We start from the raw sequence: 72,089 nt of genomic DNA, 5'->3' as shown, positions 1-72,089 counted from the left end.
TGTTCTTGATGCCCTATCCCTGACCCTCTGGGCCTGCTAGGCCAATCCTTGACTCCCTGGCTCCTGCTGCTGTGTCCCTGCACCCTAGGTCCTAACCAGTAGAAGGCAGAGTGGACACAGCAAGTGCACTGTGGCTTCTGTGCTCTCACAGGCACACGAGGGCATGGCAGCCAGGTGGCATTCTCTTGTTGGAACTCAGGGCCGGGGTGGAGTTAACTGATAATGTTCAAAGCAGAGGCCCCTAGGAGGTAACTTAGATGACTATGGGAACATCAGCAAACCAATTGTTGCCAGGGAAGGAGTGGGTCCAACTGAGCATTACTGCAAAAAAGGAATTTCTATACAATAATATTTGAGGGAGAGTAGGGGAAATCATTTTAAATTAGTATGTTGTTTTGGTTATCTGGATTATTTTATGGCATAGCATTTGTGTTTTATTTTATGGATAGATTTGTATGTTAATTTCCATATTAGCTGATGGAATAGTTTGTGTGTGGATATATTAATGATATTCAATATTTCCTACCCTATTACAGTATACTCACTGCAGAAGGTGCATTGAAATGCAATAATGAGCCTGATTGTATGTTCAAAACCTCTGTGGGGAAATTGAGGCGAGAAGCAGAATAAAATCTGAAAGCAGAAAATATGACTAAAGCTTCAAATTTGAAGAGTAGATCCAAGTAAGGCCTATAGGAAAGAACATTCTTCAGAATGAAATCTGAGAGGATGGAAATATATAATATTATTGCATACATTAATACCCAACAAATATAAAACTAAAAAGTCCCTAAGGTCTCATATTGAAACATGTCAAGGAGATATATGTTGTATATTTTTGCTAGAACAAAATATATCAAAATTCATTGCTTCTGGGTCTGTTTTGCTGGTGGAAGCTATTTGAGACTCCCATGTTACCTGTTGTTTGTGACTTCCAGTCTGCTTGGGACAATGTTGGTTTAACCCACCACTCTATGACAAAACCAAACAAAACCCCTAGGGACACCTGAAAAGATGAAGAGCACCAGGCTGCCTCCTGGGTGTGGTTGGTCATCCCCCTTGGGTGTGGTCACCCCCTGGGCTACCATCACCCCTCTTCTTCCTTTCCTGCTATCTTGGGCTGCACCTGAGCCACTGTGGGATGGGGTGAAGCTCTGCCCTTTTGAGCGAAGCCTCACACATGTCAGCTTCTCCTCTTGCCCTTGGATGCCAATGGTCAGGTCCCACAGAAGCCATGGCAAGACTACTGAAGGCAGGTTGAGTGGGAGGGTTCATGCCACATGTTTGAGTGAGGTCTTCTAGAACCTTCCAGTACTGCCAAAGGCCAGCCACACAAACTGAGAGGGAATGACACAAGAAAATTACATTCATTCACTGCACCCTTTTGCACTTTTCTTTCTTCTTGTTTTTCTCTTTCTCCTCTATAGTCTCCTAGAACTCCCTATGAGATAAGAATCTTAGAATAGTTCACCGAGCTCTCCCCAACTTGTTCCTCTGTGAACCCTGCATCCCTTCTGTAATTATTAACCACATACATTTTCTAAATGTTCAGAAATGCCTCTGAGCAAGGGATTCCCATTTCCCTGACACACAAGTGAGAGGAGCCCAAATAGTTCAATTGAATTCTGAAGGGGCTTTGGAGAGCCACAAGGAAGGCAAACAGCCAAAGCTACAGTTAATGCAGAACTGAAAATGACTGAATGTCCATTTCTTCCAAAATAATGGAATTAAAATTACAATGTGTTTTGTTACTTTTTTGTGTGTGATTTTGTACATGCTGGTCCCAGGGCTTGGGCATTGTCCCTGAACTTTATTTTCCTCAAGACTAGCCCTTAAACCATACCACAACTTGTAGCTCTTTGGATATAAGAGTCTCATGGACTTTCCTGGCTGGGATGGTTTCAAATCATAATCCTCAGATCTCATTCTCCTGAGTAGCTAGGATCCCAGGCATGATTCACTGATGCCCAGCTGTTTTTCTCATAATGAGGCCTTTGAGGCAGGTGCTGCTGGCTCACACCTGTAATCCTAACTGCCCTAGAGGCTGAGAACCTTGGTTCAGAACCATCCTGGTATTTGCCTGAAAGAATTCAAATGATCTAATTCTTTAGGAGAACTAACCGTTCAACAAAATGTCTACTAGGAAACTGGTTGTTGAGGTGTGGGGAGAGGGTAGATCAAGAGAGATAGGATAAAAGAATGAAGTCATAGTATTCTATGTATTTTCTTTGAAATTAATAAAATGGGAAAAAATGGCTTCAGGAGGGATGGGGAAGAATGATGAAAGAGGTGACATCAATTAAGATGCATTTTGCTTGTAAATTGTTGGGTTGAACTGTAACTCCTTCATACAAGTATTTTAAGTTCTTTTTTTTTTTTTTTTTTTTTTTTTTTTTTTTGGCCAGTCCTGGGCTTGGACTCAGGGCCTGAGCACTGTCCCTGGCTTCTTTTGCTCAAGGCTAGCACTCTGCCACTTGAGCAACAGCGCCACTTCTGGCCGTTTTCTCTATATGTGGTGCTGGGGAATTGAACCCAGGGCCTCAAGTATACTAGGCAAGCACTGTTGCCACTAGGCCATATTCCCAGCCCCCCGTACAAGTATTTTAAAATAATAGAAATAGTTTTTTAAAGAGGCAGAGAATTGGGTATGAGTAAGACATGGTCTCTGATGTTAAAAGGTTTGGGTTGGTTTCCTGGGAGAGGAATAAAATTGGTAATGGAGATGAGGAATTATGAGGGCTTGGCAGGGAAACATCCGATGTGGTTTTGCTAGTGTTGAGTAGGAGGTAAGCGCTGAGCTGGGAAATCAAAGAGGAAAAGGGCAGGGTGGGGGGCTCTGCTTAGAAACAGCTGTGGGTCCTGGGTGCAGGATCAGAGCTGATGTTGCAGGTAGTATAACATCACAGATATAGATGGGAGCAAGGGACTATAGGTATTTCACAAGATCTGCATACTGGGAATCGTCCATATTTAGGAAACATCCAGAAAGAAGATAGTAAAGGAGACACACCTAGGCCAGCCAGAGTTCTCCAGGTTTGTAACTCTCCTTTGATTCTCCACAGAGTTGGGCAATCCCAAATCCTCCTTGGAGCAGTTTCCTGTGGTTCAAGCCTGTTACCCAAGCTACTCATAAAGCTGAGATCTGAGGCCCATGCTTCAGAGCCAGCCTGATCAGTGTGTGAGATTCTAAACTCCAACTAAAGAGGAAATGACCAGGAGTGAAGGTATGACTCAAGTGGCAGAGCAGCAGGCTTGAGTGAGAAAGATATAGCACCCAAGCCCTGAGTTCGAGTCCCTGTACAAGAATCCCCTTAAAAAGCCATCCTTTGTTGAGATGTTTTCCCAACCTATCTGTATGTTCTTAAAAAATTCATACTATGATTTCTTTTGAGATAGTAGCCATCACCAGTATCTTTAATTTCTCCTCATTGTCATCCTCCTCCTATCCTTCCTCCTATCCCTCTTGCTCTCCCTCCTCCTCTTTGTCCTCCTTCTTTCTCCTGCAGTGGTATAGCTGTACAGATTGGGATCTGGCTGGTATCTACTGCTGATGGCACCTCTCAGCGAGGACCAGAAGAGAAACCTGCAGGTGCACACAGTGGCAGAGCACCTGAAGACAGCAGCAGAGCAGCCGGTCTTCTCCACACTGCAGTGAGCAGATCAGGACGCCAGAGCCAGCCTTACTCAGTGATCTCACTGGAGCCAAAACATGGCTTGTAAAACTGTAACAGAAATGGAGGGACAAAGGGTGAACAAATGCAGCAGTGGTGCTCACTGGACACTAGGTTGAAAATGAACTTCACAACTTGTGGGTGGGGATGGGAGAGAAAAACTGGAAGAAAGTGAGGGAAGGGGTGACATTGTCCAAAAACAAATATTACCTGAATATGTAACTGTAATCCCTCTGCATATCATCTTTATAATAACAATAATAAAGCAAAACATTTTTAAAAGGAAAGTGAAAAAAACCTGTGAGAGACCAACTGGGTGCCAATGGTCTGGGCCTATAATCCTAGCAATGTATGAGGCTGAGATCTGAGAATCAGGGTTCCATGCAAACCCAAGTGTGAAAGTCTACGGAACTCTCCAACTAGCCAGCAGAAAGCCACAAGAGGAGCTGGTGCTCAAACAACAGAGCATTAACACAGAGAAAAGAAGCCAAGTGGATCACAAGGCACTGAGTTCAAACTCCAGTAGTGACATAAAAAAATGTTAGATACCAATTATCCATGATAATGAAGCTAATGAGGAAATGTCATTATTTTGTGGTGGGTATTTTTGTTATTGTTCTTTTTCATACCAGGTTTTCCAATAAGGATGGATCTCTGTACATAGCTAAGCTGGCCTCAACCTCTCAGTCTTCCTGCCTCCACATCCTGAGAGATGAGATGATCAGTTGCACCACTAGTCCTGGTCTTTATGTTGGACCATTGGTTTGATTTTGTGTGCTTGTTTCATTTTCACTATTCAAGATTGGGCTCAATGGCTGGGAATATGGCCTAGTGGCAAGAGTGCTTGCCTCATATACATGAAGCCCTGGGTTCAATTCCCCAGCACTACATATATAGAAAACCACCAGAAGTGGCATTGTGGCTCAAGTGGCAGAGTGCTCGACTTGAGCAAAAAGAAGCCAGGGACAGTGCTCAGGCCCTGAGTCCAAGGCCCATGACTGGTGCAAAAAACAGACAAAAAGATTGGGCTCAAGGACTTTGCGTGCTATCATGGAATGAACTTTACTACTGAGTTTCCCCTTGGACCTTTTTGGTTTTTGAATTTTAAAACAGAGACAGGATGTTGCTGTGTTCCTGACCTTGAATTTGGTAGCTTCTGCCTTTGGGTCAGCTTGAAGTACTGATGTACATGCCCATGCCTGCTTGGTTGCTCTTTAAAATCACTCATAACACCATAGCTCTACCTTCCATGAACATGTGTTGATGGTGTTTCTTTTCACTCACATCCTCATTCTCTTTGGAGTAAATGTACAAAGTAGCAACTGGTCTGGGCATGATGTCTCACAATTGTAATGCTAGCTACTCCAATACTCAGGGGGCTGAGGTCTGAGGATTTCTGTTTGCAGAAAACGTGTGAGACTCTATCTCCAATTAACACCAATAAGCTAGATGTGGAGCTGTGGTTTAAGTGGTAGTATGCAAATCTTGAATGAAAAAGTTGAGGAGTTACAAGTCTCTGAGTTCAAGCTCTAGTACCAACACACACACACACACACACACACACACACACACACACACACACCCACCCCAAAATAGTATACAGCAGGAGTACCTGTCTCAGGGACACAGTAAAACAAAGTCAAACATCCAAGAAGAAGTAGCAGTTAGGACAAGTGTTTCTGAGGGAGACTTAGCACCTGATCATGGCAGTTGCAGATTGACCAGAGCCCCTGATGAGTACATACAAGAAACTTGTAGTCCTAGAAGGGAAGTGTGATGTAATTCAGCTTCCTGTCACTATGACACGGTATCTGAGACAATGAGCTTCAACAAAGGGAAATTGATTGGTGCTCATGGCTTCAGTCCATGGTCACTGGCCTTGTTGCGTTTGGTTTTTGGCAGTGAGGAAAACTGTTCACATCAAGACAATAATCAAGACAATAGTGAAAGAAGTCAGGGGTGATGAAGGAAGGAGGTGGGAACAAGGGAGGGAAGGAAGAAAGGAGGGAAGGAGGGAGAATAGTAAAGGAGTAGGGGCAGAGAGTGGGAAGGAAGAAAGAAGGTGAAGGAGGAAGGAAAGTGAGAAGGAGGAAGGAATGGAAATAGGGAAGGAGAGAATAAGGAAGAAAAGAAGGGGGCTGGGAATATGGCCTAGTGGTAGAGTACTTACCTCGAATACATGAAGCCCTGGGTTTGATTCCTCAGCACCACATGAATAGAAAATGCCACAAGTGGTGTTGTGGCTCAAGTAATAGAGTGCTAGCCTTGAGCAAAAAGAAGCCAGTGACAGTGCTTAGGTCCTGAGTTCAAGCCCCAGGACTGGCAAAAAAAAAAAAAGAAGGGAGGGAGGAAGCAATCAAGCAAGGAAAGAAAGAAGGAGGGAAGGAGGGAAGGAAGGAAGGAAGGAAGGAAGGAAGGAAGGAAGGAAGGAAGGAAGGAAGGAAGGAAGGAAGGCAATAAGGAAGAAAAAGACCAAGGTTCAAATATCATCAGATTCTTATCCCCACTAGGCACCAGTGGCTCCTGGCTGCTGTAATCCTAGCTACTCAGGAGGCTAAGATCTGAGGATTATAGTTCAAAGCCAGCTTGGGCAAGAAATTCCATGAGACTCTTGCCTCCAACTAACCACAGAAAACTGGAAGTGGCACTGTGGCTCAAAGCACTAGAGTGCTAGCCTTGAGCAAAAGAGCTCAAGGATGGCACCCAGGTCTCAAGTTCAAGCCTCATGACCAACAGCAGCAACAACAAAGATACCCATTCCCAATGACATAGTTTTTCATCTAGTCCCTTCGTGAACTCTGAAGAGTACCACTACCACCGAGTAGTGCCACAGGCTGACCACCAGTCCTAAAGCATATGGGCCTTAAGGGATACTCACTTAACATCCACACCGTACAGAAGTTCTTCATTTCTGTTTGTTGGGCTTTGTGTGATGTTGACTCTTGTCATATTGAAATTATTTTGACGACTTGTAGATTATCAGTGAGAAAATTTTGTGATTACCAAACTGTTTCAGTAGGAAGCACCATGGGCTAGGCCTTTAGAATTGAGAACTCTGGCTCCTCTGCAGACAGTGCCTGGCTGTGTACAAATTCTCCTCCTCTGAGACATCTGGGTGCCCCTGCAGCAGTAGAAACTGTGAAATGAAGCCAGTTACTGTAAAGTGTTTTTTTTTTTTTTTTTTAATGAACGCAAACATACTTTCACATTGATAGAAGTCTTTAAAGGCTGACATTCAAGATGGGTGCTGGTGACTTACATTTATAATCCCAGCTAATCTGAAGAATAAGGTCTGAATTATTAAAATTCAAACTCAGCCAAGGCAGGAAAATCTAAGAGACCATATTTCCAATTAAACAGCAAAAGCTGGGCTTGAGGCTTATATCAACTGGTAGAGTACCAATCATGAGCAAATGGGCTGAGGTTCAGAGTGTGGCCCTAAATTGAAGCCCTAGTACCAGTAAAAACTAAAATCTGATGCTTAATTTAGCAGAGAAACTAATGGTTTGAGACCTAGTTTTAATATATAAAGAATTTGCCTCTATTGACATTATTTTCAACTTTGTCACCTTAAGGGTTCTTCAATTTCTTCCCTCTCCTGTCTTTTGCCAGAATCAAAGAAGAAGATTAAGCTCTTGTGAAGCTTCCTGTGAAAAATGTAACTTCACTTTTGTAACTGTAATCCCTCTGTACATCGCTTTTTTTTTTTAGTGGATGGAATGCCAATTTAATGGATTTTTATTTCAACGGCACGTAAAATGATGCCTCTTATAACCATGTCTTAGACTTAATGTAGTACAAGAACTATTTAAAAATGCTTAAGAAAAACAGAAACCCACATGATATGTAAGTTCTTATGAAGCTAGGATCTTGCATTATATGGCAATACTAGAATACTTTAATAAACTATTATTCAGCAGCAATCATCCCATCAACACAACCCACTCATAATTTTCACCAGCTTCCCCCCCTGGAGTAAACATTTCTGACTTCTAGTTACCATTTCCTTACATAGCTATTTGATTCCAGTGCACATTCCTAAATTATCTATTTATTTGTGCTGGTAATGGGGCTTGAACTCAGAGCCTGTCCCTTAGCTTTTTCGCTTAAGGCTGGAACTCTACCATTTGAGCCATAGCTCCACTTCCAGCCTTTTTGGTAGTCAGTGTACATCGCCTTTACAATAATAAAAAAAAAAACCTGTAACTTTGGGACTGTGTCCAGCAAAGCCTGAAAGCAGGACAAAAGCTGGCCCCACGTGGCCTGTGTTTTATCTTGCCTGGGTCGGTAAGGGATGAGTGGAGGGGACAAGGCGGCTGTTTTGCTGTCTCCCTCACCAGCTGCCATTAGCACTTCATCTGTGATCTCCTTCCCCTTGGACTTTGACACCTGCATGCCTTCCTCAACAGGCAGAAGACAGAACAGAATCACAAAGTGTCCAGGCATGGAAGCCGAAGGCAGTCTCTGGAGGACTGGCGGGGCCCGTGTGTCAGGTTCTTTCGCCCTGCAGACCCTGGGCCTTTGCTGGGACCTGGGTTATCGGAAAAAAATCACCTGGGCTGCACGGTAATTTTCTAAAACATTTCTAGACGTGCATGTGAGCCTTGGTTCTAAATGGATGTATTCTGCATTTTCCTCTGCAAATTGACTGTCAGGCAGCTGTGCTCCAGCCACTCTTGTTGCCTGCTTTGACCACCCATCCACATGGCGCTCCCTTTAAGGTTGCAACATCTGCCCTGACTCTATTTTTTTTTTTCTTGTGACTTTTTCTTAAGAGTACCTTGCCAGGTACCTATAATCCTATCTACTCAGGAAGTATAACTTCCTTGCAGCCTGGCAAGAAAATTGGTGAGCGTTTTATCTGCAATTAACCAGCACAAAGTCAGATCCCTCTGGATATGGCCTCAAGTCACAGAGAGTTAGCCTTGAAGGAAGAGCTAAGGGATAGCACCTGGACCCTAGGTTCAAGGCCCAGTACTGGGACAGATAAAGGAATAAATAAATAGATAAATAAAATCTCTTTTTCTCTCTTTTGTCTTAAGCTTCTGATCAGAAAACATGTGGGAATTTTTCCAGGATCAAGAACCATGTCATTTGTGCTCATAACCTGGTTAGGTGAACGCTCAACAGTTTCTTGGCTTGGGATTGCTTTGGAAAAGCAGGAAACTGGGGCTAAGCCCCCTCCCCTACCCCAGAGGTAGCACAGGTCTGACTGTGTAGTGAATCATGAACTCAGTTACAATGTGTGGAAACAGTTTTAAAACACTTTGAACTTCTAGGAGGAAGGTGCTGTGCGTGCATACTGTGTATCTAGATGGTGCTTGCATCTTCAATAACTCAGCCATCTGTTGGGCCAAAGATCACAGCATTTTATAATGTGTAGTCCAGACTGGTCTCAAACTCACCATCCTCCTGCCTCAGCCCCCAAAGGGCTGGAATTATAGGCATGTTATATTTTCATTTTGCAAAGTGACTCTGCAAAGGTAGAAGTCCAACCTTGAGCAGAAAAGCTGAGGGACAGCACCAGGCCCTCAGTTTCAGCCCCACAACTGATACATTGTAGGAGGAAACAAAGACTTGAAACTATAATAAATCTGTGAAAGAAACATCTTGACCATGGCTTAAGAACTATCCTTGTGTGTGCATCTGCATTTTTCTATGTATCAATCAGTCTATCTATCTATCTATCTATCTATCTATCTATCTATCTATCTAACATCTATCCATTTAATGAGTATGGATTCTGGTATGGGTTTGAACTCAGGGCCACACACTCTTACTTGAATTTTCAGTCAAGGCTAAAACTCTACCACTTGAGTCATAGCTCTATCTCTAGAACTTTCCTAATTAATTGGAGATAAGAGACTTTGTTGCCTGGATTGTCTTGGAATGTGATCCTCATATCTCAGCCTCCGGAGTAGCTAGTATTACAGACATGAGCCTTATATGGATATATGAATATATAGAAAGGAGGGGAATAAAAATGAGATTATTCTGGCATGAGGATACACGCATGGAATCACATCTTCTGGAGGGTTGATGTAGAAAGACTGCAAATTTAAGACCAGACTGGACTACATAGTGAGACACTATCTTAATTTTAAAAAGAAAGAAAGAAAGAAAGAAAAAAGGAAGGAAGGAAGGAAGAAGGAAAGAGTGGAGAGAGGGAAATAATAAAGGAAGAAAGAAAAGAGGAAAATGAAGGAAGGAAAAATGAAGAAAGGAATGCTGTAACAAGAAAGAAAGAAGAAAATACATTAAAACATTCCTAATGGCTCCCTCAGAATGAATCTACTGTCAGACACAAGGATGGAGGTCAATTTAGCTGCCTTAAATTTCCCTTACATGCTCTACATGTTGGCTAGGAAGTAAGGGATTAAGTATATCTTCTTGTAGTCAACACAATTGCATGGAAACAACAGAGCAGAGAAAGGAGAGTCCATGCAGGGCGCCCTGGGTGAGAGAGCTTCTGATCATCTCAGACACTTTCCAGGATACAGACATTTGCCTCAGGTTAACTAGGAAACACTGGGGGCAAAGGTGAGAAGGTAGACATGACTAAAACAGTCCCAAACTTTAGATAGGTTCAGAAGAGACCACAGATGAGTCCTAGTGTTGCTCAGATTGGACCTTGTTATAATGAGAGTCACTGGCACCTGACAGGTATTCCAGTTGTTCCTGGCTTCAAAGATGGCTACAAAGTGACTGCAGATGAGAATGGCTCAGGGCAGAGGATATCGATAGGAAATAGAGGAGACAGGTCTGTAATCCTAGCTACTCAAGAGGCTGAGACCTGAGGATCATAGTTTGAAGCCAGCCCAGGCATGAATATGCAAGTTATTTCCAATTAACCAAATAAAAGCTGGAAGTAGAGTTGTAATTCAACTGGTAGAGTACCAGCCTTAAATGGAAAATCAAAGAGACAGGAGCCAGGCCCTCAGTTCAAGCTTTAGTACACACACACACACACATACACACACACACACCAAGAAGAGAGGGATGCCTAATTTTTATCATGATCCTAGTTAACTTAAGGGTCCATGACAAGCAACTATGTTTCTTGGAAGAAACTATTTTGTAAGTACCTCTTGTCCTAACAGCTAAGACAAACTGAGTTGGTAGTATCTCAGTTCGTGGGTCAAATTGATATCCATGAAAGCAATCTGTGACCGTTTACACTTACACACAGACAAGAAGGAAGGAAGGAAGGGAGGGAGGGAGGGAAAGAAAGAAAGAAAGAAAGAAGGAAAGAAAGAAAGAAAGAAAGAAAGGAAGGAAGGAAGGAAGGAAGGAAGGAAGGAAGAAAGAAAGAGTGGGGAAGAAGGAAGGAAGGAGATATAGGAAGAGAGGGAGGAAGGCAAGCAAGGGAGGGAGGAGGAAGAAAGGAAGGAAGGGAGGGGGAAGGGAGGGGAGAAAGAAAGAGGAGAGTAAACGAATGAAAGAAGAGGGGAAGGAAGTAAAGGAGAGGGAAAGACGGAAGGAGAGAGGGAGGGAGAGAAAGAGAGAATGAAAAGGGGAAGGGGAGCAAGGAAGAAGGAGAAAAAGAAAGAAAAAGAGTAAACAAAGTGAAAAATAAAAGAGTAGGTGAAAAAGAAAAGAATCATTTCTCAGTAGAGGATGAGACAGAAAGTGTCTAGATTTTCCCTTTCCCAGACGTGTCTTCCTCTTCAGCACTCTGTAGCTTGGATCTGAGTCACTGGTTCTAAAGCAAACACTGGTCCACTGTCACTCTGCAGGACACAGCCTTACAAGCACAGATTTCCAACTAGGCCCTTGGGTTCATGCCACTGCACTGGGACTCAGAGAGAAGCATCTCTACCCAAGGTGGTACCTGGCCGCTGGGCTGATTCATTACACAAGAGCTAGCAGGAAGATCCCTTTACCATCCCATGGGAAATGTCATCAGGGCAAAAGCTGGTGCTCCCCACTTGAACCAGGTGTTTGGGTCTGGATGATGGCCAAATCTATTATATTTTCTTGTCTCTAGAGACACATGGGTAGATCAGTGACCACCTGGAAAGTTACAGGAAAATTCTAGGCTCCACAAGTCAGGCAGGTGGACTAGAGAGTTCTCCTACAGTCTAGGGGATGGGGAGGTATGATGTGATATAAATGCAGGGGCCTTCAAACTACTCAAAGTAATGTGAGCTGTGGAGCTTATTAAACAGCAGATACTGCTCCACATTTACTGGGATTCTGCTCCTTAGGCTAAGAATACATCTGCATTTAGATGAGCATTCCAAACTGATTCTAATGCAACAAAGTCACATGTCAAACTATTATTAAAAAAACATGTATCACCTAGGGCTGGAGTGTAGATTAGTGCACAGAATGTATGAGGTCTTGGGTTCAATTCTTGGCCCCAAACGAACACTGATTTATGGGGCTATGAACAATGGAAGTGATTACACCAATCTGTCTTGACAAGCATGTAGCCCAAGAGCATTTCTTAAGGTCTTCATTATTGGGTACTGGTTTTAAACTCAGTGAATGGGACATGCCAGGGAGGTGATTACTACATGAACCAGTATTTGTTATGGTTGCAGTAGTGATTTTTTTCCTGGCGGAGTTGCATACATGGACCATATTCCTCCCAGTGTTTACTCCTCATCTTAGTTAGGATGACAGATGCAGGCTACCACACAAGGCTTCTTCCATTGGGTGAGGTCTTGCCAACTTTTCAGCCTGGATTGGCCTAGAACTGCAGTCCTCCTCATCTCAACCTTCCAGGTAGCTGTAACAAGAGCATACCAGCAATTCCACTGGTTGAGTGAGAAAGCTTCTCTACTGGATGCCCTGAGTGTACTCAAAGCAGGATTCTCTTCTTTTTCACCTCCCTAGTAGCTGGGTATGGAGGCCTGAGCCACCACATCTGGCATCCTACTGAATTTCAGACAGGTGATAACAGTATCTTCTTTGTACTGTTGAGCACTTCCACTACACCTTATTATATCCCCTCAGCTTCCACGTTTCCAAAGACCTTCCATCATATGCACTGCCCTTAAATCAGGTGGGAGGTGGGGGTCTCCTGCAGGTCAAACACAGAAAGGAAGGCAAAGGAGTTGAGGAAGGAATCCTTTCTTCTTGCTCAGCTGAGAGTAGGAAACAGTATTTGAGTAAGAGTCAGCATCTTTCTGGCCTCACCTTCTAGGGGGAAGTGTCCACTACCTGCCTGATATCCAAGTGGTCATATTGAGAACCAAGAGGCATCTTTCCTACATTCAAGTGACCTCCTGGCATGACTGACTATATGAGAAAAGGTGAACTAGCTCAATGTGGTTTTGTTTGGCAGAAGTTGTATTTAGAAACAAAGAGAACTCAAGTTTCTCATCATGAGGCTGTGGTTTCTTCTGCAATGAGAGACCCAGGGGGGTCCTGGGAACTATGAGCGATGGGGCTCCTCATGGCAAGAAGGATGCTGGCAGCCCATGGCAGAGACAGCTAGAGGCCTGGGGCAGAGATTGCCGCAGCTCTTCTCTGTGGGGCCTGTTGGCACTCTTGTCCCTCCGAGATCATTAAGTATTGTGCCCCAAACCCTAACAGACATAGGAAGTCACAAATAATAGGGTACTAGGGAATCTCTAACTGTCAAATAGCTTTTCCCAGTAAACTACACAGAAGCAGAAGCAATGAGTTTTAATACACTTCATTCAGTCAAAAGTATACAACATATATCTTCTTGACATGTTTCAATAAAAGACCCTAGAGAAATTTTACACACTATAGATATGCTGACTATAAGTCCATATACTATTATTTTCGTATACCATGGAGTTCTAACTTTGATGTGTATTTTCCAGTTTCAGCACACTCCATTTGGACTATCCAAAATTTCCCACATATTCAATTAATATAATGTTTTTGTAACATTAAATTTTATTGTGATCTCTCCCTAATAGGATTATAATGTTATTTGAGCATAAAAACATATAAAATTCACTAGGTATACAGGTGGAAACCTTTTGGAAAATGTGTATTTATCAATAAATAACAGAGCAAAAATAATGTGTAAAACAAATAATGCAAAACTATGCCATGAAGTAATAAAAACATAAAACAAAAATATTCCAATCCTCCCAATTTCATTCTGAAGAACTTTTGTTCTGATAGGCTTTACACTGGATTGTCTCTTCAAGTTCACATCTATAGTCATCTTTTCCTCTTTCAGATTTTATTCCGATTTTATTCTGATTTTATTCAATATCCCCACAGAGGTTTTTGAACATACAATCAGGCTCATTATTGCATTTCAATGCACCTTACACAGTGAATATACTGTAATAGGGTAGGAAATATTGAATATCATTAATATATCCACACACAAACTATTCCATCAGCTAATATAGAAGTTAACATACAAATCTAGTCCATAAAATAAAACACAAATACTATGCCATAAAGTAATCCAGATAACCAAAATAACATACTAATTTAAAATAATTTCCCCTACTCTCCCTCAAATATTATTGTATAGAAATTCCTTTTTTGCAGTAATGCTCAGTTGGACCCACTCCTTCCCTGGCAACAATTGGTTTGCTGATGTTCCCATAGTCATCTAAGTTACCTCCTAGGGGCCTCTGCTTTGAACATTATCAGTTAACTCCACCCCGGCCCTGAGTTCCAACAAGAGAATGCCACCTGGCTGCCATGCCCTCGTGTGCCTGTGAGAGCACAGAAGCCACAGTGCACTTGCTGTGTCCACTCTGCCTTTTACTGGTTAGGGCCTAGGGTGCAGGGACACAGCAGCAGGAGCCAGGGAGTCAATGATTGGCTTAGCAGGCCCAGAGGGTCAGGGATAGGGCATCAAGAACAGGAGAGGCAGGCACAGGGTGGCAGAGTTCACCTGGCAGGACTGCAGCGGCAGGGTCAAGAAAGCAAGGGCCATGGGGGCAGGACTAAGATAGCAAGGAAAAGAGGTTACAGCCACAAGGGTGGCCAGATCCCCGGCCTCACCTTCCCAAGTGTGTCTGTGCATCTTGAGGCAACCACCACTACTTCCAAGAGTTCATAGGCCTCATCCTGGGAGGGGAAGCAGTGGTTGCTCCAGGCTGCCCGCTGGTGCTCCACCATCTTGGGCAGCACCTTCAGGATCTCCCATGCACTCAGGTTGTCCAGGATCAAATCCCCCCAAGGCTGTAGGACAGGCTCCAGCCACGGAGGATGCCTCACATCATCTGGCTTCTCTTCGATGTCAATGATCACAGGGCTTGCCCCATCTAAGCTGGGCTCTGCTGCTGAGTGCTCAGCTTTGGCCAGCTTCTTATCCTGGTGCTCTGGATCCCCTCCTGCAAGGAGCAACAGCAGCTCCTGTGGCTCCTCCTCCTCCTCTCTCTGGTCCTGAGCAGGTTGGCTGGTCTTCCTCAGATGTGCCATGGTGGTCTCCAGCCCTCTGATGAGTTGCTCTGAAGCCTGCTGGCGGCTGACAAGAACCTGCTGCTCCAGTGCTCTGTCCTTGGCCTCCTGCTGCATGTGGGCCAGGGCAGAGTGCAAATCAGAGTTTTCTGAAAGCAGATTCTGCATTCTCTGCTTGTGGAGCTCTAGTTCTTTCTGCAAGGTTTCCTGCACACTGGCCATCTTCTGGTGGTGTTCCTTCTGTTTCTGCACTTGGTCCTGCAGGTCTTCCTTTGGCTGCTTCAGGTTCTCAATGTCCTTGATCAGCTGCTGATTTTGCACCAAGCAGGCATCCAGGGCAGCGGCTACCTCTGTGTAGTGTTTGTCCAGACTGGTAGATCTGAGGTCCTTCGCCATTTCACATGATGTAGGCTCAGAATGAAGAGCATGGATCCCTGGAGACAGCTGATCCTGGCTCTTGGTAGATGACAAGGTCATGGCCACAGTGGTGAGATTTGGGCCATCATGAGCCAGATGCTTTTGAATCAATGGCATCTTGTTGATTCCATTGTCAGCAGAAGGGACACTGGTAGGTGTGCCAGCCGGCAAAACAGGAAGCAGCTCAGGGTCAGCACGGACTTGGGGCGCCTGCTCGTGTGGTTTCCTAGTGCTGCTCTTGGGTTTTCCATCCTTTGGGTTTTTCTTTGCTTTAGTTCCTTGAGTCCCCCCAGCACCATTCTTCTGTTGGTATTCCTGGAGTTTCTTCTTAGCTCTGCCCAACATCCTGCCTCTGGTTTCTTCCGTCGTGTTGAGGCTGGGATGGGGACCGTGGGGGAGCCCCATTCCCAGTCCCTCAGGTTTTCACTGTATTCCAGTGATCCCACTAAGTCCCAGGACCTAGCAGCCTGTTGTAAGGAAGTGAGTCCGCAGAGTGGAACCTCAGGGGCTTCCAGGCCACTAGAACGTGGGTGTGGCTGTAATGCTCCCTTCTCATTGGTCAGTTCGAAAGATGCAAATAGAGAGGGTGTGGCCAATCCCCTCCTCCCTAACCCTCTTGCCAGGTAGAATGTGGGTGAGGGGCTTCACTCGAATAACCAGACAGCTACTCCCCCATAATATCAACCCTTGCCTGTCAACAAAGGTGAGGCGGGAAGGTTCTAGTAGGGAGCCAACCTGGCTTGATTGGTGACTTGTCACCGACTGCATGTCACTACTGCAGTCGCCTTGTGAGTTTCTTTCAGGTGCTCTTCTAGACCCCTCTGTGCTGCAAGCCTGATACTCAAGTCTGAGGATCACTGCCATCACCTCAGGGAGCGGTTGTCCAAGGAGCAGGAGGGGACAGCGCAGTGATTCCCATTCCTGACTCACAGCACCTGCATGTAATGACATGAATTTCCAGTGTACCCTAATCAGGCTTTTGCTCTAGTAATTGTTTTTTTCTCTTTCTCATTCTAGTCTCCTAGAATTCTCCCTGTGTGACATGACAATCTTAGAGCTTTTCACACCTCAGAAAATCACAATTCTCTAACACAAACACTCCAGTTTCCTTTCCTGATCATTGCCAGCACACTTTTTTTCCCAAAAGAATCCAAATTCTCAGAAATGCCTTGGAAATCAGGGTCCCAATTTCCCTAGCATACAGGTGACAAAAGTCCAGGTAAACTGAGACTCATCCGGACTCTGGAGAGTCTCCAAGCCCAAGAAAGCAAAGCTTCCTTGTCACACAACCAAACCAAAGTGATTTAGAAGGGACCAATAATGGTTGAGAAGAGCATCCACACTCTTTCTTCATCTAAAGTGATGGCATTAAAATTAAAATTTATTTTGTTATTCTTTTTTTTTCCTTTTTAAATAAAACCTATGAGGGGCTGGGAATGTGGCTTAGTAGTAGAGTGCTTGCCTACCATGCATGAAGCCCTGGATTCAGTGCCTCAGTACCACATAAACAGAAAAAGCCAGGAATGGCATTGTGGTTCACACAGTTCGAGTGCTAGCCTTGAGCGAAAGAAGCTCAAGCCCTGAGTTCAAGCCCCAGGACTGGCAAAAATAAATAAATAAATAAACAAACAAACGAATAAAATAAAACTTATGAGGTAGGCCTTGTTGGTTTCCACCAATCATCTTAGCTACTTAGAATGCCGAGGTCTGAGGATTTTAGTTTGAAACCATCCTGGGCACACAAACATTAGAGATTCTTAATCTACCATTAGTCACCAAAAAGCTGAAAGTGCAGGTGTGACTCTAGTGGTAGAAGGCCAGTACTGAGGGGAAAGCGAAGGGATGGCATGAGGTCCTCAGTTCAAGGCCCAGTAATGGCACCAGTCCAAAGCAAACCAAACCAATGGCGCAACAGAATGGTCAACTGAATGAGTAAAACATTGAGTGCTTATTTTTTTGCCATTAGTGCCACCTTGTGGTCATTGAGATAGTGACAAGATGAGGGATGTCACCCAGCCTGAGTGAAAAGCAGTACTATACAACAACAAGAGGACTCCTTTCTTGTCCTACCCCCTTTTGTGAGGGCCCTGGGGGCTTGAACTCCGGGCCCAGGAGCTATCCCTTTGCTTTTTTCCTCTCATGGCTTGTGCTCTACCACTTGAACCACAGCTCCAGTTCTGGCTTTGTAGTGGTTACATGGAGATATGAGTCTCGTGGGCTTTCCTGCTTGGGATGGCTTTGAACTACTGCCCTCAGATCTCAACTACCTGAGGACTCCATTCTCTATTGGCTCGGGTTAATCACAGTTCACTGTAAATATATGAAATGGTTCTAGTTCAAGAAAATGCTGTCCAGGGCTGGGGATATGGCCTAGTGGCAAGAGTGCCTGCCTCATATACATGAGGCCCTGGGTTCGATTCTCCAGCACTACATATACAGAAAATGGCCAGAAGTGGCGCTGTGGCTCAAGTGGCAGAGTGCTAGCCTTGAGAAAAAAGAAGCCAGGGACAGTGCTCAGGCCCTGAGTCCAAACCCCAGGACTGGCCAAAAAAAAAAAAAAAAGAAAAAAAAAGAAAAGAAAATGCTGTCTGACATAGTCTCAAGCTCCTAGAGACACACAGCCCTAGATTCCTGTACCCATGGGGTAATAAGGTCTTTAAGGCTAGCATTAAGGCCATTTCTGTAACCTACCATGTTACAGGGGCTTCCTTGCTTGTTGCGAAGACTCTGGTCAGAGCGTGTGGTACTATTTTGCATGTCTTGTAAATTGGTTCCAAAATCAGCCTAAGCTGGGAGCCACTGGCTCAGGCCTTAATCCTAGGCTGAGATCTGAGGATCACAGTTTGAAGCCAGCCCAGGCAGACAAACCCAAGAGATTCTCATCTCCAAGGGATAAAAAGACAAACCAATGCAACAGCAACACTTACAAAACTATATGGTGTAAACCAATTGTACAACTCATGGGGGGAGAGGGAAAGGGGGAGGCAGGGGAAAAATGAGGGAGGAAGTAACAAGTTGGATAAGAAATGTACTCACTGCCTTACATATGAAATTGTAACCCCTCTGTACTTCACTTTGACATTAAGAAAAAAATAAGCCAAACTGGAGGTATGACTCAAGTCATACAGTACTAGCCTTGAGGAAAAAAAGATAAAGAAGAATTTCAGGTCCACTTATAGCACATCACACACACACACACACACACACACACACACACACACACACACACACACTACAACTCAGTCCATACATATTTATCACAGTCAAATGCATATAAATGCATATACCATATCATACACACACATCATGTGTCACCCATCATCCATCACATACACAACATTCACACCACAGCTCACACATACACCATGCATGACACTCACATACACCACACTCACACACACTGCACATCAGACATGCACCATACACCACACATTACACTGACCATGCCATTTCACATTATAGACACACCACATACTGCACTGACACACTAAGATATACACACTAAGCTACACAGGAATGTGCACACCACATTCACACACACACACACACACACACACACACACACACCCTTCTCCATTCCTGGGAGGAGGAGGAGGAGGCCTGGGTAGGTTTCCCCGTGACTGATGGGAATGGAGGTTCTGGCATCAATGAGGAAATCCTCTTAGGTTCACCAATAGAATGGATTGGCCAAGTTGACTCTATTTCAAATAAAATCTCCATTTAAGAAGGAGGTGAAGGTATGTAGCAGCCATTTTCACCGGTGGACTGGCTGTGGAATGTTGAGAGAAACCCTGCCGGGCAGGTGTGCTGCCGGGCTGGAGCCTCTCGCAGGCCAGGTGGGCCTTGGGCAAGGGCTTTCACCTCTGTGTGTGACAGTGACACCTACCTCAAGGCCCGAAGCCTGGTGTGATGCAGCATGGCCTTAGTCAAGGGATCTGACTCCCATACAATCACCAAATAAGCCATTGAAAGGAGAGAGAAACAAGGCTTCATGGCTTCTGATACCAATTCCTGGTTGGGCTCCAGGAAAAATATGGTGTGTCAGTGCAAGGCTAGGGCTCTGTGGTGTGTGGTCACCAGGGTGTGTTGGTGTATTTCTGTGTTTCTGCCAGCGTTGGGCTGAGCATGGCCACAAGGTGACACTGCTTGCCTGTGCAGCCATGCCTGCCTCCAGAGTAGGTGGGGATCAGAGGCGGCCTGACTTGCCCTGAGTACCCTGGGCCCCTGAGGTGTGTCTGGGCTCCTTGCTTTGTTTTGGGTCACAAGCTGGTGGGCAGACGATGAAGCTAGCTGGAAACTACAGTTACTGGACTCAAATCAAATCTGAGCATAAACTTCTTAGCACATAGACTTTGCCTTCCTGGGGCGACATTATTAATCTCAGAGAGAAAAAGGAAGCCTTTATGTGTTCCATGCAACGTGATGAATGCTCATTATTGCCTTGGACTCCTCAACCACGGCTCAGAGAGGTTAAATGGCTGCGCAGGGTCATGCAGCCAGGAGGTGGAGGGTGTTGAACCTGACTTTGGAGCCCACTCTCTTCCATGCCTGACCCCAGGGGGAGCCTGGGAATGTCAGAGGACAGGGCAAGACAGACAACTTGAGGGTGCTCTGGGAAACGAGAGAAGACTGAGGCATGGTGGTGAGCGTCTTCTCCCCAACCCAGCTACTGGGGCTGGGGGTGATGGCTCTCTGTGAATCTGCAATGCTGTGAGTTGGGGTTGACAACTGTCAGACTCTGTCCCCACAGCAAGGGGTGCTCTGGAGGGGCAGAGGCCGCATGGTGGCTTCTCTCCTGGCCGTGGGGGGGGGGGGGGTGAGGAGGAATCAGTTCTTCACCGCCCCTGCTTGGCCCTCACCAGGGCTCTGGGCACTCTTGAGCTGGCTGAATTCCTAAAACTGGCCAGGGCACAGAAGCTCTGGGCTGTGCTGAGAAGGGACATGGAGCCCTACCTGACAATCTGCCTACTGAGCTAGAAATGTCTGAGCTCCCATCGGTACCCCTGAATGCACAGAGAAGCTTCCAGTGCAGCGGACTGTGAGGGGGAGGAGCCACCCTCTAAACCAGAGCTACACTGCTTCGGGTCAGCTGCCACTATGTCCTCTCCGGTCATGCCTGTTTATACCACTATGCTGGAAAGGTCCCTGGGCTCTGGTCCCAACACTTCCTGTGTGTGCACATGTGTGTATGTGTGTATGTGTGTGACACTACTGGGACTTGCAGGGCCTGGACCCTGTCCCTTAGCTTGTTCTACTCGTGGCTGGAACTCTACCACTTGAGCCACACTTCCACTTCCAACTTTTTGGTGTGTAATTGGAACTAAGAATCTCACAGACTTTCCTACCCAGGCTAGCTTTGAACCATGTCCCTCAGCAGTCAGCCTGCTGAGATTAAAGGTTTGAGCCACTGGCTTCTGGCTGCCCTGTGTTTTTGGAAGGCACCAAAGTACCTACTCAGGAGCCAACAGCACAAGTCATTACAAGTCATGGCACTCAGTTATTTCCTACCGTCTTCAGGGCCCAATAGGAGAGCCATAACTGGTGTCAGGGCGAGGCAGAGGGGAGAGGAAGAAACTGGACCCGCACACAACATCTGCAATGGGGTCAGCACTTTTGTAGGTTTGGGGGAAAACTGCCTTGGTAATGCATCTTTGCCTCCACAGTTACCTGACATCATGGAAAATACGATTGGCTCCAACTGCCAATGCCAGATGGGGCTTCAGACCTTCTTGCTCCTTTTTCTAGGAAGCCATACCCAGAGGAGAGGGAATGCCTGGGGAGAGGCACCCGCAGTTCTGTGGGATGCTTGTTGAGAGCCTGGTACTTTCTCTCCAGCGCAAGGCTGGGGAGCCTCGACCTTGGCTGCTGCTTCCACATTCTCTTGTCTTTGTGTTTTATGGCCCTGTCTCCTCAAATCCTTCACCTTCTCCTCCTTAGTTTGTCTACAAACTCCTCCTCCCTCTCTCCTGCCCTTCTGCAGTCTCAAGACTTCAGGAAGCCCCAGGCTCTCTCCTCTGTTTGTCCCAGCCAGTAGGTCAAAAACATATGTCTTATTTTAGGCTCAAGCATATAGGAGTCCCTTCCTCCTATACTCACTTTTTCTTCATTCTGCCGCACTCCCTGCCCCTGCACCAAGCAATCATCGCAGCCTCCCCTGCATCAGGACTAGCCTCAGCAGGGAGAGCAGAGGCGGGAGCAGTATGACTGGGGTCTCTTCACCCATTACTGGGGAGGCCTGGCAGAGAGGCAAGATGCTACAGGCTGAATCCTGTGTCCTAAAGTTCATATGTTGAGCCAGACATCAATGGCTCACACCTGTAATCCCAGCTGCTCATGATGTTGAAATCTGAGGATTCGAAGCCAGCCAGGGCAAGAAAATCCATGAAACTCTTACCTCCAATAAACTATCAAAAAAGCCAGATGTGGAGCTGTGGCTCAAATGATAGAACACTAGCCTTGAGCAAAAAGAAGCTGACTTCAAGCTCCAGGACTGGCACCAAAAAAATGAAAATAAAAATAAATTCAAAGTTCCTATGTTGAATGTTACCCCCAAGGATGCTGGCAACTGTGTGTGTGGGGGGAGGGTCTTTGAAGGTGATTTAGGTCACTCACAGGGAAGGGCCTGCCAGTGGGGTCCAGGACCTTGTGGAGATCTCTTTTCCTCTTCCGACCATGGGAGGGCAGGGGAGGTGACAATGGTAACCCAGACACCAAATCCCAGGGCACCTTGGTCCTAACCTTCCAGCCCTGGAATTCTGAGCAATCCATTAGTTGTTTATAAGCCAGCAGGAGATAGAAGCTTATTACAGCAGCCTGAGTTGACCAAGACAGGGGCAACCTTGAGAAAGAAAGACTGAACTTCACCCTAGTCGTCTGTGACTGGATATGGAGTTCTGTGGTTTGGCTGGTGGTCTAATCAAACATGCCTGGATCATGAAACCCCAATAAAACCCTAGATACCAGGAGGCTCAACAGCCCCTTGCATGTGCTGGTGAGGTTCCCCAAAGGGTGCAAGCTTTGTGCCTCACCCTAATTTGGAGTTCCTCACTATGTATGTCTTTATCTGGCTCCTTACTTTCTTTCTTTTTTGATATGCTGGTCCTGGGGCTTGAACTCAGGGTTTGGGCCCAGTCCCTGAGATTTTTTTTTTCCTCAAAATGAGCACTTTATCACTTGGGCTACATCTCTACTTCTAGACTTTTGGGTGGTTAGAGTGTCATAGATTTTCCTGCTCAGACTGGCTTTGAACTCCTAATAACTAGGATTACATGGCATGAGCCATAGCACCCAGTAGGTTCCTTACTCTTTCTTATCCATCATGATAAAGTATAGTAATAACGGAGGCTTTAGATAGTTCTAGAAAACCAACTGAGGTGAGTGTGGTTAGAAACACTGAACTGTGGGATTGGCCAGGCAGAAGTACAAGACAAGTTTTGTTTGTGTGTTTGTTTATGTGTTGGTCTTGGGGCTTGAACTCAGGGTCTGGGCACTGTCCCTGAGCTTTTCTACTCAAGGCTAGTACTCTACCATTTGACCTACAGTTCCACTTCTGGCCTTTTGGTGATTAATTAGAGATAAGAGTCTCAGACATTCCTGCCTAGGCTAGCTTTGAACCAGATCCTCAGATCTCAACCTTCTCAGTAGTTAGGATTGCAGACATAAGCCTCTGGCACAAGCTGGCACAGGGGAAGCTTGGCAGGGAGGATCCCTTAGCTTGTGGGGTATAATTCTAGGCAGGTAGTGGCAGAATTTGATTGTACTTGTGGACACCCAGTTGGTCCAGGAGGATTAGAATTCAGCCCTGTTCTCTAACCTCACCCCTACCTTCTGCCCTGGAGGGAAGTTCTCAGTCTCACTGCTCTGTGGTCCTGGGCTGAGGCCCAGTGATCTCCACTGCCCTGTGGGAGAAGCAAAAGGCCAGCTGCTTTTCCCTGGAAAGAAGCTCTGTGGTAGAGCATGGCAGGCTTCTTGGCCTGTGCTCCAGCCTAGAGATATGCTCTCATAGTCATGGGTGTCCGGGGCTCCAGTGGACCAGAGCTGGGAGGCGCAGCCCATCCTCAGTGCAGCCCAGTGCCCAGGGATACAGCCTGGACACTACCGACTAGAGCTGGCTTGGTACATAATAAAAATGCCATTGAATCCACCAGGCTCGATTCCAGGTTGATAATGAGCACATCTGCATTTCTAGAAGCCCAGGGTGGAGTCTGGGGACTCAGTGAGAGATGAATTTCCTTCTCAGGTGCCTGGAGCAGCTGCAGCTGTGGGGTGCATGGGGCGGGGAGGGGGGGGGGTGAGATGGTGTATCTTGCTATTGTCAGAGCCCTTACAGACAGTCCTGGATCTCTTGTCTAGAGTCTAGAGCTGTGAATGCACATGTGTGCCCGTGCAGGTGTGTGTGCATGTGTATGTGTGCACCCATGCAGCTCCTGGAGCTTGACCTCAGGGCTTGGGTACTGTCCTAAGTTTTTCTGCTCAAATACTCAAGCCACAGCTCCATTCCCAGCCTTTCACTGGTTAATTGGAGATAAAAGTCTCACAGACCTACCTGCCATGGCCGGCTTCAAACTGCAATTCTCAGATCTCAGCCTTCTGAGTAGCTAGGATTGCAGCCATGAGCCACTGGGCTTGGCATCCCGGGTTTTTTTTTATGAGGAGCATGAGGCACATTCAGCTTGGTTTTCTACCCTGCAGACAGAGCAGCACCAGTCATTGGCATGGTGTTCTGAAGCTACCATAGTAAGTAGCTTATTTTCACACATTCCCATGGGCTGGAATTCTATTGTCAAGTGAGTTATTGTCTCCTGAGGCATCATAGCTTAGCCTAGAAAGGCCATCTTTTCCCTGTTGTTGAGAAAATGGAGGAGAACGGTAAAGGAATAGGCCGGACTCGATCATCAACAGGCGAGGACTGTTTATTGAGGAACAGTGAGGGGCACAGACCTTCCTGCGGGTTTGGAGGTTGTGCATGTTGTGCGAGGGGGTGAATTTGGGACCAGGCTTATATGGGGTCTGAGCAAGGAGACAGGTTATTGAAAGCACCACTAGGTCTAGGAAGTTGGAGCTTTTCCATTTGGCCCACAAAGGGTTGTTTACAGCTGGGCCTAGGTGAGATGTCCTGCTTGCATATCAAAGCAAGTTCCCATAGAGGTTTTGCCTGGTGCCTGCATATCAAACCTCACACATTGAAGTTCCTGCCTGTCTGTATGGGCCTGAGGCAATAGGGTGGGGATCAATCCTTCTGTGGCTTCCCATGTTTATCCCTCTGTGTATGTGTCTGTGTCCGGATCCCCTGGGTTTATAAAGATGCTTGTCATCTTAAATTAGGATCCACACTGACACCCTCATTTACCTCCATAAAGATCCTTTTACAGGATGTAGAGCTATGGCTCAAGTGGTGGAGCATTAGCCTGAGTACAAAAGCGAAGTGAGAGCATCCAGGTCCTGAGTTCAAGTCGCAGTGCACACACATACACTATTACCCTCCCTTCCTCTATCTCTCTCTCTCTGTATCACACACACACACACACACTCTCTCTCTCTTCTCTCTGTGTCTCTGTTTCTGTCTCTGACACACACACACACACACACACTCTCTCTTCTCTCTGTGTCTCTGTTTCTGTCTCTGACACACACACACACACACACACACACACACACTTTCTTGCCAATCAGTCACATTCTGACATACCTGGATTTGGAATCTCAACATTTAAATTTTGAAAGTGGCATATTTCAGCCCCCAACAATATTGCAAGAGAAAATTATGTTTCAGAGGCTTGGGGAGAATATTTCAATAAGATAGCTGAAATCTTTGATCAGCCTGGTAGAGTTCAAGAGACGCTCAGCTCTGCCCCAGCTCTCCACAGGGGTAGGGTGAGCCACGCAGGGGTGTGAAGAAGGCAGGTGAAGTAGGCAATGAGGTGATGGGTGGGACTCTGGTTAGTTTCTCTGTCCAGTGATCAGAGTGGACTGACATGGAGGTAAGGCCCATGGTGGCAGAAGCAGGGTCTCTGTGGGGCCAGTCTGGCTGTGCCAGGCACTGGGTTTTCTGTCTCTGCCTCTGAGGTCTGGCATGGAGTCTCCACAGTGACTACTTGGCTGAGATAGCCTAGGCATGCTCTGCCTCTTCACTTCAGCCTCCTGGAGTCAGTGTTTTCTGGAACTTTCACACCCTGTTTCTCATTTTCTAAGCCTCTCCCATGAGAAGGGACATGTTGCATGCATTTGAGAGCTCAGATGCTGGCTGGCATTTGCCAGCCATGCTTGGTGGTGGCCTGGGAACAGGACATGGTAGCAAAAATCAGGGCTATTGGAAAATCAGAAAAACATGTGTTTTGATGATGATGTAAACTCTCCAGTCTATAAAGAAATCCAAATGATGTAATAATGAGGCCGCAGAAATGACTAGGCCCAGAACCTCTAATTCCCACCGCTGTGCCTGGGAAAGATAGAGACCCCTCAAGATTCACAGCAGGGCTCCAACCATGGAAAGGGACTCCGATGAGTCTTGGGAATCATTGTCAGGTCGGTTGTTGCCTGGTTTCCTTCAACTTAGTCAATAATTCCATCCAGGATTGCTCACATGCAGGAAACTCTATCAGCAGTTCAGTGTGATTACTGTTGTAACTTAATTTAAGTCTTTAAACTGATCCTTGCAGCCTGTGGGTGGAGTCACAGTAAACAGCCTGGAGGCAATCCTGAGATCACCTGATTCCAAGCCAAAAAAAAAAAAAACAAAAAAAAACAAAGAAAACACCTAGCAGTTTAAAACCCAAACTGATCATGTTTGGGTGCAAGCAAATGTGTCAAAGAAAAACCCCAAAAGCTTCAAATATGCAGCACATGGTATAAATACACTGATGTAAAACCAGTGTGTTACTTTTTATGTCCATCTATGCTAAAAGTCAAATGTACATCTGTTCCTGGAAACTCTTTGGTAAAAATAGGCTAAGATTTTGCTTCTTCGTTTTCTCTCCTGTGCTTTCATAAACTCTTTAAGATCAAGGGACCAGAGTCATTTTGGAACGAGTGTGCAAATGTGGGTGCTGATCTTGATTTTCCTGACCCAGGATCGATATTTTGCTCCATAGGATGTAGTAAGTAGTGACTCAGGATGCTGGTTGACGTGTGTAGTAGCTGTGGTGGTCCATGGCTACAGGAAGCTGCTTCCATGGTCTGCCCCCAAACCGCCTGGTTTCACTACTGATTTCTTATTCGGTCTGGCTTGTGGCCAGGGTGTGTTCTCCCATGTTGTTCATGTTACCTGGTCCTGTAAACTTCTTCAGCCTTTTGCCTGACACTTTCAAAAGTCTCTTCTAACAGGATAACATCCCACACTCAGGACACCACCTGGAAACTTGCAGTTCAATGCCATCCTGTTGCTACAGGCAACTGGAGGCTTCACTTACAATGCCCTGCCCAGTGCAGATCTGGATCCTGAAGACCCCAGCCCCAGTGACTCCTTGATGTGCCCAAGCTGCAGGAGGTAGCCAGAAGAGACTGTTGGCTCTGATAACTATTCTCATGGAAAAGATGAGGACCTTTACAAACCAATCTGTCAAGCAAATACTTCTTGGACAGTACTGGGACAAAGGACAAATCAGGGACCCCTGACTACTTTGCCCCTTTACAGCAGGAAGTAGCTCCAGAAGAAACAACCTCCACCCAAAATCCTGGCCTGGTACCCCTCCATTGTTATTAATAAACAACAAATGGGGGAATGTTAGTATTTCTCCTGCCTAAACTCCCTGCCCTAGAGCTATAATAGGCCACTTCCACCATTCAGACCTACCTACTTCCCCTTTAGCCCCAGAGCTATAGAAGCTACCACCTGGATTAAGGTGCAGACACCATGTTGCTCCTTTTCCCATGGGAGATATGGCCCCACTAATAAACCTCCTTATATAAAAAAGGAAAAGAACCTGACAGCTGGGTGCTGAAGGCTCAAGTCTGTTATTCTAGCTACTCAGGCATCTGAGATCTGAGGATAGTGGTTCAAAGCTATCCCAGGCAGGAAAGTCCTCCTGTGACTCTTATCTCACATTAACCACTCAAAAAGTGAAAGTGGCACTGTGGCTCAAAGTGGTGGAGTGCTAGCTTTGAGCAAAAGAGTGCAAGGACAGCACCCAAGCCCTGAGTTCAAGCCCCATGACTGACAAAAACCAAAAGACAACAACAAAACCCTAGCAATGAGTTTGGTGCTGATGGTTCATGCCTGTAATCCTAGCTCCTCAGGAGACAGATCTGAAGATCGTGGTCCAAAGTGAGTCAGAGCAGATAACTCAGCCTTTTATCTCCAATTACCCAACAAAAGCTGGAACTGATGTGTAGCTGAAGTGGTAGGAGAGGCAGCCTTGAGTGAAAAAGCTAAGGGAGAGCTCAACGGTCTAAGTTCAAGCTCCAATAGTGGTGCAGGCATGCATATGCAAACATGCGTGCGTGCATGCATACACACACACACACACACACACACACACACACACACAGACGATATACCTGACAATGGAAATGTAGATCTCAGGCACCAGCCCAGACTCACTGATGAGCTGAGGGGGTCTCAGCACTCTGCTTTTTCAGCCCTGACAGCTTGAGTCTGATGTGTATTTGAGATTGAGAACCACTTCTGTTGGGGACTCAGTTTTGGCCTTGGTGGGGGAAGGGCGCCAAGAGCGGGATGCTGCCCTTCCCCCAGCCCTGGGACAGTGTAACAGCGAGTCCTGCCCACCTTCCGCCCTCATCTGGAAGAGAAGACACCGCCCCTGGGGGAGGCAGACAGGTGCGTGCCACCATGATAGGGATTGTCCAGCCCACAAAGGAAGTTTCATGACATCACCTGATGGGCAGCCCGACTTAGCCAATGGCCCAAGTCCTTCCCATTCCCGCCATTACCGCTATATAAACCCCCTTCCCAATTAAATCCTTGGAGACCCATTCAACCATCCAACCGTCTCCCCAATATCTTTGTCCTGTGGCTCCTGACACATTATGGGGGGCCGAGGAAGGGATTTCAGAATCCCACTTCAGCGTAAGCAGTCCAGTAAGGACACGCCTTACTCCTTCTGCCAGTATGAGGGTAGGGCAGAGTTTCTTCCATAAATTGAGGTTCAGGCATTCCCCCGGGAGATAGGAGGAGAAGGGGTCCTAGAGACCCCAACATTTGGGCATCTCCTCCGGAGAAGTGAGGAGTAGGGGTCCTCAGAGGCCCCAACATATGGCGCCCAATGTGGGGCTTGAACGCACGGCCGGGAATTTCGGGGTTCAGCGACCCCCACAGGCTGCTCTAAGTACATGGTTTTCAGGAGTGGGACATGTCCTCCAAATGGGGGGGCAAACGCATAAAGAGCAGGTGGGCTCGCGGGGCCTCGCGAGTCCTGAGACGCAGCGCCAGAGAGTTGGGGTGTGCGTCCCGCGGAGACATGGCAGGGGAACGCTGGGATGGCTGTGCGGGCTCTCACCCGCCTGGCGTTTCCGGGTCCCGATCTGTGAATGGGTCACGGGCTGGGCGCGGAGTGCAGTCTGGGCTCCGTGCAGCCCTGGGTTTGCGAGCAACGGTGTGCGCTGGAGCCCTCGTGGCCTCGGGCGGCGCCAGGCATCTAGTACGGAAGTCTTTGGGCAGCCGAGTGTGGCAGCCCAAAGCCGCCGCCACCTTGCGGTTCTGCCGCTTGGGAAACCGCAGCACGGTGGCGGCAGAGCTTTTGGGAGAAAACTGCTTTTGGGGCAAGCTGCAGGTCTCACAGCAGCTGGGCGGGGCCCCAGAGCGGTCTGTGAAAAGACCCCTGCTGCTGCGTCTGCCTGTCATTTGCAGGCTTGCGGCTGCCAATGGAGTTAAAGCAAAAAAAAAAAGGGGGGGGGTTAATGTTTGTTAAGTTCAGAGATTCGGTTAAGTTCTGCCTGTAGTTAGTTAAATCCTGTTTTCTCTAGCTGGTCAATGCACATGGAGGGCAATAGATTCCCGGTAACCCTGCCCCCACTCTGAACTCTGTATCTTTTGCCTTGCATTTTAAAGGTGCCTTGCAATTCAGATGCTGAAAGATAAAAGTGTCTTTCTGTGAGCTTGCTGTCTGTATTCATGTCCTGTCTCTCTTAAGCTCCCCACGGGAGCTAAACTGGTTTCTCAAAATGTGGCTTCTCAGATAACGTGAAAAATTTTGGTTTGCCGAAAAGGTTTTTTTTGTTTACTACCTAACCACGTGGTTTTAGAATATAGGCAAAGTAATATCATTTGCCACTGGAATTCCAGAAAACTTACATGGCCAATTAAAGAACAATTCTAAGCGTGCCCCAAAGCTTGTGCACATTATCTGTATGTGTATGTATGTCTGTCTATGTCTATGTTTTGGTCAAACTTAAAAACAAAACAAAAAACAGGTTTTAAACCCAAACTGATCATGTTTGGAGGCAAACAAATGTGCCTAAGAGAAAAGGGTTCAAATATGCAGCATGTGGTATAAGTACAGTGATGTAAAACTAGTGTGTTATTTTTATATTCAGTATGTTAAAAGTTAAGTGTGCATCTAGTCCTGACAATTCTTTAGCATAAATTAAGATTTTACCTTCCCATTTTTCTCTCCTGTGTTCTCATAAACTCTCAAGATCAAGAAATTGGAATCGTTTCATACAAATGTGACTATTAACCTAAATTTTCCTGACCCCAAAAATTAACATTTTGCTTCCTAGAATACAGGTCCAACGTGTGTGTATTAGCTGCATGGACTGTGACAGAGCCACCACAGTCTGTTCCCAAACTGGCTGGTTTCACTACTAATGATCTTCTCCCAAGATTAGAGTTGGGTTCATAAATAGTCCTATCCTAACAGTTACTCCAGGTTAAATCACCATAGTTATGTTGGTGGCCACAGAGATAACCATGTGGATTTTGTGATTAAGAAAATCTTTTCACCCTGCTTAAACCAGAAGGGCATCAGCCTACCAGAGCCAGGAATGCTGGGGGGGTTTAAATATCAACCAGTCTGTATAGAAATTTTGCAGGTAACCCAAAATGAGATGTGACAGTCTATCCAGAGATGCCACTTCAGCCTGACCCAGATCTGTGTTACAGCAAAACCTTAACAAGCAATTTTTGGTCAGTTCTCAACGAGTTACAAATGAATTTTCTCTGTTGGTTTCCTTATTGCTCAATTGGAGATAAAAAGGGCTTGTATGACTAAGAATCCCTGGATACAGTTCAAAGCCAGCCCGGGCAAAAGAAAAATCTCTCTAAAATTCCACCTCCCAGTTAACCAGCAAAGAGCCAGATTGAGAGCTCAGCTACAGAGAACCAGCAAAATGCTGAAATTGGCACCGTGACTCAGGTGGTAGAGCACTAGCCTCGAACAGAAGTGCTCAGGGACAGTGCTCAGGCCCGAGTTCAAAACCTGTAAATGCAGATGGAAAAATGCCATTCCAGCAACAAACGCTGGAAGTCCTGGGACTTAGCCAGTCCAGGAGATGGGAATGTGGAGTGGAGTGAGAGGAAAATGGTGTCATATCCTAAAGGGAGCTGCCTTGTCTCGCCCTTTCAAAATGAATCAGAGCCGGGAAATTGAGAGAGGTAATACCTGTCCATTTTCCTTTTTCTGCCAGTTGTATATGTGTATATATTTATTTTTCTGCCTCTGACTGGCTACGCCAAATCAGTTTTCTATCACTAAACACTTCTTTCAGTCATTTCTCCTTACCTGTTCATTTTACAATTGGGTTTGTACTCCAAGTGGAACTTTTCTGGCTTATGCCCAGGATATACTTTATGTTATTCATGCCAACCAGCTCTGAAAACTTGCCAATACTTTGCCTAACCTTTTCACAAGCTTCTTTTAACAGAATAAAATCTCTTGCTGAGATCACCACCTGGGAATTTGCCGTTCATAGCCGTCACCCTAACACAGACCTGAACCCTGGAGGCCCCAGCCCTGGAAACTTCTGGGTATGCCCAAGATGCAGGAGGGGCCAGAGGAAACCATAGCACTCTCTGGATCCAGTGATCATTCTCATGGTAATGATGGGAACTTTTGCCAGCCACACTGGACGGTTCCAGGCTGAGGGGCCCTTGATTATTACACGTCGCCCCCTTGGAGCAGGAAGTAGCTACAGAAGAAGAGACCTCCACCCATACTCCCTTCCTGGTGGCCGCCAGTGTCATAATTTTAAAAAAACAAAAGGGGGAGTAGCCCCCAGGATTAATTAAGAATAGTTATGCTTATGTTAAATATCAAAAAACTTTAAACCATCCCAAATCAGCTTGGGATGGAGCACTGTATGTGTTTTTCCAGATTGGAAAATTAAACCCAGAGCACCCACTCTGGAGAAATGTCTCTTCTTGTTCTCTCCAGGAAAATGAGGACCATGTTGGACTTCTGCTCTTCCATGGAAATATGGAAAGCCTGACTGCATACGGCAGGAGGCCGGTAGGAGGCAACAAAGCTTCCTTTCCTTGTTTGCTTTCTAGATTCTTTCTTGAGTGCCTCATGGCACAATGTTTTGCCGTGGCGATATTGCCCACAGCGTTGCACAAAAACTAAAGAAATTTTGCACGGTGTTTCTTCCTTTCCTCTCCCCCTGCTGCTAGACTTGGGGAGTCCCGTTGGAAAGAAAATAGGAGCTGAGGGTATTGACACTCAACCCCAATGTTTTATGATAGAAATGTTTTTAAAAAGTAAGCACAAAGGTTTAGCACCTTGGCTTCAATGCTTATATAAAAAGAATGTTTTACTAATCACTTATGTTTAAGTTATCAGCTACTATGAACTACCAGGGATGCCAGAGCTTCAGCCTACTCTTACCTAACTGCCAAAAGAGGAATGTCTGCACTTGGCGCGAGACCAGCTAAGGACTCCAGCGTCTCTGGACGAAATCACATGGATGGCCCCTTAGCTACCCCTCACCCCTTTTGTGGAAGGGGCCCCACAGATCTTATGTCAGCATTTGCCTTATGCCCACATATGCCATGTATTTACAGCATCCCCTGCTCATTTAAAAAACAAAAAAGGGGAGATGTTGGGGACTCAGTTTTGGCCTTGGTGGGGGAAGGGCGCCACGAGTGAGACGCTGCCCTTCTCCCAGCCCTGGGACAGTGTAACAGCAAGCCCTTCCACCTTCCGGCCTCAACCGGAAGAGAAGACCCCGCCCCTGGGGGAGGCAGACAGGTGCGTGCCACCATGATAGGGATTGTCCAGCCCACAAAGGAAGTTTCGTGACATCACCTGATGGACGGCCCGGCTTAGCCAATGGCCCAAGTCCTTCCCATTCCCGCCATTACTGCTATATAAACCCCCCTCCCAATTAAATCCTTGGAGACCCATTCAACCACCCAACCGTCTCCCCGATATCTTTGTCCTGCGGCTGCTGACACATTATGGGGGGCTGAGGAAGAGATTTTGGCATCCCACTTCAGCGTAAGCAGTCCGGTAAGGACACGCCTTACTCCTTCTGCCGGTATGAGGGGTAGGGCAGAGTTTCTTTCATAAATTGAGGTTCAGGCATTCCCCCGGGAGATGGGGGGAGAAGGGGTCCTAGAGACCCCAACATTTGGGCATCTCCTCCGGAGAAGTGAGGAGAAGGGGTCCTCAGAGGCCCCGACACACGTCTTTAGTCTTCTCAGGGCAAGGAGGACCTTATATGTCCCTAGAAGAATTATGGAGACTTAAAAAAGAATATTGAGTCCACAAGAGGGGCAGAGGACCCCCCCAAAGCAGGCATGACCTGGATGGTGATGTTGTCAAATACTCTAGCATGAAGCTTTCCTTCTGATTTATGAGGCTCTCTTGATCTACTTAGGACTGGCATGGTGCAATGATATTTCACCTCTGGGAAGATCATCTTGGAACTGGCGTTGTGGGTAGATTGGAAGAGATCCACTTTAGAAACACAAAGATCAGTTAGGAGGTTGGTGGCATGATAGTCCAGAAAAATAATACTTTAAGTCTGAATGAAGGAAATGAGACATGTATACTGGAGAAAATGGAAGTCACTTGGCTATGAGATGTCAACAAGATGGTGGGGCACCCTGAATGATTCTTAAGTTTTTTGTATGGGTACTGGGTAGTAGTGATGCTATTCTTTGAAGCAGAAGATGGAATTTGATGACTTTACAGTGGGACACAGTGAGTGTGAGGTGGCCCTAGAGTTTTTGGATGAAGATGCAGGTCTGGAGCTAGGTGGGTCAGGCTCAAGATAAGGTGGGGAGTGGGAAGAGATCCCTGGAGAGAAGCAGAGACAAGCTGACTGTAGTCCTGGCCAGATGATGCATAGAACAGTAATCAGATCACTGCCTATCACTGAATTAAGTCTGGCTTTGGTGCTGAATGGAAAAGCCTGAGGAACCCAGGGACATTATATGCAGTACCTCACATGGCCACACAATCCCTCACATGGCCGCACAATCCCTCACATGGTCAGAGAGTTGGGTGAGGATGGACAGAAGGCTTGATGTGAGCCAGAGCAGCTGTGGTTGCCACAAGTATATTCCCCAAGCTGTCTTTATCGATGGAGAGAAATTAGCTAGCTGAATGGAAATCAAGGCTTCCTCTGTGCCGCGTGGACCCCAGGAGAGGAATGATGGCTGAGCTGGAAGAAAAGGGACCTAGAGCATGTCCAGAAATGATTGTTCTCCCTGAGGAGTGGATGATGGGAACTTGCGCATTGTTCCTAAGGAGATGCTTCACTCAATGGCTGTTATAGTTCCTCAAGAAATGTAGATCAGGAGAGGAATCAAGATGGTGGAGTAGTGACAAGAATTAATTCCAGCTCCCTCTGATCAAACAGAGGAACAGGGCCTCTAACACAGAAACTCCACTTCAAGATACCACACCAGTCTGGCACCAGTGGCTGATACCATGAATCCTAACTACTCAGGATGTTGAAATCTGAGGATCATGTTTTGAAGCCAGCCTGGGCAGGAAAGTCTGTAAGATTCTTATCTCCAATTAGCCACCAGAAACCCAGAAGTGGAACTGTGGAACTGTGGGTAGAGTGCTAGCCTTGAGTGAAAAAGCTCAGGGACAGCACCTGAGTTCAAGCCCCATAATGAACAGGTGGGGGCAAGGGGGGGGGTAACCACACCAAACAAACTAGAAAACAATCAAATTTAAGCATCTAAAAGAGGGGAAACAAACACAGAGAAATTGAAGAACTATAGAAAGAGGCCTGCAAAGGCCTGGAAGGGGCTTTCTGGGGTCAGAGCTGCTGTTCTTCCCAGAAGCCCCTCTCCTGAGGTGGGGAACATGAAGAAGGGCCTGGTTTTGTTATTGTTGTTTTATTTTGTTTTTAATCTGTACCTAGACTTAAACTAAGGGTCTCATGATCTCTCACTTGTCCTTTTCTCTCAAGGCTGACTTTCTATCACTTGAGCCATAGCTCTACTTCTGGTGTTTTGCTGGTGGAGATAAGAGCCTCACAGATTTTCCTGCCTAGGCTGGCTTCACAACCATGATCCTCAGATCTCAGCCTCCTGAGTAGCTAAGATTATAGGCATGAGCCATGAGCACCCAATGACTAGCTCATTTTTTAAGTGAAAACAGTGATCTTTTCTCTTTTAAAAGCCAGCCCACACTTACTGTACTTTGTTTTCAGAGAGAAATTTAAGAAATGAAGTCACCATTCTCAGGCCTCTAAGCCATCTTCAGATTCCTATTGAAAACTTGGACAGGGGACTTGTAACATCCTTGTTGCCTGTCCTTATTAACTGGACATTTTATTTAAATTGCACTTAGCACATGCCTCCAATTACTCTGCTCTGGTGAAGAGCAGAGTTCTGATTAAATGCTCGGCTCCACTGCAGCATGCCATCACCCGAGGCACTGGCCATCATCTGTCTTCATCAAGCTGGCGTCCTCCGTGGCCCGACAGCAGCCTCCATGTGGGAGGGAGCAAGGATGCTGAGCGCTGAGAGATCAGAATGCCTACAGCAGCCCCCATGGTACCCAGGGAGCCATTTGTATTCATTATTGCTCTCCCCAATCATTGTCCTGGGTTTCTATGGGCCATGGTGAACAGGCACTGACAGGCAGTCAGGTTGTGAGATGGAGGATGCGGAAAGGTTATTGCCCAGATGATGGCGATGACATTGACTGTGAGTTAAGAAGGCAGTTGCTGCTCTTGACATTGATGGGTCCTGCCATTTTGGGAGCACCTGTCATGGCCAGGTATTCTGCCAACCATGAGACCTAATCTGTCCTGGGTATCCCAGATTCTGTGTATCTCTCTCTCTCTCTCTCTCTCTCTCTCTCTCTCTCTCTCTCTCTCTCTCTCTCTCTCTGTGTGTGTGTGTGTGTGTGTGTGTGCCCCTTGAAAACTCTGGTTGTCCTAGTTAAGCCTTTTTCCACTGAGTAAGAGGAAGACATGGAAACCATTTCTGTGGGGAATTAGATCTGTGTCTTTTAGATCAATTGTTCCAAAGTGAATGATTGGACCCCTACCACTGCCTTCCAGGAGACAACATCTAATCCAGCAGGGCTGTGGGACACATGGAGGGGGAAGGAGGGAAGGACGGAAGGTCTGAGCCAGGATACTACAGTGATGGAGTCATCTCTACCAGTTTCATGAACATGGATAGGAATCTCTCCTCTCCTCTCCTCTCCTCTCCTCTCCTCTCCTCTCCTCTCCTCTCCTCTCCTCTCCTCTCCTCTCCTCTCCTCTCCTTTCCTCTTTTTTTCTCTTCCCTTCTCTTCTCTTCCCTTCTATTTTCTCCTCTCCTTTCTTCTCCCTTCCTGTTCCTTCCTCTCCCCACCCCTCCTCTTCCCTTCTCATCTCTTCCTTCCTTCTTTCTTTCCTTACTTCCCCTTCTTTTCCCCTTCCCTTTCTTATCCCTTCTCTGCCCTTTCCCCTTCCCCTATCCCTGTTGCCTTGTCTTTACTTTTTGTGCCAATACTGGGCCTTGAAGACCTTGAACTCAGGTACTGGGCACTGTCCCTTAGTTTTTTCACTCAAGGCTGGCACTCTACCACTTGAGCCACAGCTCCACTTCTGCCCCCTCCCCTTTGGTGGTTAATTGGAAATAAAGGTCTCATGGACTTTTTTGCTCAGGCTGTCTTTGAACTGTGATCCTCAGATCGCAGCCCTCTGGTGGCTGGGATCATAGGTGTAATCTATGATGCCAAACATGGATACATTTCTTGACTCAAGTAGGACTGATTACTGGAAGTCTAAAATGTAGCCAGATGTGTGTGTGTGCACATGCATGTGAATGTGTGTGCATGTGCACATGAACCTGTGTACAAAAGCTCAATGTTTCAATGAGGACTCAGGGAGGACCATGCAATAAGTGAGAAAACTTACAATTCCACAACTCAGAGAAAATAATCTTGATAATTCTCAAAAGGAGCCTATGGGATCCTCAGCTCCACCTTACCCACCAGCTCAATCCTCTATAAGGTTCAAGGCCTGCATCAGAGAAAGGAGATTGATGTGCACTGGTTGATGGACTTTCATGTTATAAGCTCAAGGAGAGCAAGAAGGAGCTCCTGTCCAGGTGAGTCCCTGGGGAGACGAGCACTCTGGGTGATACTAGACATAGGATCCTTTGTCTTAACCAGAATTTTCACCTAGATGTCAAAGGAGAAAAGTGGCAGTCTGTTGTTGGACATTCTGCTCATTTGGGAATAAGCGAAGTTCCCGTAGTCCTGACAGTAGAATGCCAGTGATAGTTCACCTTCAGCTTGTTCTGCCAAAGATGCTGTATGACAAGTACTGGGAATATACTCTTGAAAATCAGACCAATTTGAGTTTGAGGTCTACTTTCCCTCCTAACCAGACAATTTAACTTGGCAAGCAGTGGTGTTTTCCTTTAAATGGAAATCAGGAGTAGCTAGGATTACAGCCATGAGCTATCAGCACCCAGCAATTTTAAAAAATTATTTGTAAGTAGTTGTACAAAAGAGTTGTCATTTAACAAGGCATTTTATGCATACAATGTATCTTGTCCATGAAACCCCTTTGAACATTCTCAGCCCCTCCTTCCCTTAATTTTCTTAATTTTTGTAGGATGTGCATTGATTTTTTTACTCCCTGCCCCCACCCACTGATCTCCTGGCCTCCCCTTGGCCTCATTCCACTCCTTTCAAGTACCTATTTCCAGGTGTTTATTTTGTTGACCTTTGATTTAACCTTGTTAAGAAATTACACTGCATTTGCCCCTGAATATACCGTATTTCAGAGAATACATTTGTCTATACTTGCTTACCTCCAAAAGTAATTCTTAAATATTTACAAATGAATTCTAGTTTCCACCTATGAGACAAAGCATGTAGCCTTTGTCTCTTTGGGTTTAACTTACTTCACAAAGCATATTTTTCCAGGTCCTTGTATGGAATCAGCCTAGATACCTCTCAATGGACAAACAGATCAAGAGACTGTGGTATGTACATGTCCAGAATGGAATTTTATCCATCCGTTAGAAATAATGATGTTGCATCATTTGCAAAGAAATAGAAGAATCTTGGAAGATTATATATACATACCTATATGGATATATATGTACCTATATATACATATATAGGCACATATATACATAGATATATATAGATGTGTGTATGAATATATACATATATACACATGTATATGTATGTATATGTGTACATATATGTCTATCTATCTATCTATCTATCTATCTTGCCAGTCTTGGGGCTTAACTTGGGGCCTGGGTGCTATCCCTGAGCGCTTTTGCTTAAGGCTAGTGTTCTACCACTTTGAACCACAGCTCAAGTTTCACTTTTTAAATGGTTAATTGAAAATAAGAGTCTCACTGGGACTTTTCTTTCCCGGCTGGCTTTGAATGCTGATCCTCAGATCTCAGCCTCCTGAGTAGCTAGGATTATAGACATGAGCCACAGGCACCCAGTTATAAGTAAGTGTGTGTGTGTGTGTGTGTGTGTGTGTGTGTGTGTCTGTGTGTCTGTGTGTGTCTGTGTCTGTGTGTCTGTGTGTCTGTGTGTCTGTGTGTGCTGGTCCTGAGGCTTGAACTTAGAGCCTGGGCACTGTCCCTGAGCTTCATTTGCTCAAGCCTAGTGCTTTACCACTTGAGCCACAGCTCCACTTCTGGCTTTTCCTGAGTAGTTTATTGGAGATAAGAGTCTCACAGACTTTGTTGCCTAGGCTGACTTCAAACCACAATACTCAGATCTCAGCCTCCTGAGAAGCTAGGATTACAGGTGTGAGCCACCAGCACCCAGTATACATACACATAAACACACACACACGTATGTACGTATATATGTGTACAGATATGTAATTTTTCAAGATCCTATTTCTTTGTAAATGATATAACATCATTCTTATTAATGGATGAATAAAATTCCATTTTATACATGTATGTACCACATTCTCTTAATCTGTTTGTCGATTGAGGGGCTGCTTCCATACCAGGACATGGAAAAATATGTTATGTGAAGTAAGTTCACACACACACACACACACACAATGAAAGAAATAGTATAAACTCAGTCCTCTGTTCTGAGGTGTGCTCCTGGGTACATGCCAAGCTTGGCAACTGCATCCTCTGTTATGAATGGGTCTGAGTCTGCAGTGGTTAAGCAAGATCTGCCACTTTCTGTCATGGTTTTCTTACTCTTTCATGGGAAACCCAAGCTTTCTCAGCCTGCAGCATCATTATGCTTTTCATTATCCCATTAGCAGAGGAGCACTGAGTGGGAAAACCAGTGTCCTGTCCCCTGGACTTGACCCTGGAGCCTTTAATTAGCTCATGACATCAGCAGCCCATAATTTCCGCCTGTAAGCCCCACTTTGATTTTTCTAGCACAAACACTGCTCCAGGACAAGTGATAAGGCTCAGAGGGGCTGATGTGAGAGACACTGGGAGTGCACAGTGGAGAGTCACAGGCCAGTGTGGCTAATCCTTTAATGAGGGGTGGGGAGCACTGAGGCCAGGGCCCTGGGGAAGTGAGATGCACAGCTGCACAGCACAGCAGGGCCCAGGAATGTTTTGCACTAACAAACCAGCCCAGCACAGGGCAGCTCCTCCACCCAAGGCAGCCTCATGGAAACTTGCACTAATTATGGACAGAGCAATGTGACTGTGGAAAGGATGTGCTTTTTGTGATCTTATGGCCTCTGGTGATAATATTTTAGAGCTGTGACATTAGCATAAACAGTGTGTGGTAGGTGGGCAGGACGAGAATGTGAAGCCTTCACAGCCTGCCAGCCCTGTTAGAGGGACAGATGGCGAGAGATGTCTGCCATGAATACAGAGCTGTTCATAGGACTGGACCCAACAGTAGCCATTTTCTGTCTATTTGTTGTGGCTAGAGGTGTTGATTTCACCAATCCATCAATTCTCACAACAGCCTTTCAAGGTGCTCATCCCTCTCTCCAAGTTGCAGCTTAGGAAGGGGTGAAAGTGTTATGCCAAGTCGCAAAATGACCACCAAGAAGGCCACCGAGACTCAGACGTTCCGAAATGCAAAAGCAAGGCAAGACTTTATTCAGGCGAGCTGCAACTCGGGCCTCGTCCTACCCACCGACACAGCAGAGGTTAGGAGGAAGCCCCAAGCTGCGATTGCACAGGGCTTATAAAGGCAAAAAACAAAGTTACAGCAATCAGGTGTTCAAGTAAGATAAAAAACAAAGTTACAGTAATCAGGTGTTCAAGCAAGCAAGATTAGGACACGGGAACAAATCTGATTGGCTCAGGGCTCGAGGCATTCTGGGGGCAGTTAGAGTTAAGCATTCCCAGCAGTTAGAGTTCTTGACCGGCTGGGCCCTAATAAGCTTGTCCTGGGTTTGCTCACAGGGCCTGCTAATCTCAGGTTCATGTGGTAAAATGGGGTTTTCATGGTAAAGTGGGGCCTGACTTCAAAAGTCTGGCTCTTCAAAAGTAGCAAAAACAAATAATTCAGCTCCCCAACCCCATTTAGGCCTCAAGTTCTCACCTAGCTTTTTCACTCAAGGCTGCTGCTCTGCCATTTAAGCCAAACCTCCACTTCTGGCTTTTTTCTGGTTAACTGGAGATAAGAATCTCCAATTTGTCTGCAGAAGCTGGCTTTGGATGGTGAACCTCAGACCCCAGCCTCCTGAGTAGTTAGGATTACAATCATGAGCCACTAGTTGTCGGGCTCTGGCTATAGCTTTAAGGGGCGGTCCAGAGAGACATGCCTCTTCACCAGCCCTGGGGCCGCGTGGCTGTTAGCCACTCTTACCCTGTTCCGGGTCCAGAACCAGAAAGGGTGGCTCTAACCAGCCCCGCCTCCCGCCTTGGACTGCATGTGCGCCAAGATCGCGGCGGGCGGAACCCAGGGGGCGGTCCTGTAGGATGTGACGACTGCCCATAGAGGAAGTCCTGTGACGTCACTGTGATGGACAACTCATAATCAGCCTATCGCCGTGTCTAGTTAGCCACTCCCAATCCCTCCCCTTCCTGCCACCATTACTGCTATATAAACCCCACCCTGAATTAAAATCTTAGGATTTTCGTGCAACGTGATCCCCGAAAAGGCTGGCATCCTGAGTCCGTTATTTAAATGTAAGGGGACTGGGTGGGCGTATTTGCGACTACACACTGTCCATAGCTTCTCACATTAGGGCACTCCCCAGATACTCCACCTGAGGGACGGGAGAGGACACGCGAGGGAGTGAGGGCCCTGCAACTAGTGTTTTGTTGATATCTTTTATCAAAGAGTATTCTGAAAAACTGAGCTTACTTACTGAACCTTGTGCTAGTTTCCCGGTGAAGAGATAGCTTGCACCTTAACTTACCTTTTCCCACAAGCTGACCATCAACTTTGAGGCAGATTATGGAACTGTGTTTGCTTTGTAGAATGGCAGTAACATGTTATTTGCTGAAAAATATTTATACTTATCAAAATACTATAATTTCCTAACTGAAAGAGATACCATGACCCAGCTCCAGCTTCCTGATAAAGGACTACAGGAGAAACCTCTCTTTTTCCACAGAGACAACATCTAGGCTAAAGTCCTTTATCAGGAGGCAACTTGTCCCTACTGGTCAAGTCAGAAGTGTTTTTAAAAAAATAATATTTGTATTATGATTAAGTAGTTATATAAAGGAGTTGTGATGTCAGAAGCTTATAAAGGTTTTGTGAGCACCAAAGTGAATGCTTATACTCACAACAGGCTTGGATTGGAAATTTTATTTACATTTTGGAAAAAGTGTAAGTATGATAGGATTTTAACCTGTGAGCCTGCACAAGGCCACTTCTGTCCCTAGCCTTGTGAAAGTGACCACAATACAGGAGGGCAGGGGCTTCCCCATGCCTCCAGGAGGGGGCTGGCCCAGGATCCCATCCCAGAACAAAGACCTGGAGCATGAGACCACTCGTGTGCTCCATGTACCACACACACACACACACACACACACACACACACACACACACACACGAGCTTTATAATTGTTCAAGTAGTAGAGAGGCTCCTGTGGGAACTGAGAGGTTGAAACACTTAGCCAAGGCCACAAAACTTCCAAGAGGGAAGTGGGGCATCAGCCACATATTAACCATGTTTATGATTCCCCATGTCATATGTTTCTTGTAAGTCTGTTCAGTAGGATCTCTGTGGAGGTTTCCATCCTCTAGACTGCTCTCAAGAAGGGAGAGCCATGGGTGGGAGGACGAGACACTGGCCTAATGTTCCAATGTTCTGACTGATTCTAGTTCTAAAGATTGCATCCCCCACACTGTACACTGCTTCTTGGTAGCATGTGCAGACCCTTACTTGGTGGTCTGGGGTGCACTGACCTCATGGGTCAGCCAATGGGGATAAACCTTAGTGTTTCCATGGTAATAAGCATCTTTCATTATACTGTGTGGGTACTGGAGAATTTTGAATCCAGTGGAGGATACTCTATACTCCTTCAGCTGGCTAATATTTATGAAGCCTTTCCTATGTGTAATTCCTGCCCTAGATAAATGGGCATGTTTGAAACACTATGGTCCTGGAGTGGCATAGACCCTGATGCCTGAAGGGACTGGAGGAGTCCTGGTTCTGTCACTGGCCAGCTAGTCACTTTGGGCAAGTCTCCTAGTAGATCTGGGCTTGTTCATCTGTACAACAGGTATGATAAATGCACCTGCCTCAGGGACACGCTGGGTAGACTAGGTAGGGAAGCAATGTGCAGAGGAACTCAACCGAGGTGAGCAGTAGAAAGAGATAGAAGGCCTCTTAAGTGGATGAAATACATTCTGTGTTGTGATGACGGTACTGGGGGGGGGGGGACATGGATGAGAGGGAAAGGGGTTGGGCTGGCACATGAGCCTCAGATAGGGTTGTTAGGGAGGTCTTGGTAAGAGGTGAGAGGAACATGCCTGTGAAGATTCATACAAAGTAAACTTCACAAGAACAAATAATCCAAGAAAAAAAAAGGGGCAAATGAATTAAACAGATCTGTCTTCTGAATAAGTACAAATGGTTAATAAATACTTTAGGAAATGGTCAGCATTCTTAGCCACAAAGGAAATGTAAATTGAATCTACAATAAGATTGCCTTCACCCCAGGCAGAACACAAACAACAAAGGCTGGTAAAGATTTGGGGGAAAATGGAACCCTCATACATGGAGTGGACACATAAGCTAAAGCAACCACTATGGAAATTAGTAAGGGTCCTCAATAAACAAAACATGTGACCTCACTATGCTACCCTTGGGCATATGTCTGGAGTGTAAATTAATCTACAAGAGAGACACTTGCATACCCATGTTTATTGAAGGTCTGTTAAGCTGTGAAACCAGGCCAAGTGCCCAACAAACCACTAGTTGATTTTTTAAATGTGATTTATTTCAGCCTGTCAGGAAGCTAAAGATCACAGTTCAAAGCTAGCTCAGGCATAAAAGTCTTTGAGACTCCCATCTCCAACTAAAGCAGAAGTGGAGCTATGGCTCCAGAATGCCAACCTTGAGGGAAAAAGCTGAGGGACTATGCCCAGGCTGTGACTCTAAGCCTCAGAGCCAGAACACACACACACACACACACACACACACACACACACACACACACACACACACACGCAGAAAGAAAAGAAAGAAAAGAATTTATATATGTCCTCATGTACTGCACAGCCATAAAGAAAATGTAAATTGTCATTTGCAGGATGGAACTGGGGAAGAATTGCATGCTTTTGCTTATCTGTGGATTCCTGTTGTGGAATTCCTAAAATTCCTGTGATGATGGTGATGATGTTGATGCTGATGATAACAGGACCCAAATTTAAATAAATGGAGCTCTAGAAAGTCAGCAGGAGGAAGAGAGAGAAGTAAAGGATACTGAGGGGTAAAGAAGATCTTAGTGCACTATACACACACACACACGAAGACCATATAATGAAACCCACACACATAAAAAATAATTTGAAAAGTACTGGGAGTTGAAGAGAGCAGGATTGTGTGAGTATACTGGAGATTAACTTAGTTGAGGTACACACTATACATAGGTATGCAATTATCATAAAGATACCTTCTTGAATTATTCACATTATTCATTAAACATAAAATAAAAAATTAAATTCAATAGAAAAATTGGGCAAACAGTAGGAAGAGAGCACTTGTTGAAACAGGCAACACCAATGCTCCCTGTCTATAAAGCAGAGTGAATCTTTTTCTTTCTTTACAGGTTGAAAAAAAACCAACCAAACAAATCAAAGCTCCCGCAGTGTGTATTCTGCACCCCACAATAGAGCTATGCCCCTCTGGGTGAGGAAGGGCTCCCTGTGGTACCACCTCCACTTAGGGCTCTCCTACCTCAGTGAGTGCAGGCTCCTCTTGGTCCAGCTTGCCCCCCCTCCCTGACAGAGTTGGCCACTACTTCTGATCCTCTTTCCAGCCAGGCCTCAGTGCCTGAGGAGGTCGGGGGCAGGATCTTTCGGGTAATTCCACCACAGTGTGGTCCTTTTCCTGGAACAGACTACAGTGCTGCTGGGACCTGTAGGCTCATGGTAGAGTACATAGAACCTGGAGAGCCTGGGGGAATCAGCCGCCCTCTCCCACATCCTGTGTCTGTGCCCCAGCATTGGGCCTTGTGAGCCTGCAGGAAATATTCAACTGATGGAGTCTAACTCTGTCCTTCTGAGATTGCCAACATCATCTGTGTCTATGGAGGTTCAGCCTCCCATAGCTTTCAGGATACCTCTGCACTGCAGGCCACTGCTTGCTGCTGGGCTTTGAAGACTCCAAGCTCTCTCTCACTCTTCCCCCCAACCCGTGCTAGGGCCTGAACTCAAGGTCTAGGTGTTATCCCTGAGCTTATGTACTCAAGGATAGCCCTCTTCCACACAGCTCCACTTCTGGCTTTTTGGTAGTTAATTGGAGATAAGAGTCTCACAAACTCTCCTGCCCAGGCTGGCTTTGAATGGCAATCTTCAGATCTCTGATTCCTGAGTGGCTAGGATGTATGAACCACCAGTGTTGCTACCTTTTCCTTTTTAATCCCAGAGCTGGCCCCAGTTGACATTGTGCTCTCCCTTTGTCTTGCTCTGCCCTGAGAATTAGCAACAGGGGTCACCATGGGCTTCTCCCACAGCCCATCAAGAGCATCCTAAGGAAAAGGAGAACAATTTATTCCCCCTCCCCCCAAAAGTACACAAAGAAAATCAGCATTATCTTCATTGTGAGCCAACTTTCTTCCATTTGATTTGTCTCAAAACAAAGTGTAGGGTCTTTTCCCCCAACTCCCTCCCCACCGCAGGAGCCTGGAAACTTGGCAAGGACATCCTGGATTGTGGCTCTGGCATCAGGCCTGCCTGGCAGAGACACAGCAGAGGCTTCCAGTTGTCCCAGTGCAATTTCCTGGGCTTAGAGGAGGTAGTGCACATGCTCAGCAGTACCACGACTTTACAGACAGAATGGAGTCCACTAGGAACACTGTAGGCCCCTCTCACCTGAGTCAATGAACTCTTACCATTCTTAGTCCTTTATTTATTTTTGTGCTGATCCTCAGGCTTGCACTAAGGGCCTGGGTAATGTCCCTGACCTTTTTCTCAAGCCCAGTGCTCTATTACTTGAACCACAGTGCCACTTCTGGCTTTGTTCTGAGTAGTTTTGTTGGAGATAAGAGTCTCACATGGGCCTTTCCTACCCAGGTTGGCTTCGAACCACAGTCCTCAGATTTCAGCCACCTGAGTAGCCAAGATTACAGGCATAAGTCACCAGCACCCGGTATGGACTCTTACCATCCCTTACTGGGCACCTGCTGTATAGCTAGCACTCCCCCCTGGATGAAGGCAGGGGAGGCCTTTGTGTCCTCAAGGCCAAGAGGGTGGGGATCTAGGTTATTCTGCTCTCTCAGGGCCCTGGTCCTGTCTGGTGCATTTCCACACTGTGAACACACTCAGCACTAACAGTGATCACCATGTGACCTCTGAGACCCTCCCTAACCCAGAATCTATGTTTTCAGGTGGGAGTGGGCATTCTCTTGGATATCAGGAGCCATCAGATAACTGAGACACTTCTGTAGTGTGACTCCATGTTGAGATGCTCTTTTAAGGACTTTTCCTGCTTCCAGGAAACTGGTAAGAGGACCAAAACCCAGTGCCCAAGATTTCCTGTACTTTGTATGGGATGTGAGTGGCAACACCCTGGGTTAGGGTGGAGGCTGGAGACTCCAGACTGCCTCCTGCATGTCCACCTACAGCCAACCCTCACACTTGCTGCTTGGACTGGACAAGGCTGCCTGGGCATGGATGGTTTCTGAGTTCATGGCCTACCTGGCCAAGCTCAGGGCCCCAAGTGGGGAGGAGAGCCTCTGTCACCCCAGATACCAGCACCTCTGCTCTTCTCACTGCCCTTCCTCTCCCTCCAGAACATCTGTCTGAGCACCAAATAAGCCGGGTCTTGAGAAGCTCCAGGCAGCATACCTGGAGGTGCTGGCAGAGAAGGGCAGAGGGCCAATTTGTTTGTTTGTGGTTTTGTTGTTGTTTTTTTTGCCCCAGTCCTGGGGCTTGAACTCAGGACCTAAGCACTGTCCCTGGCTTCTTTTTGCTCAAGGCTAGCACTCTACTACTTGAGCCACAGTGCCATTTCTGGCTTTTTCTATATATGTGGTGCTGGGGAATCGAACCCAGGGCTTCATGTGTATGAGGTGAGCGCTTTACCATTAGCCATATTCTCAGCCCCAACAGAGCGCCAACTTGAAGACACAGTTGGGGACAAGTTGAAAGTCAAGGCAGACCTTGCAGTCCAAGAGTGAGTCCAGTGAGCAGGATTACAAATAGGAATCCATGGATGAGAACACAGATGCACTGGAAGAGACCCCTAGTGATCAGCCTCACCATCATGCAAATAGGTGTAAGCTAGGTGAGCCTGGGGGTCAGGTCCAGAGGTCCTGGGAAACAAGCATGAGAACTCACACTTGAATGTCCAAGCCTGGCCAGATAGTCCTTCTCCCTCAGGGAGAACTTCCCTGGGCAATGCTGAGCTCTTAGCACCTTGCTCTAGGACTCCAAAGATCACAGCAGACACGGCCTTTGTGTGCCTTCAGCAAGTGGCAGGAGGCTGGATTTTATGACTAGAGGACAAATCAGGGACACAGCCGAGGGCTGCAGGCAGGACCTTAAGTCAGGCTACTAGAGGAGTTGTCCTCCTCAGAGAACCATACTGAGGACTTGTATCTTCCAGGGGTAGAGCCTCAGGCCTCCTGGGGAAGGAGCCAGCACAGCTCAGAATAAAATTGCTTCTGTATATGTGGAGTACTGATTCCAGTCCAGCCTTCCTCACAGACTCCAAAATCTGCTGATGCTTTGAGTCCCTTATATGAACTATGTATCCAGGCAACTGATTGAAGCTGGATTCCTGGTGCTTTTGATAAGTTTAGAGAACCTAAGCAGAGATTCAGAGGGAAAACACATGCACAGGCTCAAGATGGATACCTGTCTCAACAGGATTTCGTGAACATGATCCTGCATTGCTCTCACCCAGGAGCTGTTTTCCCCAGCTTGTAACTATGTATATACTTCCATATACGTGTGTGTGTGTGTGTGTGTTGTGTGTCTGTGTGTCTTTGTGTGTGTTCTGACCCTGGGGCTTAAACTCAGGGCCTTGACCTTTCACTTGGCTTTTTCACTCAAGGCTAGCACTCTATCTTTTCATCTATACATCCACTTCTGACTTTTTGCTGGCTAATTGGAGATAAGAGTCTCATAGACTTACCCAGTTGTTTTCAAATCATGCTCATCAAATCTCAATGTCCTAAATAGCTGGGATAATAGGTGTGAGTCACCAGGGTGTGGCACTATCTTGTACGCCTTACATAATCTGTAGATGACTAGTAATGTGGAACACAATGCAAATACTTTTTATACTATGGTCAAAGTCATGACAAGAAAACCAGGATGTACATGTTCATTCTGAATAGACACAATGTCTAATCTGGAGGTATGGCTCGCATGAGCAAGGAAGTCAAACGACTCTGACACATACACACACGTGCACACACACACATACCCCCCCCCCACACACACACACCAGACACAATTTGGTGTTCCAAATATTTTCAATTCCTGGTTGGCCAACTCTGGATGGGAAATGCTCCTTGGCTGGCTGATTCTGGATGGGAAATAACTTGGTTATCAGGCCACCTGGATTGGCCTTGTACGGGAGATGCTGGTGACAGCATGGAGACTTCTGGCTGAGAGCAGGTTAATGTGAGGCTCAGCAAAACATGAACTTGTTGGACCTGACCCTGCCAGGAGCCAGGAAGCTCAAAGCTGGGGAAAACAGCTCCTGGGTGAGAGCAATGCAGGATCATGTTCATGAAATCCTGTTGAGACAGGTGTCCATCTTGAGCCTGTGCATGTGTTTTCCCTCTGAATCTCTGCTTAGGTTCTCTAAGCTTATCAAAAGCACCAGGAATCCAGCTTCAATCAGTTGCCTGGATTCACACAGCTGCCTGGCTATGCATTTTGCTTGAGGGGGTTCCCAAGCCCCATACAGACCAGTGCCAGCTTGGGGAGATGGAAAAGGACAATCTCAGGACCCCAAAGGTCTAGCAGTTCTCACAGCTAGGAGCTTGGCTGCTTGTGCATCCTCTCGCCTCCCCTCCCTTAGGCCTCCCCATGCCCTGGCCGGACCCAGTGCCAAGCAGAGGAGGCTGTGGTTGCTGTGGAGGCAGGAAATCCCAGGGCCCTGGCTAGAAGGTCATGGGGGAAACTTCTGCTTGAGGAGAGCTGCTCAAATGGGCCATTGGGCACCTTGGACACAAGGCCTTATTTCCCCACTGCCTCCTCCAGAGGAGAAGGGGCCCTGAGCAGGGCCTGCCTGGCTCTGTCAGTTGAAGCATAAACAATGACTTTCTGGCTGCCCTACTTTGCCCTCCCAGGATGTATAGCCCTAGTGACCAGCTGCTGCCCTCCCAAGGACCAGAGCTACTGTGTGAATGGGTCTCCTTTGAAAGATGGCCTAGACAGGGGGCTGCTGGTACTCCTCATCCCAGTTTTCTTCTGCACAGAGCCACAAGCTTGGGTACAGGAGTGAGAGTCAGGTAGGGAGGCAGTGGCTCACGTCTGTAATCCTAACTAACTATTCAGGAAGCTAAAATGTTAGGATCGTTGTTTGAAGCTAGCCTGAGGGGAAAGGTCAATGAGGCCCTTATGTCCAATTAAATAGCAAAAAAAAAGCCAGAAGTGGAGCTGTGGCTCAAGTGGTAAAGTACCAGCCTTGAGCAAAAAGTCTCAAGAATAGTGCCCAGGCCCTGAGTTCAAGCCCCAGGTCTGGTACAAAAAAAGGGTGAGAGTGGGCACAAAGATGGTGTGAGGAAAGAAGGGACTTCTAGGAATGGGGACCTTCTGAGGGGAGGAAAAATAGGGGTGAGTTGATGTGATATGCAGCGGAAAGGGACAGAACACCAGGGACGAGTCCACACTAAGGTGTGAGGACTTCTAAGAAAGGATGCACCTGCACAGGTGAGGGGAGTTGTGGGGATGTCTGTGAGGCTGAGTGACTTGGTGCTGAGGGGGAGAGATATTATTTCTTGGTCCCTATGATAAGACCTAATGATAAGAAAACCCACTTGCTGCTCACTTGTTCCAGCCAACTCCTATTCATCCTTCAGAATCCACTTCAGATTCAGGTGCACACTTAGGTTGAATTTTATCACCAAGGCATTGTAGGAGGAGCCATGACTCTTTCTGAACCAGAGGGAGGCCCCAGGGGCCTGGAGTGTAGAGTGACCTTCAGGGTGGGAAGGATGTGAAAATGCACACAGCCCAGCATCTGCTTGAGCCTCCAGGTATATGTCTTGGTGGAGGAAGGAAGTCCTGGAAGAAGAAAGACAAATACTGGTTCCATGGAGTGAGAGGCCATTGGAGGTGGGACAGGAAGTCCCTGGGAAATAGAACATAAGAAGTAAAGGCCAGAAGTCTCCTAGAGAGGTGGTCTGGGCAGTGTGGGCATGGAGCAGGTGTTCATGAGTCTGTGGATGGTCCCATCGTGGTGGTAGGAGGAATCTCTAAAGTGTGTGTGTGAGAGAGAAAGGAAGAAAAGAGGAGGATAGGGAGAGAAAAATGGGGGGCAAGGAAAGGAGAGAGAGGAAGGGCATGGAATATAACCCCTCCATCCCATCTCAGTGCCTTCACTTAATAAGAACCTGTTGCAAGTCTTTCCATTTCCTTGGAAATGGTACAATATCATTCTTTCTAATGGAAGAGTAGAATTCCATTGTGTATATATACCACATTTCCTTGATCCATTTCCTTGTCTACTAAGGGGCATCTGGGTGGATTCCATGTGTTGGTAGCTTCAGTGTTGCCTTGCTTGTGTTCTAGTGGATAAGTGTCTAGAAGTGGAATTACTGGGTCCTAAGGAAGCTCTCTGTTTAGGATAAAGAAACATAGGTTGCATGGTTTCCCTTGTTTTTGGTAAATAGAGTGTGCCTATAAATCTACAAATAAAAACATTTGATATAAAAAAAGAAAATAAAACATTGGGACATGATAAATTACAGAGGTCTCTAGGCATTCGTACAGACAAGACCAAGGAGGCTATTTTTAGGAGGAGAACACAAATGCACAATACTTATAAAATAATATTTATCAAAATGAACTCGAGGAAATGGAAACAAGAGGGTTTTTCTTTGTTGCTATTTTTGCTTTCTTTTCCTTTTGTCTTGTTGGTTTGCTTATATGTCTTTGGGAGGGTAAAGAGGAGGCACAGAAATGGAGGGACAGAGGGTGAACAAATGCAGCCATGGTACTCACTTGACACTGTTGAAAATGAACTGTATAACTTGTGGGTGGGGGTGGGAGGGGAAACTGGGAGAGAGTGTGAGGGAAGGGTGACTTATGTAACTGTAACCCCTCTGTACATCACCCTTATAATACCCCCCAAAACACACACACATACACACACACACACACACACACACACACAAACCTGTTTCAAGTCCTGTTAGTGGAGCTACATTACTATCAGTATGGCCAGCAGGGGGCACTGCGCTGCTGAGTGGCTCAGGATGCCTTTCTCACAGCTGGAATACACATTTGTGCATTTTTGACTGCCTGCCCATCTCTGGCACGGCTTAGTAGGTAATCTAGCCCCATTCCTAGCTGACAAACCGTCTTCACCTCATCACCTCCTGTGTTAATCATACCACAGGATGTCACACCAGCATCGGCAGGGACTCCTGGACCCTGCAGCTCTGCTTGATCCTGAGAAAGGCATACACACTACCCAGCAAGTAGGGATCTGGAGCCAGACATGAACAAAAAGCAGGAGAAAGGGAAAGGTTTCCGGTCCACAGACTGAGACCTGACATGTGACGCAGGAAGGGCCAAGTGGAACCTGGCCTTCTCTCAGAGCCCAGAGTGGAACCCTCTCGCAAAGCTCCTGCAGCCTCTGAGCCTCCCAGCAGAGTGTGGCCTCCCAGAAGGGGGAACAGCAGCAGGGTAGACAGGACCTGGAGAAAAGATTCCAGGGCACTCAGAGCAAGGAGAAAGTCCATCGAGGCAGCCCGGCCTCTGCTCAGCATTGTGTCAGGTCTTAGCCGAAGGCTAAAGTGCTGCTGGGCAAAGCTCCAAGAGGAACATGTGTCTGCACTGAATTCTGAAGGGTGAGTAGAAACTGTCGAGGACAAGGACACTGTAGATGGTCACAGCCAGACTGGCTATAATCCCTTCTCCAGAGTTTCTAGACGTGTCCTAGGTCCATCCATGGAGGGAGCATGGTGGGCCGGAGAGCAGCCAAGGCAACCATGATCCTTACAGGTGAAGAGAAGATTAGGTGGGCAATGGAGTTTGTCAGCTTCTATGAAAGTGCCTTTCACACCACAGAGTTCAACCATCCTGTTCTTGTCCCATGGTTTCAGTAGGTGGAGTGGGACATTTTTTTTTTTTTTGCAGTAACCTAAGTTTGTCCCTTTGAGTCTAATATGAGGTGAGTAGAGTTCCTAGAGTATAAGGGAAGAAACAGCTCATCGAGTTAACTTTCTCTCCCGAGTCACAAAGCTAATGAGTAGCAATGTTTGTTGCTGCTCCAAACATGCCCTTTCTATCTGAGGGGTTGCTCCATGAGAGGGTTTCCATAGGACTCATCAGTTCCTGCAGAGCAACCTAGCTGAGCTGTGTAAGTAGAGGCAGAAAGTTGCTCTGTAATCAGGATCTAGGGAAGAGCAAGATCTTGAGCAGATACCCAAGATATTGTCCCACTCCCAGCTCAGTCTCCTAGGATGCTTGGGGTGTGACATTCTGAGGCCTCCTCAGACTCATCTGTGACAAGCTGTGCAATGTGACAGGTAGACCGGCTGGCCCAGCATCTCCAGGGAGACCAGCTCTGAAGCTGTAGACCATGTAAGGGTCATTTGATGTGTGGAGTAGATCTGAGAGAACCAAGGCCTGGAATTGTGGTCAGGGAAAGAGAAGAGGCCATGAGATCACTGAAGAGAGGCCTTCTATCAGTTCCCATAGGGTTAGGGGACAAGGAGTTGGTGACGGGGACACCAAACAGAGGTCCTGATTGTGGTATGCCTGCCAGATTCATCCTGTTGGTATGTTTCATTTAGCTGAGTACTGCTCAAAAAACTTTGAAATATTCCTTGACATTTGTATAGAAAAAAAATCTACATCTGTAGTTTCTCTTCAAAATTGGATGAACTGGCCTCTCTGTGACAGGAGAGCAGCTGTCCAGATGAGCTGATGGGAGGATCCCTGCAGGCCCCGCTTCTCCCTAGTGGTGTCCCTTACTGCTCATGCTCCTAGCTCCCTTGGACCCCTCTGAGCCCCTCCATCAGTGCCCCCAGGATGATGCAGATCCAATCCAGGAGCCCAGGTCTGGCTCACAGCTTCAGTCCGCCTGCCATCTTCTACTCCAAAGGACAGCAATGGGATGTTGACAATCACTCAGGGCCATTGAGTCTGGGACTGAGTGTGGGTACCAGTGAGAAGGTTCCCCCTTGTTCCGGGGGTCAGGCATTGTTTGTGGGGGAAGGACTGAAGAGTTAGGGGTGCCCTATGGTCCCATGTGGACAGGGAGGCCAGCGATGATTTGTTTAGTCACACCCTTCCCTGTGTGGGGGGTGGGAGAGAGAGGAGCGCCTTTCACCTGAGAGACAAAAGGAATGGGGAAATGCTCCTTAACGCCCGCCCCCCCTCCCCCACCATAGACCTGGCACCAGTCAAACAATGGAAAATTGGCCATTTCCCCTGGCCAGGGAGGCTGGAAGCAGGGTAGATGCTGCAAGGCACACAGAGGCAAGGAGAGGGCACTGGCTCTGAGGGGAGCTGGTAGAGTAAGGGCCACAGCCTGGAGGTGGGGAGCGGGAAGGGTGAGCACTGGGCTGGGCCCAGTGGGGCAAAAGGCAGGCCCAGCTTAGACAGGAGGAAGCATTGAGAAACTGGTAAGAGGGAAGAAGGGATTAAGGAGAGGGGCTGAGGGGAGAAAGGGAGGGAGTTAAGGAGGAAGACAGGGACAAGTGGAGAAAAAGAGACAGGATAAGAGCCTGAGAGGGAGAGGAAGGGGAAACCATGTGACTATGGGAAGCCTACCACTCCAGTCCTCACCTCTCCCTACTCAGGACTTGCTTCTTGGGTCTTTGCTGGTGCTGGGAGACAGGGACAAGGAGATGCCCTGTGCTGATCTTGCTGGTGCCTACCAGGTGTTCAGAAACTTTTTGCTAATGGTCTTTGCCCTTTGCCCCGGAAGCAATCCCTACTCTCAAGGGCTGGTAAGGCCTTGCTGCCCAGGAAGTGCTGGAGAAGACTTCCATGGTGCATGGGCTTCTTCAGAGGGACAGTGCCAGAGAAGAAGGGCCAGTGGCAGGAGGCACAGCCTCTGGGAGCTCAGATCTTGGTCCTGGCCCTGCCACCAGGAAGTCCCTCCGGGCCCTGACAGGCTTCTGTGAGACAATGAGATCTTTAGGATATTTTGACAACGAAATAAAAATCATATTTTTTTCCATGTGGGAAGGTGGATTGGTGGAAAATGTGGAAAATAATATCAGAGCTCTGCAAACCATTTTCGGGCATTTGACATAGGCTGGCTTCATGCAGCTGGTGTGGTGTGTCCCAAGTTCGTGAGGCCTGGTGCTGGGGCAGCTGTGACAGGTGAAGGTGAAGTCTTGGCCTGGATTCTGAGTCACTTCATTAGGAGCTGGTGATGGGACCTTCCAAGCAGATGGTTTGGGAGCCCATAAACAGGTCATGTGGGGGGAGGGGGCTGGAGCCAGCTGTGGCTATTTACAGTGTATCTTTCTAGTTGCTTCCAAATATCTATTTGCCATCATGAGTTAAACAATCACCCTCATGAGACAGGCCCCCAAATGTGCCCCCTCCATGTTTGAAATCTTTAGTGTGAAGTCAACCTGTACCCAGAATTGGCAGCATGTCTCTGTCTCTGTCATGCAGAGTGTCTCCAAGTCACAAGTTGGCTGGATCAAAGATGCTCAGAGGGAGGGGGCCAGCTCAGCCTCATTTCCATGGCTGGAAGTGGCTTTGGCAGCTGCTACACATAGTCCAACTCTTTTGGTGCAAATGCCAAGGTATAAGGAGGTGGGAGAATATGGTGTGTAGAGTCAGGAAAAGTGAAAGTTTTATATACTTGTTCTGCTACCCAGTCAGCAGGGTGTCCTTCCCTGTTGCTGGCCTCTGAGGCGCCCTGAGCCCATGGAGCCATCCCAGCAATTTGGCCAGTACCACACACAAAGCTTATCTCTAGTTTGACCTTTCTGGGGCCTTGTTTCTCCCTGGCACCCTTTCTTCCTTGTGTTGGGTTGCAGGGGTTCCCTAGCTAATATAGACATGTGGTATTAAGTGCCACATTGAGGTCCTCAGTGGAAACTGGCTGCGATGCCCCAAAAGTGGGATTCCCACTTTGCCATAGTGTGAAGACAGGCTGTCCTTCATTGAGGTGCATGAAGCCAGAGGTTCTGGCTCAGGTCTCCCAGCGAAGGTCAGGAGAGTTGACAGAGTCCCTGTCTTCCTCATGCTACCATCACATGACAGGCATTGAGAGGTACAAACACCCCCATGGGGACAAAAGAACTGGAATGAAATCACCCCAAACCAAGTGGCCTGGCCTTAAAGCACAGTGACCCACGTTTCCTCTTTATACGAAAGGGACATCTGGGACATCAATGTGGTGGTGGAAGACTGGGCGGGGCCCAACTTGTTTCTGTTCCCTGTGGACAGAAGGCTTAGTGGAACCTGGAAGGGGATGACAGCCTCTCCCCCACCCTCCCCTGGTGCTTCCCTCTGGGCCTTGCCCACTATGAGGGAATCAGGGGCATTTCCTCTGCCCTAGAACACTCCAACTGAGTCCCTGCACCTTGCCTAGGCTGCTGGGTGGAGTTTCTATCATTAAGAATCTTTGTTATCTTTAAGAAGCCATTTTATGCTCCCAACTGTTAGTGTGGGGTCTGGCTTTGGGAGGCAGAGCCAGCCTAGGAGGTGGGTATTTTGTCACACAGAAGTGGGGAGCTCTGTCATATTGTCTCAGAGACAGTCCTGGCAAACCTTCTGGCCTGTGTGGGAAGGGCCTAGGAAACCAACTGCACATTGGTTTGAAAACTAGAAAGGAAGCCCTGGAATCTGTCTTATTAAGAACAGCTTCAGGTATACTTCTGTCTTTATAAGTCAGTACCCAGCTGGCCTACAACAGATGAATGGATTCACAATGGAATTTTACACAGCCATTAGAAAGAATAATATTATGTCATTTGCAGGGAAATGGATGGACCTAGAACAAATCATGGTAAGTGATATGAGCCAAGTTCATAGAGACAAATAGCACGTGTTTTCTCGCATATGTGGAAGCTAAATCTAAAATACACTGGCACATGATAAATTATAAAGGACACTAGGCATGCTCTTAGGAGAGGAGCACAAAGGCACAGGGCCTATGTGCATCTGATCACACAAAATAATAGTTATTGAAATGAATGTCAACAAATGGAGACAAGAGGCTTTTTCTTTGGGTTTTTGTTTTGTTTTCTTTTTGTCTTGTTTGTCCATTATTTGTCTTTGGGAGGGTAAGAGGAGGACAGAAATGGAAGAACAAATGCAGCAGTGGTACTCACTAGACACTATGGGGAAAATGAACTATACAATTTGTATGTGAGGACAGGGAGGAAAAACAGAGTAAGGGGAGCAGTGACATTGTCCAGAATAAAATGTACTCATGACCTGACTTATGTAATTGTAACCCCTCTGTACATCACCTTTATAGCAACAAGTAAAGAGAGTGGGGGTGATAAGGAAAAGCTACCATTGTCAGAACTGGCTTAACCTGATATTGCCAGAACCATTTTGCAAGGAGAAACTGTAACCTTGGGGTAAACAAACTCCAAATGCCTGTGCTCTACCAGATAGACTCTGCTCCTGTCAGGTGGGGCTCAGACTCTGCAGTAGGAATTCCTCTGGGCCCTTCAGCATAATAAATCAGTTCTCCAACTCTTCAAATGCCACTCGTTTCTTCCCGAGGAGTGTTTCCTGCCACAGGGGAGAGGCCAGGTCAAAGCACAGGCGTGTGTGTAAGAGTCAGAAGTGTGGAGGGGCTCGACACTGTCACAGACTACATGGAAGGTCTGCTGGAGATGGGCCAGGGCCAACCCTGCAGGCTTCATTTCTTTCCAAATGGGGTACGGAGGTGCAAAAGGTCTCGGGTAAAAAAGTAGAACAATCAGCTTTTTGTTTAAAGAATTTATATTTTCTGGTTGACATATTGGATTGGTTGGGGGCATAAGTGGCTATGGCTGACTAGTTATGGGCTTATTGCAGTAATCCAGGCAAGAAATCATCACATCATCTTTCTTTCTTTTTCTTTTTCTTTTTTTTATGCCAGTCTTAGGGCATGAACTCAAGGCCTAGACACTGTCCCTGAGCTTTTGTGCTCAAGGCTAGTGCTCTACCACTTGAGCCACAGTGCCACTTCCAACTTCTTGAAATTTGATTAGAAATAAGAGTTTTACAGACTTTCTACCTGGGCTGGCTTTAAACTGTGATCCTCAGATCTCAGTAGCTAGGATTATAGGTGTGGGCCACCAGGGCCCAGCCATGTCATCTTAAGCAGAAGGTGAGCGATATAGATAGAGCACCTTCCCCCGGCGGTGGGGGAAGAGCCAACAAGACTCAGTACTGAGTTAGGTGAGGGTAAGCTGAGAGAAGGAGGAAAATTTGTGGATAGCATATTCTGTTCTGAGACCAAGGACACCAGAGGAGGAACAAGTATGGCAGAAGACAATCAGTCGCTTAATGTGGACCTACTGAGGCTTAGAGGCCAACGCTAAAGAAAGTTGAGGTTAAGAGGCCAAGACCTAGAGCTGAGGCAGGCCACGGTGTGCAGAGGTGGCTGTGTGCATCTGGAGCTTGCATACTGCCTAGGAGGGGACATAAATCTGAGAGCAGGATGATAATTGGAGCCATATGGGGTGGATGAGATCACCTGAGGGGGACGGCGCAGGACCCTGGCCACCACTGCATCTGTGGCTATGGGGAGCTGGGCCCAAGACACTTTTTCAGGACTGTGATGGTCACCAGGGTCTTAGGTTCAAACTTGCTTATGTTCTCCAGGCTCTGGGACTCCTCACACCACCTGAGAGTGAGCCCATAGCTGGCCGCTAAAGCTCTGCGTGGTGCAGGGGAGGGAGATGAGCGTGGGAGCCATTGAGAACTAGACTCAGATTCACAGGTGATAATTCCAACCACTGGGAATTGTGATCCAATGTCACAGCACATTTACAAAGCACCAGGCACAGTGCCTGACACATGGCTATAGAGGTTTTTAAGGGACCCATAAATAACACCCCCACTATCCCTCCTCTGTTCATATCCAGCTGATCAATGAGGCCCAAGGGATAACTGGAGAAGGGGCTGCAGTTTGGTATCTGTACTGCTGAGGTTTTGTGGTGGCTCACCACCTCCATCCCTGCCCCGACCCCCCCCCCCCCGCCCCAACACGTGGTGGACAGCCCATTGGAGAAACATCTGGGCTGGGAGAAAGGACCAGCCCCAAGGGGATGAATCTGGGCTGGACTCACCTCCATTAGGGCTGGGGATCACAGTACCATTCACTACCATCTGGGGGCAGTAGGAGGCAGGAAGTGTCCCCAAGTGACATCATAGACCCTCCAGGAGCATGGGTTCACCCTCAACCCCCCTCCTTCTCCCAACAGTAGAGAATTGTAAATTCTGCCTTCCTTACCCTCACTTTAAAACCTCAGAGGAACGCCAGTGGATGGGCTTACATCTATAATCCTAGCTACTCAAGAGACTGAGGTCTGAGGATCATGGTTCAAAGCCAGCCCTGGCAGAAAAGTCTATGAGACTCATTAATCTCCAGAAACCTGGAAGTGGAGCTGTGGTTCAAGTGGTAGAGCTCCAGCTTTGAGCGAAAACACTCAAACACAGCACCCAAGCCCTGAGTTCAAGCCCCATGACTAACAAAAAACAAAACAAACAAACCCAGAGGGAGGGAACCAGCTAACAAGCAGCAAAATGAAAGGTCCCACCTTCTCACTGTAGTTCCTCCTGGGCCTGAGGTTCTTTGGAGTCAGTGGCTGAGTTTGGGAGTACAGTTTGTGTTTGTGAGCCCTTTCACTCTAGTCCTGGCCAGGCCTTGAGTGGGCCCCAGCTGCCTCTCTGAGCTAGGGCAGTGACACATTCCCAGGAGCTCCATTGCTTTGGGAGCACCTATCACCAGCCTTGGCTAATCAATCAGAGTAACCCCCGTCTTCCCACCACTGCCTTCCACTCCACCCTAGGCACCAAGGTCATGAGTAGCTACTCTTTCTTTGGCCAAGTCTGGGTCGTAACCACCAGACTCTGAGCACTTCCTCCCTTCCATGTGTGCTTCCATCACTGGGACGTGACCACCATGCACATGAGCTATGCTGTCTTGACAAAGGAGGGAACCCCACCCCAGCAGAGTTTCCCCTCTATCCTCTGTTGTTAAAGGACCCTCCCCTCTACCTGTCCTCACCAGGGCCAAAGATCTTGACTCTCCTGGCTGTCTATTTGTATGAACTGTATGGTCCTCTGGTTAAACTTCCCAACCCAAGCCCAGTACAGCCTAGGCCACATGTAGTTATCTACCTTCATGTCAGCCAAGAGGCCCTTTACCTGAAACAAGAATAGCTTGGGCAGCAGTTGTCCCCACAGACTTGTTTCCCAATGGCCTTGCCTCTGTAACCTTAGATGCCCTTTCCATCCCAGGGTTATAGCTGCAGCTGACAGGCCCTCCAAGCTGTGGTCTAGCACCTCCTTCCCCGCTAACAGCAATGTGGGCAGCATCTCCTTTCCTCTGGAAAGGATCCGTGTGGATCCTGTGGTTCCCTTCTTTCTGGTATCACGCTTGAGACTTTGGCAGAACCTGAAGCAGGGATGTGGCTGGTTCTGGGCCCATTCTGTCTGCCTTGCTGCCAGTCCCCCAGGGTAGAAATGCCATGGTGGGTTTCAAGCCTAGAATCTGACAGGCACCAAGAGAATCTCCCACATGTCTGTCTCAAGTACAATTCTGCTGCTTTGCCAGTCCATCTCCATGCTTGTTTCCTTCCCTTCCCTTCCTTTCCCTTCCCTTCCTTTCCCTTCCCTTCCCTGCCTCCCTCCCTCCCTTCCTCCCTCCCTCCCTCCATTTCCTTCCTTCCTTCCTTCCTTCCTTCCTTCCTTCCTTCCTTCCTTCCTTCCTTCCTTCCTTCCTTCCTTCCTTCCTTCCTTCCTTCCTTCCTTCCCTCCCTCCCTCTTTCTTGCTTTTTTTTTTTTGCCAGTCCTGGGGCATGAACTCAGGGTCTGAGCACTGTCCCTGGCTTCTTTTTGCTCAAGGCTAGCACTCTACTACTTGAGCCACAGTGCCACTTTCAGTTTTTTCTGTCTATGGTGCTGAGGAATTGAACCCTCGGCATCGTGCATGCATGACAAGCACTCTACCACTAAGCCATATTCCCAGCCCTCTTTCTTGCTTTTCTTTCTTCTCCTTTTTTTCTTTTTCTCTATTTCATTTCTTTCCTTCCTCTCTTTCTCTTTTTTCTTTATTTCTTCTCTCCCTCCCTTCTTCCCTCCCTGCCCCCCATCTATTTATTTATTTATTTATTTATTTATTTATTTATTTATTTATTTATTTATTCATTCCTTTCTTGCTTGCTTTTCTTTCTTTTTGTGCCAGTACTGGGACTTGAATTCAGGGCCAAGGTATTTTCCCTTAAGTATGATGTTCTACCACTTGAGCCACAACTCACTTTCAGATTTTTGTTGATTAACTGGAGATCAGAGTCTATCCAGGATGATCTGGAAATGGAATAATCAGATACTGAGTAGCTAGAATTACGGGTGTGAGCCACCAGTACATAACTTATCTCTATGCTTCTTAAACTGGGTTACTAAGTTCCAGAGAACTTAGTGGGTCCCAAGTTTCAAGAGAAGCTGTACACTATTGACCAACCAAGGTACCTGCTTTGACTGACAGCTGTCTATTTTGAAACATATAGAGAAACTCTCTGAAAGATTTGCTTGCTTTGAGTACAACCATCACAGCTTCTAGGGTTCATCTGAGGTGCCAGAGACTGAGCATGGAATCCTCAACCCAGGTCCTCAAACTTTATTTCCTCGTTTCTCCCACTGCACTGGGGCTGTAGTTCTAACCCTTTGGGGCACCCACATTCTTCCTGATGGGAACATGTCGGGGCCTCTGAGGACCCCTTCCCCCCCTATCTCCAGGGGAAATGCCTGAACCTCGATTCTATGGAAGAAGCTCTGCCCTACCCCTCATACCAGCAGAAGGAGTAAGGCGTGTCCTTACCCGACAGCTCTAAGCTGAAGTGGGATGCCGAAATCCCTTCCTCGGCCCCCCATAATGTGTCAGGAACCGCAGGACAAAGATATCGGGGAGACGGTTGGATGGTTGAATGGGTCTCCAAGGATTTAATTGGGAGGGGGGTTTATATAGCGGTAATGGCGGGAATGGGAAGGACTTGGGCCATTGGCTAAACCGGGCTGCCCATCAGGTGATGTCATGAAACTTCCTTTGTGGGCTGGACAATCCCTATCATGGTGGCACGCACCTGTCTGCCTCCCCCAGAGGTGGGGGTCTTCTCTTCCGGTTGAGGCCAGAAGGTGGGAGGGACTCGCTGTTACATTGTCCCAGGGCTGGGAGAAGGGCAGCGTCTTGCTCTTGGCGCCCTTCCCCCACCAAGGCCAAAACTGAGTCCCCAACAGGAACAGATGTTTTGTTCCCCCTGGACTCCATTCTGCTTCCCTCTTCCCCAGCCTTGTCTCCTACCAGGAAGGCTCTACCCTAGTTTCATGTTGGAGGTCTGTCCTTATGTTCCCAGTTTTTGAGTGTGAAGTACAAGGAACAGAGTCTAGCATATACAACTCAGACAAGGGTCTTGTCAGTGCTTGGCTTGAGCAAATAAAAGGTGAGCAGATATTTTCCCCTCCCAATTAACATCCTAAAGGCATCCCCATGTCTTATCATGCTAAAAGAAATATTTTTGTTTGTCATCCCAGCCTGGTGATCATCTGAAGAAAAGAAGGAAGAGAAAAAGAAATGGAAACTCACGGGGCCCTGGTGGCTCATGCCTGTAATTCTAGCTACTCAGGAAGAGTGAAATCTGAAGATCATGGTTCAAAACCAGCCCAGGCAAAAATGTCCAGGAGATTCTCATCTCCAATTGACCATCAAAAAACTGGAAGTGGGGGCTGGGGATATAGCCTAGTGGCAAGAGTGCCTGCCTCGGATACACGAGGCCCTAGGTTCGATTCCCCAGCACCACATATACAGAAAACGGCCAGAAGCGGTGCTGTGGCTCAAGTGGCAGAGTGCTAGCCTTGAGCGGGAAGAAGCCAGGGACAGTGCTCAGGTCCTGAGTCCAAGGCCCAGGACTGGCCAAAAAAAAAAAAAAAACTGGAAGTGGAAGTATGGCCTAAGTGGTAGAGTGGTAGCCTTGAACAAAAAAGCTAAGGGATAGTGCCTAGGCCCCTGAGTTCAGACCCCAGTATTAACATGCACACACACGCACACACACACACACACACACACACACAGACACACACACACCAAAACAAAAGAAAGAGAGAAAGAGAAAGAAAGAAAGAAAAGAAAGAGAGAGAAAGAGAAAGGAAGGAAGGAAGGAAGGAAGGAAGGAAGGAAGAAAGAAAGAAAGAAAGAAAGAAAGAAAGAAAGAAAGAAAGAAAGAAAGAAAGAAAGAAAGAAAGAAAGAGAAAACCAAAGCAAAGCAAAAACCCTCTTGTCATATATGAGGAACCAAGCAGAACTGAACTATGAAGGAAAGTAAAATCTTCTGTGTGGACTTTAAAGATAAATAAGTGAGACTTCAAAGAAACCTTTGGATAGCAGTCCCTTTTTGTTCTATGCTCCAAAATGTCCAAGTTCCTTATTCACTCACTGTAGATAAGTTGGTTCAACAGTCAGAAATGGGCTCACTTCATCCATTTAATGTTTTCCTTGTTTCTTGAGTAGTGTTTCTGATAATTTATGTTTATCAAAGTCATACGTATACAGAGTTTAGAATGTAAATGAGTCTGGGAGGCTTATAATGAAAACCAGCGTTCTCTCCCCACTGCTGGGCGCACTCCCCAGAGGCAATTGCTATGAAGTTCTTCATGTTTCTTCTGCTACGTTCTTCCTGACTTTAAAATAACATGCTTAGGTTGCCATTTCTTGATTTTCCAGTTGAAATGTTATTTAATAAAGCCCTCTGTTGGAAGAGGAGAGGATTCAGCCTTTTAAGCCCTTCCCTACCCCCTGTGCATTTGTGCGATCTTGTCTCTTTGCCTCAACCTCGTCATGGTAGTTTAGAGTGTAATTTTTGGCCAAATCAATATTCGGTATTTACATAGTTTTGACTATGTTTGTATTATTCACAGCTAAACCATGGAGCACACATTTCCTATTTTGTACAGCTTTTTTTTGTTTCCCTTGGAATAAACAGTTGCCAAGTTTCCCTTTGTTTAGTATTCTATTGCTATTCAGTCCTAGACTTTGAGCTAGAATCAGCTCTTGTTGCAATCAGTGCAGATGGATCTGCTCACGGCTGGGCTTTCTCTGTCTGGTGACATACCTCTTGGGCCTGCTCCCTCCAGCACAGGCTGACTGCTCTCCACCCAGCTGCCTGGCTTTACTGTTGGGGTCCTGGGAAGCCCCTTTGATTTCCTTGGGTCTGCAGTTTGCAAATTCATTAGTCCCTTCTTGGTTTTCCTGTCTAGCTTTGGTGACTCATGTCCTCCTTCAGCTTCCCAAGGAGCATTCTGTGCTAGGAATGTGTCTTGAGGACGTGCACATGTGAAAGTGAGTCAGCCATCTTTATGTGCCATTGGCAGCATGGTTCATGACTCTTGATCTTCAGGTCCCTGGGCTGTGGCCACTCTGCCCTCTGTCCAGAGGTTGGGTCCTATTCTATTCTCTATATCTTCATATGATAAAACCTGATATCTTTCTCCATTTCTTTTTTGGAAATTTCTCAGTGGAGTTTTTTTTTTTCTTCAAATTGGAAGCTCATGATCATTACAATCTGGTAAATATTCTTTTATTATTTTCTTTAATGAGTAACTCTTCTGGGTTTTCTTTCCCATTTTAGGGCCTTTTTGTAATTTTGGCTCATAATCTAATTTTTGTAGCTCTTCTCTCATGTGTTTCATCTTCGTGTTCTACCTTTTGGAAGATTTCCCTGGACCTTTCTGGTGAATTTTCTTTAATGCTATTCTTTTGGATAGTTGCCATTTTAATTTCCAGGAGTACTTTTGAAATTCAGAAGGATCTTTTTAACATTTATTTTATTGCTATTTTTAAAAGCAACTGGTTCTTATTTCATGGATCTAATACCTTCTTACTTCCTGGAGATATCACTGGCCATTTATTTATTTTTTACTCCCCACCCCCTTACTCTGAGTTTTCTGATTCCTTTCAGTTCTGTTTTCACTGTGTGATGGTTTCTGTCTTTGGCCTTATGTGAAGAGCGGGGCTCTGTCACTCACTCATGCACTTTGGGCTTGAGTAGGACTTGGTTGGAGGATTTCTGGCACGGGCCATCCCACTGGCAACCTCCACTATGTATGTCCATGTAAATTCTGTGGGTTACCAGTCTCCCCAGAGGATATCCCCAAATTATGCTTACAAGCTGTAAGCTTGGCCCCTACTCAGGATGAAGGAAGTCTAGAGCTTTGCATCTCCACATTTAAGGGACAGACTTCTCCATCATCCCTGTTTTTGGTTTGGAATCCTTGCCTTCATCTGCCCAGAGTTCCCCTGGTCCCCTCTTTCTAGAGGGAGAAGAGAGAGGGACCTCGGCCTTTGGCCAGGATTGTAGAGATATATTCTGTGTTATACAGCTGGGAAAATGGACCAAAGAAGCTAAATATCCTCCCACCATTTCCAGCCAAGCCTCTCCTTTGAGTTTATCACACACCTACTGGCAGAGACATCTCTTGGTTACAGTTCTCATCCAGTGCTGGGGCTCTGGCTTACTCTGGTTTGCTTCTCAGCTTCTTTGGTTAGAGATCAGCTTTGTTATATCCCTTCCATCATGATGGCTCACCAGCTGCTTTGGCCCAAGATTTGACTACTGTTTTTCTTCTCTATTCTCTTTGTGCATCAGAGACTGTTTATTCCTTTGCAAGTTGTGTCTGAGGGTTCTCAGGAGGGAAGAGAGGTATCTATGCCAAGGGACTGCAAGATGCTTGAAAACCACAGCTCTCCAGCTCTGTGTGTGTGTGTGTGTGTGTGTGTGTGTGTGTGTGTGTGTGTGTGTGTGTGTGTGTAGTGTGGTCCAGTCCTGGGGCTTGAACTCAGGGCCTGGGCACTTTCTCTGAGCTTCTCTTTGCTCAAGACCAACATTCTACCACTTAAGCCATGGCTCCATTTCTGGATTTTTTTAGCTTATTGAAGATAAGAGTCTCACAGACTTTCCTGCCCAGACTGTCTTTGAACTGTGATCCTCAGATCTCAGTTTCATGAGCAGCTAGGATTACAAGCCACAAGCCCAGCTGGCTTGATTCCCTGTCTGATTCCCATCTAGATCCACTCCTATCCCAGCTCTCCATTTTGCCCAGGCCCTAGAGTTCCAATTGTTTTTCTGTGACATGGTCCTGGTCTCCCACTCTCTCTACCTGAGCCTTTTTCCAGCCTGACTGCGCACAGGATTGCTTCCCTCATTTCATCACATCCTGGTGCTCCACAGAAAGCCCTTCAGGAGTTCTTTTCTTTGGAGTTTTCTTTTGGTCCTTGCAGGAATTAAGGGGAGTTGCTATGGCTTGCAGGCTTTGCATGTCCGGACAGTTCTGTGTTGAGATAGAAATGGATGCATGATATCTGTCATCCTGTAGAGGTGCTCATTAATTCTTCCATCCCCTCATGGCATCGTCTCTCCCTGATGAAACAATCAAAGCTGAACAAGCCTGGCTGTTTCTAGGATTGCCTGTCATGTGCCACATCCTGGGGCGCTTTTTACAGGCAGCAGTGGCCTTTGCCTGCCACATCCCTGTCCAGAGTTAAGTGACAGAACCCATGCTCAGGAAGACAGAAGATATAGGACAGAGCTAATGAGTCTTCCATGTAGATAGGTATTTCCATTTGGTACTATTTCTCTTCTGTATGAAGGACTTCCTTTAATATTTCAGGGGTAGAGCTGTTAATGAAGTTTTTCAGTCCTTCTAAGCCTGAAAATCTTTGAAAGACATTTGTATTGGGTATAGGATTCCAAGGCCCTTTCTGTAAATACTTGAGTTATTCTTCCAATATACTTGTATTCCCATCATTTTTTATGAAAACTCAGCTGTCAGTATACCTTACTCTGAATATTACATAAACGACTTTTTCTCTGGATATTTTGAGTGTTTTTTCATCATTTTTGACCTATAATGTAGGTTCTTGGTCTTACATTTCCTATGCTTACAGTTTACTGAGCTTCTTGGATGGGTGTAATGGGTTCATGATAAATATGCTCTAAAATGTCATGTTCAAGCCTTGATTCCCCAAAGCTGTGTGAGATATTTTTTATGGACATAGGGTCTTTACAGATGTAATTATGCTAAGACGAAGTTATCAGGGTGAACCTCAATTCAATATGACTATAATCCTTATAAGCAGCAAAGAAAAGAGATGTAGGAAAGACTCTCACCTGACCACAGAGTGCCTGCGTGAGGCAGCTGTAAGTCAAGGAATGGATGGCTGCTGATCACCACCAGGACCCACAGAGGGAGAGGGAAGATATATTCCCTGGAGTATTAGAGGAAGCACAGATCTGAGACTTTTCTACATTGAGAACTTATATTGCCTATAGATTAGGGTACCTGAAATTGTCCCCAAGCTCAATAATGCTCTGATTTAAAAGATTTTGTTTTGTGTCTATATGGGGCTTGAACTCATGGCCTGGGCACCCTTTCTGAGCCTTTTTGTTCAAGGTTTGTGCTCTATCACTTGAGCCACAACTCCACTTCCAGCTTCTTGGTGATTAATTAGAGATAAGAATCTCATGGCTATTTCTGCCTGGACTGGATTAAAAATGCGTTCCTCATATTTCAGCCTTCTGTGTAGTTAGATTACAGGCATGAGCCACCAGCTCCTGTGCTTCCTATTTTTATGTCTTCAAGTTCAGTAATCTATGGTGACTTCTAAACTGATATTAACCTTATTCGGTGTATTTAAAAAATCTCATACATTCTCTTCTGTTTAAATTTTTTTCTACTTTTCATTCTTTCCTTACATTTTTAAATATATGGAGTTCCCCAGGCTCTGTCAGAATCCCCCTCTTGCATAGTGCTTAGGCTTTTTCTTCTGCAAGGTAGTAAGATGGTACAATTGCAAGAATCATCTCAATCATATCCTGTCTGTCAGGGATAAGTAGCCATTTTTGTTTGCTGTTGCTGTCACAGAAAAGTACCACAACCTTAGCAATGTATCATAAGTTTATTGTTTCACAGTTCTGTAGGTCAGAAGTCTGACATGAGTTACATTCGATTAAAATAAAGGTATTCTCAGGATTGTATTGCTTTTGTGGGAACTCTAACAGAGAATCTGTTTTCTTGCTGACTTGGATTATTGGCAGAATTTAGCTCTTCATATTTATGGTACTGATAGCTTGTTTTTCGTCTTAGCTGCAAACAAAGGGCCACTTGAAGGCCACCCACATTTCTTGCCTAGTGGTCCTGTTCGGTCTTCCTAGTCAGCAATGGCAACTCAAAATCTTCTCTCCCTTCAAGTCCCTCTTCCTTCTTTTACCATTGGATATCTCTGATTCTAACTAGGGAAGACGTGTGTGTGTGTGTGTGTGTGTGTGTGTGTGTGTGTGTGTGTGCCGCGCGCATGCATGCATGTGCACCAGTATTGGGGCTGCTTAAACTCAGGATCTAGGTGCTTTTTCACTCAATGATATTACTCTGCTGTTTGAACCACAGCTCCAATTCCAGATTCTTGATGGTGAGTTGGAGATAAAAATCTCACAAACTTTCCTTCCTGGGCTGGCTTTGAACCAGTTTCCTGAGTAGCCAGGATTACAGGAGCCATCAGTGTGAGTCACCAATGCCTGGCTAGAGAAGACTCTTAATCTTAAGAATTCCCTTGTGGAAGATTCAGGACAACCAATCTGTCTCAGATTCTCTAACTCTAGTTCATCTGCAAGCATGTCCTTGGCCTATAATGTGAGCATCGACACAGCTCTGGGGATTCAGAGGTAGCCATTTTTTAATGGGTTGTTGTTCTATCTCCCGACTTCTGTGTTTTGCTTTATGCTTGGGGCCATCCTGGACCATAATCCTCCTATTTATATTTCCCAGCACAGCTGAGATGCCAGCATGTACCACCAGGTTTAGCCACTGGTTAAGACGGAGTCTTGTAAGCTCTTTGCTCAGGCTGACCTTGAACTATGATCCCTAAATCTCTGGTTATAGTGTGAGCCATTGGGCCTGGCTTAAAGCCTCTTTTGACAGTGGAAGCTGACATTCTAGTTGACCCTTTTCTAAATGTCTACTTTCCTAATGAGGCAGTGTGTGTGTGTGTGTGTGTGTGTGTGTGTGTGTGTGTGTGTGTGTGTGTGTTGATTTCATCTATTTACCCCTCAGGATAAAGAAAAGTATCTTTTATTCTAATTTATATTTTGATGCTTGCTAATGAGGAGGGCTGGTCCACATAGGGTTGGTGGAACTCTGAGGACCAAATTGAGAACAATCTCTTTATTTTTCATTAAACTTTCACATGTTTTCCTTTTCTCCTCCCTGGTCCTGTACAAAATCTGGAGTAATTCCCACTGAATTTTCTGGCTGTTCTCTCTGGTCAGTGACTCCAGATCACTTAGGTTAGTCAGGACCAGCTTGGACACAACCTTTGGGCTCTAATACAAGTAAAGACATCTTTTGTCCCTCCATGGCAGGTCTGCCTTGCACCACCTACAAGGCCAGTTGACTGCGCTTCTCTTCCTTCCCAACATGGCAGAAGCCTTTTCTCAATTTTCTAGAAGGAGAGGGATGAGGAGGAGAGTCCACAGCTGCTGCTGCCCTCTGATGTCTGGGCCTTTGTGGGAACATTTCCGATGTGTGCTCTGGAATGATGCTTTGAGAGCACGCTGGGCCCTATTCTTCTGTAGGCTCAAGTTGTCATCGTTTTGACAGAGGAACAGCTTCTCATGAATGTCAAGTGTAGACCCTTAGGCCTAATGTGGAGTCTTGAAGTCCTAGGCCCTTCCTCCTCAGGGCATTTGTTTGTCTTTCCTTGTGCCCTGTAAGACAGAAAGAATACACCCTCTTACCTTCAACATCTTGAGGGCCATGTACTATCTTCCTACTGTCTCTTCTTTCTTTCATTTTTACTTTTGGTCAGTCATGGTGCTTGAGCTCAGGACCTGGGTCCTGGCCTTGAGTTGTTTTGCTCAAGGCTAGCTCTCTACCACTGTGAGCCATAGCTCTACCTCAGGTTTTCAGGTAGTTAATTGGAGATAAGAGTCTCAAGACTTTCCTGCCTGGACTGGCTTCAAACCACAATCCTCAGATCTCAGCCTCCTGAGTATCTAGGATTACAGGCATGAGCCACCAGCACGGCTTACTGTCTCTTCTTAAAGTTCTTCTCATGCTTTGATTCCCATCTGATTGAACTGGGGTGCAGCTCCCCTCCCTCCCATCTCTCTGTGTACATGCACACGATATGCCTCTGTGTGTGTCTGTGTATGTCTGTCTCTGTATGTATGAGTATGTACTCAGTAAGTATGTCTCAAGGACACTTCTGGAACTCTTTTCCTTCTTATTATTCATCATACTTCTCAAGCAATCCATTCAGGTTGTCATGTGAGCTGATAGCTCATTCCCTTTTCATTGCCTAGTAGTATTCAATGGCATAGATGTACCAGTTTGCTTAACATAGTAAAAGACATTTGACTTGATGCTTATTATGGGCTCATGACTAATGCTACTGGCAAGATTTTTATATAAGATATTGTATAAACATGTTCTATTTCTCAGGTGACAAAATCAATTCCCCTGAAAAATCCATCCTCCTATTCTCCTTACGCCTCCTATGAGTAAGAGGTAAAATACCAGGCAATCACGTCTTCAGGTATTTTGGGAGAGTCCAGTGTCTGGATCCAGGCTGGTTGGCGCCATGATGCTGTTCTGGTCCACTGCATGTTAACCAGACAATGCTGAGAGGCCCATGGTTGCTATGGTTACTACTGGGTTTGTCACTTTGTCTTTGTGGCTAGCTCTAGCTCTCCACTGGCTTTCCTATTGGACTGTGTTCTTTTGCTGTGTAAAAGCTATTTGGGGCTGCACATCCTTTTTCTGTTAGAAAGTTTCACATTATTTGTTTGACTCTGCTGTGTGTTTTGATCTACGGAAGTATTATTTTTAGGAAATTGGTCTGTCAGCTGCTTCCCTGTTGGCTTCTGGGGATTGAATCTTCTTCAGGAAAAGGAATCTCTGCCCTGAAGTTATAAAAATAATATTTAGACTTTCTTAAAGCTTTCATGTTTTATGTTTCATTTAGATCTTTCAAATCTTTATTTTTAGTACAAAAATCCAACCCAATGAAACAAAAAAGTCAACATAGAATATTAACTAAATAAATCAACAATACCTTCCCTTTCTTCTGAGCCAGATTCTTTTTATCACCCTTTGCTTTATGCTCATTCAAATAGTTCCAATTGGGTTTTTTTTGGGGGGGGGTGTCAATTTTTCCAATTAAGAAAATGATATATAAAAACTTCTGAAACCACTTTTTGACTTTATTATTGGAATGTTCTTGAGATAGTTTTCACTTCTCTTACTGAGATTCACATGAAATTGTTAAGCATGTCCTAAGTACCTCTTACTTAGTTTCCTGTTACTGCTTACTTCATTTTTCCTGCCCTACTGATCTATCTCATCCTCAATATGACATTATTTGGGGTAAGGAGGGCTTAACAAAAATGTAAGACCTTTTGTTCAAAAAAGCAAAAAAAAAAGCTGTTAAAAGGATATATATATATATAAATATATATAATTTCTTCTCCCTCCTCTCCTCCTCCTTTCTATTCTTCTTCCTTCTTCTATCATTTCTTAATCTTCTTCCTCCCTCCCTCCCCACCTCCTTTCCTCCCTTCCTTCCTTCCCCTTCACAGAGTTTCCATTTGTTATTTAATGTCTTGCTCTTCCTTGAGACTAGCTGCCAAAATACACAGCCCACAGTGGATGAGAGACCCAGGTATGGCAATCATTGTTCAGGACACTAGTACCTGGACTGGGGTCGGTGAGAGGCTGATAGCCAGTAAGTCGCCAGCAAATATGTCATGGTGCTGCCAATATTGGATGTTGTCTGCCACAACCATGCCCTACTCCAAGATTGCACGACACCCACATTGAACCCCACTCTCTCTGCTCCTGTGCCTAGGCCTCTGATGAGTTCAAGGAGTGGCCATTATAGCCATGTGGGGGATGTGTGGGTGTGAGGCAAGCCTCATGCATACTCTGTGGCCATCAGAATTCACTTATGAAATGCAAACAGGAAATCCTGTGAGGACCTTCCCAAGAGTAAAGAGTGACTTCAGGACAAGGAACCAAAACCCAGCCTTCTGCGAGCAGATGCTGCTTACCCATTGCAGTACAGGCTTGGTGTTCTGGGAGATCATTTGTGAGCTGGATTGAAGGTCCACCTGGCCAAATGAGGCACACACATGGTGACAAAGGTCACTAGCAGATATGTTCCTGGGATGCTTCATGCTAGGGGCTGCATGGACAATGGCTGTCCTGATCCCCACCAGGACAAACATCATAGGGTAAGGGGCAGGAGAGAGAGGGGAATGAGTCCTTTCTATGAGCAGAAAGTGACCTTAGCACTCAGATCCCAGAGGAAGAGGAGAGAAAATAAAAAAGAACCCTAGGTGTTCCTCAAAGATTTATTTAACTGAGAAAGTGCAAGTTTCTGAGTCTTTTCCATCATTCATTGACCTCACTTAGAACCAAGGGGTCTTCTTTAAGTCAAGTCCATAAAAAAGAGTAAAAAGACCTCCATTTTTATAACATAGGTCTTGGACTACTATGACCCCATTTTACACCTTCCACACTGGCACCTATCAAGGCTGACACCGGGCCAGGCAGGGCTTATACAACACAGCAGCTGTCCTGTAAGGAAACATTTTGGCCACTGCCTAAAAGGGGAAGCCCTAGATGGAGGGCTGAGCTCTGCAGTTAAAACATGGAGATTCACACCTGTAATCCTGGCTACTCAGGAGACTGAGATCTGAAGATCACAGTTCAAAGCCAGCCCAGGAAAGAAAGTCTGTGAGACTCTTATCTCAATAAATGACTCAGAAAAAGCCAGAAGTGGCACTGGGGCTCAAGTGGTAGAGCGCTGGCCTTGAGCACAAAGAAGCTCAGAGACAATGCCCAGGCCCTGAGTTCAATCATCAGAATTGACAAAACAAAACAAAACATGGAGAATGTGTTGAATTGACACTCCTTTGTACAACTACACAAGGATAACAACAACAATAACAAAACAATAGCTGTAATAACAATGGAGAATAAAGCCTTGATGGCTCTGATCCCACCCCCAACCTGCTTGTATCCTAATTCTTTCTCTCTCTTAATTGTGTGTGTGTGTGTGTGTGTGTGTGTGTGTGTGTGTTGCATACAAAGATATTACAGGCATATCTCTGTGGAACCATGTTGAGAATTCCCCCCTACCCAAAAAGAGAGAGATATAAAGGTGACAATGAGTTACAAGGTGAGACAGATATGAAACAGAACATAGAGAACGTGGCCCAGTTTTAGTGGACCAAGGATAGAAGCCTGAGGTCCAGGAAAG

The sequence above is a fragment of the Perognathus longimembris genome, chromosome 2 (genome assembly GCF_023159225.1).
Source record: "Perognathus longimembris pacificus isolate PPM17 chromosome 2, ASM2315922v1, whole genome shotgun sequence".
NCBI lineage: Eukaryota > Metazoa > Chordata > Mammalia > Rodentia > Heteromyidae > Perognathus > Perognathus longimembris.
The sequence above is the reverse complement of the archived record's forward strand: the minus strand, read 5'-3'. Positions refer to the sequence as shown.